General features: G+C 40.6%; 3 protein-coding genes across 6 annotated transcripts; 2 read left to right on the top strand and 1 right to left on the bottom strand.

Annotated features, from left to right (window-relative positions):
• Positions 1–8,838: 8,838 nt before the first annotated feature.
• Positions 8,839–18,036, bottom strand: LOC116760645 (oxidized low-density lipoprotein receptor 1-like). The gene is made up of 6 exons (XM_032645832.1): positions 17,923–18,036; positions 16,065–16,166; positions 14,273–14,515; positions 10,777–10,916; positions 10,366–10,481; positions 8,839–10,100 (listed from the first exon to the last, which is right to left on the bottom strand). The coding sequence occupies exons 1-6, from the start codon at positions 17,996–17,998 to the stop codon at positions 9,956–9,958; spliced, it is 822 nt and encodes a 273-aa protein (XP_032501723.1). The 5' UTR covers positions 17,999–18,036; the 3' UTR covers positions 8,839–9,955.
• A 7,233-nt stretch (positions 18,037–25,269) lies between these two features.
• Positions 25,270–33,159, top strand: TMEM52B (transmembrane protein 52B). Of its 4 annotated transcripts, XM_032647185.1 has the most exons (6): positions 25,270–25,516; positions 25,742–25,889; positions 27,989–28,032; positions 29,909–29,947; positions 30,485–30,651; positions 31,659–33,159. In XM_032647185.1, the coding sequence occupies exons 2-6, from the start codon at positions 25,836–25,838 to the stop codon at positions 31,901–31,903; spliced, it is 549 nt and encodes a 182-aa protein (XP_032503076.1). In that variant the 5' UTR covers positions 25,270–25,516; positions 25,742–25,835; the 3' UTR covers positions 31,904–33,159. The 4 variants fall into 4 exon arrangements, with proteins under 4 accessions (XP_032503076.1, XP_032503075.1, XP_032503078.1 ...); XM_032647184.1 differs by having other exon boundaries at positions 25,270–25,889; XM_032647187.1 differs by having other exon boundaries at positions 25,270–25,889; positions 27,905–28,032.
• A 13,947-nt stretch (positions 33,160–47,106) lies between these two features.
• Positions 47,107–56,174, top strand: GABARAPL1 (GABA type A receptor associated protein like 1). The gene is made up of 4 exons (XM_032645565.1): positions 47,107–47,909; positions 52,472–52,550; positions 53,744–53,862; positions 54,787–56,174. Exons 1-4 carry the CDS (start codon positions 47,820–47,822, stop codon positions 54,850–54,852), a joined length of 354 nt encoding a protein of 117 aa, XP_032501456.1. The 5' UTR covers positions 47,107–47,819; the 3' UTR covers positions 54,853–56,174.
• The last annotated feature ends 4,774 nt before the right edge of the window (positions 56,175–60,948 follow it).

Genomic DNA, 60,948 nt, shown 5'->3' with positions numbered 1-60,948 from the left:
TTTGGTAACCATAAGTTTTTCTACTCACAGACATTTTCTATGTCTGTGAGTCTATTTCTGTTTTGTAAATAAGTTAATTTGTACTCTTTTTTAGATTCCACATATAAGTTATATCATATAATATTCTTTTTGATCACACAAACACATCAAGTTGTTCCTGTCTCCGGAATTTTGCGCTTATACTTTGGCTAATATGCTTTGCCTTGAGAACTTTGCATGGTGGGCTTTTTCTTGATAATTAGTTCTTAGTTCAAATATCACTCTTCCTGGTAGGGCTTCCCTGATCCTTCAGCCTGACGCAGAATATGACCACAGCACCTCTCCATCACACTATACACGTACAAAATATATATAAGTGCCTACCTATATTATAGCCTAAAATTACCTAATGCTATTGTGTGGTTCAGCTTATAAACTCCAAAAGGACAAGCATTCTGTCTCTATAGGTATTCTATGCCCAATGTCTAGACCAGTGTCTTAACGGTCCTGTCTATTGGGGGAAATAGGCAAGAAAACTAACAATTATACTTCTTATGAACTAGGAGCTAAGCTGTTGGTAATTCCAATTTCTAGTCCCAAATCACACCCAAGTTGTCTTTAAATTGACTGTGGAGAGCAGGGGAAAACAAAGAATGGCGGGTGTTATTTTCAAGTAGGAGGTGTTTCTCATATGTATGTTTGTTTGTTTTAGGTTACCTGTGGCATTGTCCCTGTATTGGCCAGTCATGTTTTGGTCAAATACGTTGACTATATTTTCTTTTTTTCCTGTACCTTTAAACTCTGTATCATCTTTAATAGGAAGAAAAATATAGCAAACTGTGATGCAGTACAAGCCAAACAGGAAAGTGTCTAGACTGTCCCAGTATCAATACAACCAGAGCATCCCTGATTTTACTTGTTTTATATCTGGGAATTTAGTACATAATTTTATTGAACCCATAAAATATTTGGAAGCTATTCACCTGGTATATTCTACTCATTTATTTTTAAAAGTGGAAACAACCTGAGATAAGGCAATTGAATTGCAGAGGGGGAAAAAATCTCCAAGTTATTGGCAGCATTTCTAAATTCAAAGTCCAAATTCGAGCTAATGAATGAACCATGTCCCTCCTGATTCTGTCACTGGATTAACTGAGTGACTTTAGATGTATTGTTTCATTTTCTCTGCTTGTTTCCTCACCAGCAAAACGATGATGGGTCTTTAAGCCCAGCTAGTATCCTTGGATGGTGAATAAGAAAGGTATAGGGTAACTAAAAAAAGAAAACAGAGTTCCTGTGGGGTGTGATCTGAGCTGAGTCGATACGGATTCATTAAAAAGATTTAGCAAAATCAGGCAGAAGTGAATGAGATGATGGCGCCATCTGCTGCTTTATATTATGAATTTCAAGGCAAATTAGAGGAAGTTATTCTGTTTTATTCACTTGTGAGTAAAACGGAAGCACTTCTGCAGGGTGGACCTGACTCATAATAAAAACGTGACTTTCACTCTGCTTAAAGGCATCTGTATTACTTTATTCCTAAGAAATTGTAGTTGTTGGGAGTTATTCTATTGTGAGCAGCCGTCGGATTCCTTCAATAATAACCACATATGTTTACTATACTTTTAATTTTCAGTGTGTCATAAGTTCCTGGAGAGCAGGAAACTTGTCTTGCTCACTACAAATTCCCATCATCTAGAGTAGCGCTTCACATATTAAATGAATGAATACAATTTTACATATGTAGCTATTTTTAATTTGCTTGTTTTCTTCGTACACACGAGACTGTACGGACCCTAAGGATAGGCTCTCTGTATGTTAATTACTGCCTACTCTGTTAGGACTAAAGAAAGAGAGCATCTGAGTGAGAGATGTTAAATAAGTGAATGTGTAGCCCCAAAAAAGTGAGAAAAATTTCTAATCCACATCTCTGTCACAGCAAATTGGAATAACTTGGAGAAAGTAAAATAGCCTGATACTGTTATTTTGATATTTAGGTTACTGAGGTATATAAGCAGGTGTTTTAAAATTAATTATATTAGTCATCCTACTTCATTTCCAATATACAACACACATGCTTAATAAGATGGGCATAATATTGAGAAAAAGTTGTCTATTTATATTTTTTTTTAATGTTTGGGGTCTGTTGTAAATAAGTAAAAGACTTAGTGCTGTAGAAGCATATCCCAGAAAAGAGCTTAGCAAACACATATACGTTTATGAATATATTCAGGTTCCTGCTATCTGTCTTATAGGATGCTTTACTAAGCTTAAATTATGTATATTCTCTAAGAGTAGAATTATAAATCATGTGTCAGCTGTGCTCTTAATGGGGTAAAGAACTAGGGAAGAGCTAAGGCATGTGGCTCTTCACTGGAGTATAATGTGGACCACTAAGTTTAATGGGTTCTACAAACAGCCGATTTAATAATTTTCAAATCCACTGAGATTTCCGTATGGCTCAGGTACAAGTCAAATACCTAATACTCCTACTTAAAATTCAATGTTTTCGCAACTGTGCAAATGCTCAGGACCATGTACTTCTCTCTCATTTTTAAAATTTGCTCCCAGGAAACGAGTAGTTCATGAACTTTCTGGTTCATGGCATCCTTCATGGGTTAATACCTTGCACATCACTGGGATGAGGATGACTGATCATGGAGGGGATTTTGGAAGTAAATATAGGTGCAAAGAAGGTACATTTGGAGACATTAAGGTATAAAGATCAGATATTTTAAACTTACTCATTTTACTTGCTAAGATTTAAAAACTTGAACAATAGATGCAGGAAAGCATACCTATTCTGCTCATCTTTCCAAACCAGAACAGCCTAACTCTGTGAAATACTCTAAGATAATTCGGTATTTTAAATAATATTCACTTATATACCCTCTATTCTATAATAGAATACCATCTATGCTCATTGACCCAAATGCCCTGCAAGCCCTAATAAACTCAGAAAATCTCCACAAGGAAGAAACTGAAGAAATGCTGAGCAATACTTTTTATGGTTCACGAAACAAGAGGCAAGTCAGGAGGTATTCCACAGGACATTATTTCAACAACAACAGCAAAAAAGAATCCTAAACAATGTTTATAAACACCATTAAACCTAAGTTAAGGAGTTATTTGTTCAATTTGCTGTATGAGATTAAGAACCTACTACCAAAAAGAGAAACACTCGTAGGACACTATAAATACAAGGAAAAAATGAACTAATAGAATAGTTAACATTTCTTGAACTCTAACCGAATCCTAGGCACTGCATGAATTATTATATAAACATTATCCCATTAAATCCTCATATATCTATGACCTACTAGAAATAAAATGAAGATCTATGAGCTACTAGTGTTATTCCTATCTTTCAGTTAAGGTAATCAAGCTAATAAAGATGTTGAGTAACTTTCCTTAGATAACAGAGATGTAAAAAACTGGGATTTGAACTCAGATAGTCCAAATTCAGAGTTCATTCCCTTAATGAGAAATAAACATGGCCTAAACAGTAAGTTATTTACATCAGGGGTCAGCAAACTCTTTCAGCAAGGGATGAGAGAATAAATATTTCAGACTCTGTGGGTCACTTACAGTCTCTTCTGCATATTTGTTTTAATAACGCTTTAAAAATGTAGAAACCAGTCTTAGCTTTCAGGGCATACATAAATAGACTGCAGGCCAAGGCTGTAGTTGTAACCCAAGGCTGTAGTTGTAGCCCTCGTTTAAATAGTAACAAGCAAGGATAAGAATATTTATGTCTTTGGGATCAAGCAGCAGTCTATAAACTGAGAGATATATCACCAAGATAGATCAGATTAAGGTAGTTTCCTCCAAACCTAAGGCTTAGGAAGACACGTTGCCAACGTCCGGAAGAATTGGAGACAGAAATAGTAAAAGTGACTGAACAATGACTCATTGGCACTGTCAGCTTGGCTAAAGAAGATAGCTCTGGGGCTTCCCTGGTGGCGCGGTGGTTGAGAGTCCGCCTGCCGATGCAGGGGACACGGGTTCGTGCCCCGGTCCGGGAAGATTCCACATGCCGCAGAGCGGCTGGGTCCATGAGCCATGGCCGCTGAGCCTGCGCGTCCGGAGCCTGTAGTCTGCAACGGGAGAGGTCACAGCAGTGAGAGGCCCGCGTACCGCAAAAAAAAAAAAAAAAAAAAAAAAAAAAAGAAGATAGCTCTGTTATCAACTTTGAAATTTCTATACCAGACACAGAGGCAAGAAATTCATCTTCCAATCTGGACTAGATTTTTTTTTTCAGCCTAACATGTTTTTGTTCAGAGATATCAGTAGTTCCAACAGAAAGAGAAACTAAAGTCCCTAATTACAAAATCCTTCTCTTGGACGTTTGCTCAAAGCCAAATGGAGTAACAAGGACCGTGCCACCTACAAATTGGCCCTTGCCGTCTACCTCTACAAGGTTTAAATCATGAGCCACAGCAGCTGCTGACCTTCAACACCCCTGAGAGGAGCTCAGGGTGGAGATCAGGAATGAGGCCCTCTGTGCTCTGGGGAAAATGGGCAGAACAGGTGTTTAGATAGTTAGATATTTCCGGGAGAACATTTTATGAGCCCAGTTCTTGCATCTCCTCGTACCTAGAAAAGCACTAAAATTATCAATGGTGCCGTCTGCTCCTGGTGACAAGCAGCCACCCTCTGCCAAAATGTGTGCTTGCCTGCACGTCCCCCCTTCACTAAAATTGTATATAACACTGACCTTCCCCCCTACTTTTTAGGGGCACTTTCTCAGAGCTATCTGAAATGTCGTCCCCTAGGACGACATATTCATGTTGCCCCGAATAAAACTTAACTCACAACACTCAGGTTGTGCAATGTTTTTTCCGTCAACAGCTGGATTGACCTTCCGACCTGACAGATACAAACGAGCAAAAACAGACAAAATGCATGAATCAGCAGTTTTCAAAACGCTGGATATCAAGCAACAAAGCAAGACAATGGTCTATGAGAGATGGAAACAAACAAGGTGAGTGCCGGGATTGCCCCAGTTTACCACACTTGTGGAGTTCGCAGGCCACACACAGGGAAGGGGAACTGAGGAGATTACTGGGAAATCCCAGAATTGAGACAGACAAAGGCAGCAAGTGTTCAGGCGAGAGTACGAGAGAGGAGAGCTGCACAGAGAGAGAACCCCAGAGACCTGCAGAGAATCTCCTACAGCTCAGAGCATGAGTGTGAGGGAGTAACCAGAGGGTTTGGAGAAAGAACCATCAAAAATAAACAAAGGGGTTCTGTTTCCAGTAAAGTTGCTATTTTTACTTATTAATTCTAATAATTTGTAGATCTGGGGGGATTTTCCAAGCACTTAATGATATCATCTGCAAGTGATCTTAATATCTTTTAATTCTTTGTCTTATCTTATTTCATGGCCTATAGCAACTTTACTGGATACAAAACCCCATATTCGAATATATGTTGTATTCATATATACCAGCAAAAATAGACGATTTTTTGTCATGTACAATAGCAAGAAAACTATCAATATCCTAATAATAAATACAATCATAAATGTAATAAAAATGTGCAAGAGTGTTATATTAAAAGCTCCAAATTACTGTGCAGAGAATTTTTAATAATATCTAAATAAATGGAAAGATGTATCTTTAAAAAAATAAAATAAAATAAATGAAGGAAATAATGCCCAAGTTCACGTGGGGCAGGAAACAGTGCCTTTTCCCAATGGCAAGATTGGACAAGATCATAGCCCATTGAGTATTGGGTGGGATACTCAGAAAATATTTCCTTCATAATGGAGAATCATTAACCCCAGACTGAGAACTTCTTTGGTACTGCCTGATAATCATTAAAGCAATACTCAGGAGCATCTCACTGTTTCTATGTAACTTAAGTTGTTCTCACAATAAAACTCAGGAGTATTTAGAGGAACGAAAAATATCTAGCGTTGACCTAATATAATATTGTAAGTCAATTATACAGTAGATCATTGAACGAGATGGGTTTGAAATGCATGCATCCACAAATATGTGGATTTTTATCACTAAATCCATACTACAGTACTACACAATCCACATTTGGAAAGGAGGTACAGAGGGCTGACTACAAAGTTATACATAGATTTTCCGCCTCATGAAGGGGCTGGTGTCCCTAGCCCCCACATTATTCAAGGGTTAACTGTTCTCCAATTAAGAAATAAAATTACAAAAAAACAACTTAGAGGTTAGAATTAGAAGGCACAGACTTTAAAATAGTTAATATGTTCTTCATATGTTCATAGATTTAAAAAGCTACATAGAGACATGGAGGATTTGTTTTTAAAGCATACTTCTAGAGATGAGAACTACAAAGTGTGGGATGAAAAATACGCTGTGTGATATTAATGATAGACACTCAGTAGAAAAGATTCATGGACTTGATTATATATATCAATAGAAACTAACAAAAATGAAACACTGAGAGATAATAATTTTAAAGGGAAAGGAAAGAACAAGGACAGGGAGGGAGGGAGGGAAGACAGCAAGAAAGAAAGAAGCATCAGGGCACTGTGGCAGCCCAATATTTTTTTTTTTAACATCTTTATTGGGGTATAATTGCTTTACAATGGTGTGTTAGTTTCTGCTTTATAACAAAGTGAATCAGTTATACATATACATATGTTCCCATATGTCTTCCCTCTTGCATCTCCCTCCCTCCCACTCTCCCTATCCCACCCCTCCAGGCTGTCACAAATCACCGAGCTAATATCCCTGTGCCATGCGGCGTGGCAGCCCAATATTCACATAACTGGAGTCCCTCAACAGTGTGTGTGTGCATAGGGACGGGCGGGAGGGGAGAGAGGTGGAGTGAGGGGGTACCGGGAGGCGGGGCAGAAAAAACATTTGAAGAGGTAATAGCCTAGCAGCTTAAATTTTTTCAAACTTGATGGAAAAGAAGAAAGATTTCCTCACAAGTAGACCTTCACTATAGGGAATGATAAAGAAAGTCCTTTAAGAAAACTTAAAATATCACCTGATGTAATGTGGATCTAAAAAAGAGATGAAGAGCACCCAAAATGGTCACTACTTGGGCAAATATGTAGGATTTTTCTGCTTACGGTTTAAATGTCTTTAAAAGATGATTTACTATTTAAGCAAAAATGATAACTATGCATTGTGGTGTTTACAACAGATATAAAAATAAAATGTATGGCAACATTAGTGTGAAGGCTGGGAGGAAAGAAATGGAAGTATGCTCATCTAAGGTTCTATTCGTAGACATGAAGTTGTATAGTATCACTTCAAGGTAGACTGCAGTGAGTCGTGATGTGTATATAAATCCTGAAACAACTACTAAAATAACAAAGAGTAATAGCTAATAAGCCAACAGGAAGATAAAACGGGAGAGTCAGCAATATTTCATTAATACAAAAGAAGGCAAGAAAAGAGGAAAAGGCAACAAGGACAAGTTGAAAGAAGGTGAAAGGAAATATCGAGATGGTAGACTTAAATCTAATTACATCAATATCACATTAAATGTAACGGTTTAAACACACACACAAAAAGACAGAAATTGTCAAATTATATAAAACAGCAGCACTCAACTATTTGTCACCTAAAAGAAACACACTCTAACTAAAAAGACAAAAGTAGGTTAAAAGTAAAAGAATGGGAAAAGATATATCATATTTACATTAATCAGAGAAAGAAAGGAGTGCCTGTATTAATTTCATTCAAATAGAGTTCAGAGCAAACATTATAGAGCCAAACTGATTTTTTTTAAAAAGGGGGAGGCATAGGGCTTCCCTGGTGGCGCAGTGGTTGGGAGTCCGCCTGCCAGTGCAGGGGACATGGGTTCGTGCCCCGGTCCGGGAGGATCCCACGTGCCGCGGAGCGGCTGGGCCTGTGGGCCATGGCCGCTGGGCCTGCGCGTCCGGAGCCTGTGCTCCGCAACGGGAGAGGCCACAACAGTGAGAGGCCCGCGTACCGCAAAAAAAAAAAAAAAAAAAAGGGCAGGCATAAATTAACAATGCCAGGAATAAGAGAAGTAACATCGCTACAGACTCTAGAGATATTGAAGTAATAAGAAAATGTAAAGAAAAATGTTAGGCCAAAAAAATCAAACAACTTAGATGAAATGGACAAATTCCTTGAAAGACACCAACCACCAAAGCTCATTCAAGAATAAATCATTTGAATAGCACTGCATCTATTAAAGAAACTGAACCTTTAACAGTAAATAATTAAAAATCTTGTGAAACGAAGAAAACTCCATGCCCAGATGACTTCAATGGCAAATTGCTTCAAATATCGAATGAACAAATCATACCAATTCTACACAAAATCTTCCAGAAAATTGGCATAAAGGAGTACTACTCTGAAACCTAAACCAGACAAAGCTGTTACATGAAAAGAAAATTACATATAAATGTCGTTCATAAACATAGTTGCAAAAATCCTAAGCCAAATTTTAGCAGATCTAATCCAGTGATATATTAAAATAATACATCTTGAGAATCGAAAGTTGGCTTAAACTTCTATAACTATTTAAGTTAATTCATCATGTTAAAAAACTAAAAAGAGAAAAGAAAAACTATATGATCATCTCAGCAGATATAGGAAAAGTATTAGACAAATCAATACCCATTTCTGATAAAACCTCTCAGTATTCTATGAACAAAAGGAAAATTTCTCAAACTGATAATATTCATCTACGAAAAATATACACTTAACACCTTAGTTAATGGTATAACATTGACTTATTCCCAAGATCAAGAACAAAATAAGAATTTGCACTCTCACCGTTTTTATTCAATATTGTACTGGAGGTTCTAGTCTATGAAATCAGGCAAGGAAAAGAAATAAAAATCATCCAGAAAGGAAAAAATAAAAATATTTTTATTTGCAGATGACATGATTATGTATGAGGAAAATCCAATGAAATACATACACACACCACACACGCCAACACACACACAAACTTACTAAAAGAAATAAGTGAGCGTATCAAGGTTTCAGGATATAAGGTTAATATAAAAAACTATTATAATTCTATACAATAGCAAAGGACATTGGAAATAAAAACTACAATGATAACAGTACTGTCTACAGTAGCATAAAAAATGTGAAATACATGATGATAATCTAATAAAATATGTGAAACATCTATAGAGAGAAAATTACAAAACATCGCGTAAAGAAAATCCATGAGTTGAACAAATCAGTATTTTAAAGAATTCAATTTCCCCCAATTATCTATAGATTCAGTGAAATCACATTCAAAATTTCAAAACGTTTTTTTTAGAAATTGACAAGCCAATTCAAAAATTAAGACGGAAATGCAAAGACATAGATTAACCAAAACAACATTGAAGAACTACCTCCATGTGATTTCAAGATATATTATAAAACTACCGAATCCCAAATATCGCAATGGTATTATGCACAAAGAATACACAAATAGATCGATGGAACAGAATAGAGTCCAGAAATAGACCCAGACGTGTATGCATAACTATTGACAAAAGTGCAAAGGCAACGTAGTGAAGAAAGAAGAGTCTTTTCAGCAAATGTTGCAAAAGCAATTGAATATCCACATGCAAAAAGGAAAAGAAAAAGAACTTCCATACATCCGTACGTGACTTACAAATTATCCCCCCAAAAGTTAAAGATTTCCACGTAAAATCTGAAACTATAAAATGTCTAGAAGAAAACATAGCAGAAAAATGGTTGTGACCTTGAGTTAGGCAACAAGCTCTTAGAAACAGGAAAATGGACTTCACTGAAGACTGGCAGGGGGGCTTGGAACAAGCTAGGTGAAAAAAAATATACATAGAGAATTAAAACTTTTGCTATCAAGGTGTCAAGCAGCTGGGCCCCAGTCTCTGCTAAGGAGTTCTGCACTTTAGCTAGTAACAGGAAGTCCTCAGGGCTCTTATGGTTTGCACCTAAGTGACGAAGTAGAGCTTAATTTTCAGAAGAAAATTCAAAGGTCTTCTCCTCCTTTTCTTCCAGAGCCTTCACATTCACTGCACTCTCAATAGGTTCGCCTTCTTCTGACATATACTGAATGCAGTTAAAATGCAGTTTTCAGCAAAAACAGCTCCCCTTTGTATATATGCACAGGTGCCTGAAGAATACATCTGGAAAGCAGCTCCCTGGAGTCTAAACCTGCAGGCAGCGAGAAAAACAAACTTAGATTTACTGCCACCTTGTGTCAGGCGCTTAGCCTTGTCTTAAAGCTTCAAGTCAGCAATAAACGTGAGAAGGAAAATGTAAGAGAAGATCTGAATGGGTAAACGGGCAAGTCCCTGTGTGAGAGAGCTGGGGAGAGAGATTCAGAAATTCCCCAAGCTTCTTTCCAGCAAGAAGAGGACATCGCGTGGAATGTGGCAGTAACTTCACTAGTAGGTTCAGCAAAGAATAGGAAACTTACAGGTGGGGCATCAAAGGAGAACCATCCTCCCAGAGCCATGAGTAGTTGGGTTTCTTCAGAGACAACCCCATCCAGAATGGGAAACTGGAATGGGCGATTGCTTGCTGGATGAATTCCTGTGGGAAGTCACGTTTCTGAGTTGATGAAAGAGTCGATGTGGACTTTTTAAATTAGATTCCCAAACCGAAAGAACCCAAAGAGCTCTTAGACATCCTCCTGATGGCTTTACAGAAATGTCTACTGGAGCCTAGAGATACTTCATAACCTGTCCATCCAAGGTCATGCATGTAACCAGTGGCCAGCCTAGGCTAGAAAACAGGTACATATTCTGATTATCAAGGAGGGCCTTAACCTGATCTATTTCCCTGTAAACCAATATTCCAGCCCAACACGCAACCATTAAAAACTCACCAGATCATCTGAGCTATTAATCTTCAGCATGTGGGCATCCAAAGACAAACAATTCTCCCGGCTTTTTTCCCAATTAAATGGGCCAGAGGAAAATTGGTAACAGTTTTCTTCATGCCAGAGCCAGTCTTGGGGACAAGGACCTAGGAAATGTAATATACTTAATTAGTGAGTTATGCCTGAGTAAAAATATTTCTACAATTCTTAAATCAATTCACCTCTCAGGACTCTCACATGCTACCGCCTCTTCTTAATTAGAATTATACCCAGATTCTGCAAATACCTAAATAGCCTAGAGTCTTTATTGCTCCATTTTTTGGAGAAAAAAGAAATGAAGCATTCTGATTTTAGAAAACTCAATTAAAAAGCAAGACTGTTAAAAAGCAAGGCTTGAGCTGGGATGTAATTTTAGAATCTGATCTATTTTTTAAAAATTATGTTTGGAATCATGGAAGTGAGAGTTGGGGGGATGAATATGTGATAGCTATTCTGCTACTAAAAAAGATATGCTTATATATTTTAAAACTTCAGGTCTTTGAATGATGGATTTGGGTTTAGATACCGTGCCTCCTGATTCTGGACATGTAGCCCTATGTGGCTCTTGAGTACTTGAGTTACGGCTGGTCCGCATTGAGATGATGTTCTGTAAGTGTAAAATATACCCCTGATTTTGAAAACGTACTATGAAAAAAAGAATATAAAATATCCCATTAATAATATTTATACTGATTAGTGTCAAAATAATATTTCAAGTATATTGGGTTAAATATGTCACTAAAATTAATTTCATCTGTTTATTTTTCACGTTTACTGTGATTACTAGGAAATTTAATGTTGCATATGTGGCACACACTGTATTTCTTTTGGACAGAACTGTTCTAGGGAGAACAGTATATTGGTGCAAAGAGAGCATCTCAATTTAAATAAGATTTCAGAAAGTAGGGGAAAGTTTTCAGCAGAAAGTTCCCAGAGAGTCCAAAAAACTCAACTCAGGGCTTAGGCAATAGGCAAGATATGTGTTTTACAGATATTTTAAACGATCCCCAAATCCTCTTTCTCCTCCCCCTTCTTCTCCCCTTCATCATCATCATCCCTTCCGTGTGTTACTAACACTTGGAATCTCTTTACTGGGGAGCAAAGCCCTTCGTTCTACGCTGTGACCAAAACAAACCTCAAATCCTTGAGCAAGGCAACATTTTAATTTCAATTTTCATTGTGGCATAAGACCATCAGATAATTTTGTAAGAATAGGCTTTATCAGAGAGGACAAAGTAGAAGGGACTGAACTATGAAAGAAGAAAGTGAATGAGGAAGGCTATACGTAAGCCCGGATTGAAAGCAAAGAATGCAAGCTTCCTAACTTATTAATTTGCCTAGTCCTGTCTTACTAGGTCAAAGGAAAGAGTATATTGGTTTTCCTGAACTAAAAGAAAGGTCTAGGTAGGTTTTCCAAGCCATGAAAAAGTAAAAAAGATGAATGTTAAAATGTGGCATTCAAACCACCTGTATGTCCTTTAATTATTATTATTTTTTTATTTAACAAACACAATAACCACTGTGTTAACCAATGTGCCAAAAATGGTTGGCAGTCATTTTTATGTATTGGCTCATTTAATCCTCATAACCACAGTATGTAAGAGTTAGGTTAATTTTCTTCATTTGAAAGATAGAGAAAATGGGACTTTGAATGTGAGCAGTCTAAGGCTAGCATCTGTGTGTTTCATCACTACATTACACTACCTCTCAAACTCCTGAGTTTGAATTAACTGAGGAAATATTTCTTGATGCCCCCTCAAGATATTTTGATACAGGGTTTTGGGGTAAATCTGGAACTTGCCACTTTTAACAAGCTACTTAGGTGATAATTTTGTACACGAAGGGTTGAGAACCACCACTAATTCAGGTGCTAAAATGTAGTCTGTTACTTTGAAGACTCTGTATCTTTCTAGCTGGCTGACCTCAAGCAAGTCACATATGCCAATTTCTCAGCGTCTTGCCCTCTTCATACATATACCGAGGACCACAGACTGGTTAGTAAGAAAGATAAAACTTGTCTCAAACTTGAGAAAACTGGCATAATTTTTTTTGCATAGTATTTTATTATTAATGTTTTTGAGAATCTTCTCAAAGCTGCTTGATGGACAGCAGTGCTTTATTTGACATCTCTACTAATTGGCTTTTATCTGACACTGCCAAGGAATGAAAACACGTTACTTGGTGTATCTGCTACAAGAGACATATCACCTTTTATTTTTGATTAGTTGTCCACACTTGGCATCTCTGGGATACGAGTCTGAACAATCCTGACATAACTTTACTCCCATACCACTGATAAAAACAAGACTAATTTTACAGCCCCACCTGTGAAATAAACCATTTTTGGTATGTAGCTATGTCAGCTTATATAAACATTCCTGTCCTTGATATATTAGCCTCCTTCCTTTAAGCCTTCTTTGAGATGGTTTTATGTCCTAAACAGCTCTTTCCTTAAAGAGATTCAATATATGTTTGACACTTGCTAAAAAATCAGCTTGTCTATAAACGTCTGCTAATTTTGGAAATTTAAATAACCCTGTACATACTGAAGGGATTTATAAACTGCAAAACTTTATACAAAACTACTTATCGTTATTATCATTTAACTTACCTGGGTTTCCTCTATAAAGTAAATGGACGGGTACCTATAAACTGTTACTTTATAATCTTTATTCAACAAAACTACGTGGTTGAGATTAAGGTGAGCTGTACAAGCAAGAAGTTGCAGGAATCTCTTTTTATCAGTGGCGGCTAGTTACTAACGCCAAGAAAGCAATGTACCACTGAAAGTGACTCTATTTCACACTTTCAAATTCTCCCCATGATTAAAAGCACATACCTGATTTAATTATACGTTGTAGAAAAACTGCCGCCTAGATTCTGAGTTCACCTAGTCAGTTGAGATCAACTCAGTTCTTCTCATACACATTGACTTCCTGGGTCTCTCATAACTTTGTCTAATTTGAAGTATCTACTTAACACTTACAAGCCAGCTCACCTCTATTGATTCAATTTACATTGATGTAGTACGCTTTATGAGAAACAGTCCCATAGAATAATGCTAATGAAGACGAAGGGGTTCCCAGGACAAATGAGACCCCTCAGGAAAAGAAATCAATGATTAAGATACATTGGAATAGAAAGAGAGAAGAATCTGTGCAAAGGATAAAGGTGAGGCATTTCTTCCAGAAAAATCTCAAAACCAGAAAGTTATAAAGAAAGAGAAGCTCTTGTGAGGCAGGAAAACTTAAATCCACCAAAAAGTATGGCTGATTGAATCAAATTAACTCAAGAATTTGGCATGGGATAGGGTGAGGATGACAAAAAGAGAGGACTTCTGGTGTAGAACACGATGAACAAAAAAGGATACATATATCAATATGCCAATTTTGTGCCTAGAGATATTTCCAAAAAATGTTAAGATTTACAGAGAAGTCTCTCTTCACTCCTCCCTCCCTCATACCTGAATAGTTTGCTGCTTTTTTCAGAGCTTCTTGGAGATTCAGGTTCTGGTGATGAAGTTCCATTAGTTTCTTGGATTTTTCATCCAGCTTGTGGGCAAGGGTTTCTATCATTTCTTTGAGTTCCCTTTGTGACTCCTGGGAAGATCTTTCTGTCTGGTGCTGGGCTGAAATCTGTCCCTCCAGGATATCTTCCTGGTGAGTACGGTTTGCTTGCTGTTGCTTTAGATCGGACACCTGGGATACTAAATCAGAACTGAACTGAGACTCCATTTCCAACCCCAGTAAAAATTCCTCCACAGGATCTTGAGGAAATCAAGGAACTAAATCAAACCATTTGTTGTGACAACAGCCTGATGGCACAATGACCCAAATTTCTTCAGGAATTACAGATTTGGAAATTACTTGATACTCATGCAATATTTTTTAAATGTGAGGAACTGTCACAGATACTTGTGATTTAAAAAAATAAGACAGGATTTTACTCGTTGTTGAGAGTTACACACAAGTTAAAAGGAATCACAGGATAAGTCTTATACGAGTGGCATAAATAAAATATAGACGATCTAAGGTAGACACAAACTGGACTCAGTGACTATTAGTAGCACTTGTCATTAATGACACAGCTAGACACAACTCTAGTTGTGTCTTAATTCCTCTGCCCTTTCTCTACCCTTCCACATTTCCTGATTTTAGTTAAAAACTGTGACACTCACCCCGTTTTTGAGAAACCCTGTCACGGAATTTTTTTAAGCTGCTAACACAAGAGTCTGAAAACATATTTTTCAGTTTTAGTTTGTTGTTTTTTTTGGTTTGGTTTCTGGTTTTTCTGTTTTGCTTTTTTAGGAAGGGTGGAGATGAAAGGAAAGTTGTGAAATCAAGCAGGCAGCAAATGTTAAGGGTCCAATGTCTCAGTTCTAGAAGGTTGACGGTTCAGTACAAAGTAGACCTCTTGGGTTGAAAGCCAGATTTGACCCTGTTGCAGAGTGGTCCAAGCCTCAGAGGAAGACTCTTCCAATGACTATCTCTGAGTCAAGGGCTCTTCTCCCAGATCAGTAGGAAAAGTTTTATAGATTGAAAGTGTTCATAGATTGAAAACATAAGTTGTTTGAGACCTTAAACAACCGAGAAACAAATTAGCACTTCAAAGGCCTTAGTAACCTGGATTCTAGGACTCTAGAGAGCCTAGGATTCTAGAGATAAATAACTCAGATCGATGACCTAAATACACAGGTGTATTAGATGGATGATCAACACCATTTTCCTTCTTTCTTAGCCATTTGCATGTTTCCTTTCATTTCTTTTCCTCTCAACATCCCCTCTTTCCTAAATGGCCATATTATAAATTTGAAGAATGTTTTGTTTTAAATGTTTTATTTATGAAGACTGTATTTCTGGGTTCTTAACTTTCAACTGGTATTTAATCATCTCTATTAAAACTCAGCATGAACTAAATGAAGTTTCTTTTACTTTTGGGTCCCTCGGGTGACCTTGTGGATTAGTAACTTCAAATTATTTTCTTCCTCATTATTCTGGGGTTTAAATAGGCTTTATCCATGAAGCTGTGAAAACAAAACCAAACAAAAACCTACCATTCATAATTTCATCCCATGCCTCAATCTATTTGAGGGAAGAGCACAATGTACCCATTCATCTTCCCACTCACTCTTAAAACAGTTTGCCTCAAATGTGTCTAAATCAAGGCTGTTTATAGCTGTTATGAAACCAACAAATAAACCATGTTTATAAGTTCTCGTTTTTTGTTCTCCATCTTTTCCCGGCTTCAGCACTTACATTGGATTATCAGCAATATAACTGTCACCAGTAATCCCAGACAAAGGATCCCTAGAGCCATAGCAGCAGGGTACCACCTCCGAGAGGAGAGAAAACGAAGACCTAAAGTGACAGAGGATAGATTCAGAAAGACAAAAATGATGGAGGCAAGGGATCAAACAATTCTTTGGATACCGTCTGTACCTGGTGCTTTGCATTGCTTACCTCTAGTATTCCCAATGGTTTTGCAAATAATTCATTATTCACATTTACAGATGCGAACTATGTACAGTTAAAGCATTTAAGTAATTTACCTATGGTCACGCAGCTAGCAACTCTAGGAGCCAGGATTCGATACCAGATATTTGACCCCAAATCTAGAATCTAAAGCTTACGCGTTGTCTGCTGTCCCCACGGTGAGCCTTCAAGAAACTCTCAGCCCAGCTTGGTTAGATTAACTTCCTCCACAGGGTAGAGAGCCTGATGTTTTTAATATGGACCATGTGTATGTACGCGCACGTGTGCACGCACACATGCACGCTCGCATGCACGCGCACACACACGTGCAAACACACGCACACACACATGTGCCCACGCAGTTATAAGTAACATACCATAAACGCATGTCAGATATCAAGCGAATAAGCCTTTAGTCAGTTAACCAACTGAGAAAACCTCAAAGAACTAATACATAATTCCGTGCCATTCAATTTTTATTTGGAACTGCGGTTATCGACCAAAGAAAAATAGGAGTGAAATCTCAATATTCACTTGATTCATATTAACATCATGTCCTATACTCACACCAGCTGTGGCCTTCTTGTTACAAGAGAAAAATTCACCATCATTATAAAAATAAATAAATCATGTAGCTCACAGGTGTACGAATATCTTATTATGAGGTCCACCACTTAAAAAGCACAGATATTACTGGTTCAGCAGGAAAACATTTCACGTAATGGATTTGGACTCCTCACCTTGTTAGATAAACAAATAAGACACTGATAATGTTATCCTCTATATGCGAACAAGGAAACTGACCATTCAGTGACTTGCCTAAGATCACACAAATGTTAAGATCCAAACATAGGTCTTTAATCCAATTGTCAGTAGCTATGTGACTTAGAACGTCACATCACAAAACTTCCAGCCTGAATGTATGATGATTCCAATCAATCAGTGGTCAAATATATTCACAGAGTTCTCACGTGTCAGAAGCACTCCTAATGGACTCTACAGATGACCCAAACAAAATAGAAATTTTGACAGGAAGCAATATGGTTTGTTCTCTGATTCAAAAGTTATTAAGCTCCCAGAAATGTGTATAGCAAGTTGGCAGAAAAGAAGTTGAAGACAGTTATGTGTCTTGCAAATAATTGCCCAATCCTAGCCTTGGAGGCAAATATCTCAGTAAATCTTTCAATCAACGTTTCTCTCTGGTCAATATTCATTCCGTCTTATAGATCAATCCTAGCTCTACCACTTACTAGCCACATAAAACTGGGTAATTTAGTTAATCCTCCCAATCCCTAGTTAGTCCTCTGTAAAAGGGAGATAAGATTAGTCCTAATCTCAAGGTGCGAAGATTTAGAGAAATAATGCATGTAAAGTGAATATCATAGAAAATAGCCTATAGCAAATGTTCAATAAAAGTTAGTTACCACCCTCTACTACAGCATCATTCACACCAAGTCAGTTTATTCGTCAACATCATCTTCGTTATCACCATTACATCTGACTTGTTTTTCCTTTAAGTAAGTGCTATTAACTCTTTAATATTTTCCCACATTCAGGTGTTGTAGTCTTCTAATCCTATATTCAGTTAGTTTACATTTCTAACCTAATTCTGTCCCTGTACATATTTATCCACCCCTAGTACCTTTGTCTCTCTCTCCATTTGGCTTCTGATCCAGTTGACCCTTCATACTCTGGCTCTTGAGGTCAGCAAAAGTCATTTCCAAATTTATTCCAAGAATGAGAAAGTGAAGCAACCAAGGACTTCTACAAAGTAAAAATGTGTGAGCTCCTGCTGGAGTGTTTAAATAGCTACTGATATCTAGTAGAATGACTCAGTCATCGGTAGGAGGAAGGAGAGGCTTTGCTTCATACTGGGAAGTTGGCTGACGCAAATTCTTGGGTTATGTCTATTGCAGGAGGGGAAAGTGGTGATTCTGATAGTGTTTCACGATATTTCACTAAGTAATTTATGAAAGGGAAAACTGTATTTTCCATGAGCATTAGAGGAGAGGAATTTGTACCCACACTTCAGATGTGGAAACTGAAATTTAACAGGGTAATTCACAGTAAAGAGTGTGCATTAGACCAGATTACTTGATGCCAGTATCCATATTTGTTTATTTCACTGTAGCAGACTATCTCTATACTGAGTCTTTCATACGTCTCACATTTTCCTTTTTAATTCTGACTTTTTTTCATCAGCTATAGACTTAGGAATTTGGGGATTAATCACTTATGACTCTTCTCTCTCTAGCCATGATAACCTAGGTAATTTTAGAACTTAGTTAGGAGTGCTATTTCGTACAGTGGCAGTATAACATAGCAGCAGAGAGAAATTTTGGAGCCAGATGGAGATTGTTTCATATCTTTCCTTTGCTATTCCCTTGGTCTCTAATCTTGGGGAATGTCTTTGGCTATACATTAGGACATTATAATGTCCACTTGATAATGTTGATAATGCTGCTATAGGTGTTCAAATGAGATATTGAGTGAAAATGCTAAGCTTTGTACTTCAAACATAATAAGAAATCAATAAATGGTAGTTATTAATATTAGCAGTAGTAATACTCAACACAGTGGGATTGCTCATCAAAGAATACATTTTATATGTTTGCCTTGAGTCACAAAGACTTCTATGGGATCCCAGTAAAGATACTCTATGTATTCACTGATAGAATTCTCACCTATTTTTCCCTCACAACCTCATAACCAGAAAAAACAATCTTGTTGCAGTTATACATGCTTTTAAAAAGAAAATCCTTACCTATTAGAGATATCTTCTGAAGTATTTATGGGCAAAAATGATCTGATAGCTAGTATTTGCTTTAAACTATACCAGGAGAAAAATAAAGAGAAGGGAATACATAAAAGATTGGAGAAAAATATGTAAATAAACAAAGTCTAGGAAACTATTAGGAAAATGAGTAGTTTTCACCAGTAATAATTTTTCACCAAAATGAAAGACTAATTAGGATTCCGTTTCTCTCCTCCTCCCTAAATTTTTTTTATTCCCCTTTTCTGTGCAGGGAATCTGAGGCCAAACTGAAAATAGTTGATCACTTAAAGTGCTACTCTATGAGACAGATCACAGAGGAGGCTCAGCAGCTCACAAATATATCCTAGTCCAATCAGCTTGTAACAAATCAATGTTACTTACCTTTATCCCTCAAGCCCCACACCACCTCCCTTGATTGTGAGTGCCAGGAAGCAAGATTAGATGCATAACTGCATTTGCCATGGGGACTTTCACATAAATAGGATCTCAGGAAATTATTATTATTATTATTATTTTTGTGGCACACGGGCCTCCCACTGCTGTGGCCTCTCCCATTGAGGAGCACAGGCTCCGGGCATGCAGGCTCAGCGGCCATGGCTCACGGGCCCAGCCGCTCCGTGGCATGTGGGATCTTCCCAAACCGGGGCACGATCCCGCGTCCCCTGCATCGGCAGGCGGACTCTCAACCACTGCGCCACCAGGGAAGTCCTCAGGAAATTATTTTAATGATGATTAATAAATACTGAAATGATACCACAGTGAAGTGGACACTTAATCATTTCCCACAACGACGCTATTTCAGATGCCATCAATATTCTAGTGGATTAAGATGAGACATATAGGTACCCTTGTTGAGGAAATGGACATGACACATATTTCTTGTGAGCCCATCACATCCTCATAGCTTTTTATAGGAAGAAGTATCTCAGAAGGATGCATGTGAGTATGTAGTTAAAATACCCAAGGAAAGACACAAGACCAGAAAGAAATACATTCCTTACAGAAGGCCTAAGATGGAGCTAGATCGCCCAGATCTCTGATATTCACCCCCACACTTCACCCAGGAGACCCAGGAGAGCATAATCATCCATTGTCCTTTGGGTCAACACTCACAGGAATCTTCCTAAGCAGTCCAGGACTTGGTGGTGAGCTCTACAAGTCCTATACTTCCTTCGAAAACAATTATTTTTTCCTTTAAAAAAATTTTTTTTTAAATTTAAAAAAATTTTTCAGGATATTTAAAACATCCTCTCACCCTAACACCTACAGGTCGGATTGTCATGATCAGTTTCTTTTTCTCCCCTCATTTTATATACTCTAACATGCATTGTATTGATTTTCAACTTCATTAATATTATTCCATTTCTCCAACTAAATTATAAGCCCTTTAAAAGTAAGGATAGATCCCCTTCTATTAAGGACATCTCATTCTTTTCTACCACCCTAGCATACCATACTAATTGTGCCACTATTCTACAGACAGTTGACAGTTAACACGAGCTTCTTAATTGTGAAGACATCACCAGCATAAACTGGATTTTTAAACTACAAAGAAATCTGAGAAAATTCTATCTCAATTCTTTTATTTTGAGAAAGTGGAACTAAAGTCCCCCAAATTTAAGTGGTTTACTGAATATCTCTTTTCTACCTGATGCTAGACAAGAACTCAGTTCACTGTTCTTTCAATTATACCAGATCATAAAAGACATAGGTATCAAAAAAAAAAAGACATAGGTATCTTCTTCTAAGTGATATTATAAACGCAGTATGAATCTCTCTCAAAGGATTCAGTGAGAGACTTTTCAGATCACCAAGGCAGAGCATATCCACTTCATAGTAGACTTTAAATGTGGTATGCAGTAGAGGATACCCACATCAGGGGCACCCTCAAATCTTTTCTTGATGTCCCTCCAACCAGAAGCTCATGCAGAAGTGTCACAACACGGACAGTGTGAAAACTAGACCAGTCACCATCTTCTGGGTGATCTAGCCCCTCAACATGGCCATATTTTGCCTTTTGCTATTCTAGCCTATAGGTGTTAAGCTATTCCTCTCTTTTTTTATTGTGGTAAAACTTACATAACATAAAATTTTTACCATTATCCATCTCCAGAACGTTTTTCATCTTCTCCAACTAAAACTCTGTATCCATTAAACAATAGCTCCTATGACGGTTGATTTTTTTTTTTTTTTTTTTTTGCGGTACGCGGGCCTCTCACTGTTGTGGCCTCTCCCGTTGCGGAGCAACAGGCTCCGGACGCGCAGGCTCAGTGGCCATGGCTCACGGGCCCAGCCGCTCCGCGGCATGTGGGATCCTCCCACACCGGGGCACGAACCCGTGTCCCCTGCATCGGCAGGCGGACTCTCAACCACTGCGCCACCAGGGAAGCCCTGACGGTTGATTTTATGTGTCAACTTGACTGGGTCACAGCGTGCCTAGATATTTGGTCAAACATTCTTCTGAGTGTTTCTGCAGGGGCGTTTTTGGATGAGATTACCATTTTAATCAGTAGAGTAAAGCAGATTTCTCATGTGAGTGGGTTTCATCCAATCAGTTGAAAGCCTGAACAGAACAAAAAACTACCCTTTCTCCAAAAAAGAAAAAAATTCTCCAGGAGACAGCCTTTGGACTGGAACTGCACCATTGGCTCTCCTAGGTCTTGAGTCTGCCAGCCCACACTACAGATTTGGACTTGCCGGCCTCCATAATTAAATGAGTCAATTACTTACAATAAATCCCTTTCTCTATATATATACAAATTCTATTGTTTTCATTTCCCTGGAAAACCCTGACTAATACAACTCCCCATTCCTTTGTCCTCCCAGATCCTGGAAACTACCACCCTACTTTCTGCCTCTGTGAATTTGACTACAGCAGGGACCTTATACAAGTGAAAGCATATGGTATGTGTCCTTTTGTGTCTGACCTATTTCACTTGGCATAATATCTTTAAGGTTCATCCATGTTGTGGTATGTGTCAGAATTTCCTTCCTTTTTAAGGCTGAATAATATACCACTGCATAGGTATACCACATTTTCTTTATCCATTCATTCACTGAGGGACATTTGGGTTTCTTCTGTTTTTGAAACATCCATGGGAATAATTTCTACAATTTTTACGTGGCAGATAGCTGGACAGACTTGACAGACCTTAAGCGGTTCTCGTTATCCCTGCCTGTGTAATCTCCTCTGGACTGTGGGTGGGATCTGTGGCTTGGAGTGCAGCAGAGGTGATGTAATGTACGTGATCACATATATGTGGTTACATAAGGTGTAGTGCCTATCTCACTAAAGTATGGATCTCTCCCTGTGCGCTCCCTCTCCCTCTCTCTCTCTCCCTGGTTGTATTTAAAGAAACAGCTTACATGAATCTTACAGCCACAGAGAAATGAATTCTGCCTAGGGAAGCCCGGAAATGAATCCTTCCCCAGTTAAGCCTTTAGATGAGAATACAACCCAGCAGACACCTGGATGGTAGCCTTGTGAGACCTTAAGCAAGGGACCCAAATTAGGTGTGCCCACACTTCTGACCTGCAGATACTGTGAGATAAAAATGTGCGTCATTTTACATTGCTGCTTACGTAATTTGTGGTAATGTGTTACATGGTATATAAAGTTAATAATTCTGTGATAATCTTAATCCTCCTGTTTTGTAAAATTCCTTAAATCTAATCCTATCACTGACTTTCAGTGCCTCTGAGGTTCCCACTCAATACTTAGGCTGCTTAAACAAAATGAAAAAAAAAAAAATCTAGGACTTCCCTGGCAGTCCAACGGTTAAGATTCTGAGCTCCCACTGCAGGGGTACAGATTCTATCCATAGTCTGGGAACTAAATCCCACATGTCGTGTGGTATGGCCAAAAAAAACCGTAGGCTGCAATCATGGTTCATAAAGTAGAGACACTATTATTTTATGTCTTCCTAGTGGAGCTTCCAGTAGATGCAAGTTAAAACTGGTTTCTCCTGCCGTATTATCTATTTTTGAAGCCATGGCTGTGGTCCAACCCACTGTCAGCTCTTCATAGCTCACTCTTGGTGCCTCAGAGTAATAATAGTCCTAGCCTCTATTTCATTGAAGCACAGAGAAGAAGGGAACCTGCAGTGAGTCACCTGACCTAGGCAAGGTCAAAAGGAGAATAATCAAAGGAACCAGAAGTAAGAAATTCTTTCGCCCCACTTGTTATCACTGTTGTATAACAATTCCCTGAAGCATAGGTGAAAAGGCTTTGGTACAGTACTCTCCATTGGTTCCACTCCATGTTCTTAACAACCTGGGTACAAGCTAATGATTCACAAGCGTAATGGAACCACAAGATTGTGTAGGGTTGTAATGAGTTCATTCCCCTCTACCTCAGGCACCTGCCCTTCCAGTGTGGACCTCTTCAGTCTTCCCACCCTAATCCTCTCTCCTGTCTCATCGTTCCCTACATGGATGTTTTGATAGGGACTGAGCTCAGAGTTAAAACTGCCACAGGCATAATCACTTCCATTAGGATAAACAATAAGTTCTCTTTCTCCTGGGATTAATCCAGTGGAGGGAGGGGTGGGGGGAGGGCAAGGGGCAGTAGTAATTCTAAGAAAGAAAAGTAACAGGAAGGTCATTAACAGAATTCCATTTTGTTCTAACCTGTTAAGAAGCTGGAGGGCAAAGAGATGATGGCAATCACATGGCAAGAAAGTGCAATTGGGGGAAAAAAGTCATGTTAATGGGCAAACCTGTTCATGCAGGTGAAGGCTGGCATGACTGGGAGAAGAGAGGGCCGGGATAGCAAGGGGAAATACTCAAGAACGGGAATGCTAGGACAGCTAAAACAAGGTCATGGTAACAATACACATGAAACGCAGGAGGACATCAGTTACCAGCATATTGAAGGGAAAAGTTACTAGTAAACTTGAGTGGAAATCAAGGCAATCTTAGTTAACACTTACAAAATACTTGTTATATCAGGACTAGGATATGTATTTCATACACATTAACATAGTTAATCTCTATAAGTGTATGAAGTAACATTTTATCCATTTTATATAGGATGGAACTAAGCCAACAGAGAGATGTAATAACTTGCCTAAGATCCCACACCTAATAAGTGACCAAGTAAGTACTGTATTTAATCCCAGACAACCAAGCTGGATTCTTAGCCATGATGCCCTACTGCCTGTCTGACAAGAGAAAGAGAAGGGCAAGGTTAATGATGCTATATGAACAGGTACATGACACTCTGACTAGAAATATTCCAATCAAAATGCCTTCATGATGCAACATAAAGCACCATCTAGGGCAGGTCCAGTGGGCATTCCACTCCTATTTAATGAATGGGAACACTGAGAACTGAAGAAATTATATAATAATTTAGTGGAGGGTCTAGATTAGAATTCTGCTCTCTTACCCTGTAAAATACCTCCTACCTGGCCAAGTTTTCTGCTAAAATTTGGAAAGTACTCTTACATTTACAAATATAATGTAGTGTTCATTTATTTTTGGAAATGAATGATTTTGAATCACCAGTATCATACCAGATTTTTCTCTCACTATTTGATTTCCTTAGCTAAGAAATAAAATTAAGTTTATATTCTCCGTTCTCATATCACATTGTTATGCGGTGGGAGGGCTTTTAGAATCAACCCCGCCCAAGGGTCTCCCCTCAACAACTCAGTAAAATCAGATTTTCAGAGTTAGCATCTGAAAGTTGTTTTTTTCCCAATGTTTATAAGATAGATCCCTGTAAACAAATGTCCGATTTTCTTATGAAAGACTTTGTATTTTAAAAAATTTTAATACTTTGTATTAATTAAAAGATTACTGGCTTAAGCATACATCATTTATACAGAATTCATTTGTTCCTATAGAGGTACGTCTTTACAAATTTTCTATGTCCTTTCCATGTGTGCTTATTTTTGCTCTGACTTTACATTATATGAGAAAGACAGAGAGTGAGAGAGATATATAGATCTTGAATCTTGTTTTAAAAATGTCTCTAACTATTTCAATGGGAATTGAAGCCAGGGTGGAGGGTTATTTCATGGACAGCACCCAGAAATCCTAATCTCCCCACCTGCTTTCTCCAAAGACGCTATAGCTTTCCAGTTCATTTGGCAACTTCTCAGCCCTACTCCAGTGTCTAGGAATAAATGACCCAGAACCAGGAGAGTTGATTATCAACATAGTGAAGGCGAGGCCTGCATACTGAAGGGGAGAGCAAGAGAGGCGGGCTAATCACACGGAGAGGGGAGTGAATGGAGATTGGCAGGGTGACTTTCAACTGGCAACCGTCACCCTGGAGTGCTTGGGTGAAGGACCAAGAATATTACTCCTTTTCTGATGGAGAAGAGAACTTATGTGGTCACCCTCAACGTGCCTTTGATCCTCCTTCAAGTCCGGTTTCTCAGCACTGCCTAGAAAAATATCTAATTCACAGGACTGATGTGTCCTTCCTGAACGTCTTCTTTTTGGAGGCACTGTGAGAAGTTTAAAGACATCTAGAAAGGGCTAAGAGTAGAATGGAAGAAGAGAAGACACAGGGAAGCAAACGTGGAGACCTTAAAACCAGGAATAGAAATAGAGAAAGAAGCTAGGATGAAAGGGGAGAGAAAAACCACAGAAAATAACAGCCCGAGGGAGTAAGAGAAGAGAAAGAGAGAGGAGGAAAAACGAATTTATTGCTGAGAAGAGTTTCTCTCCTTAGGTCCTCTAGGTCAAGAAGTCAGATATGGCACAGAGCATGGAAAGGAGGCAACAGACGCCCAGTGCGTGACCTGGAGAAGTAGGAGCCCAGCCCGATGAGAGTGCAATCCCGAGCCCTGATGGCTTCTGCCCTGGTATATTTCATCCAGGTGAGTCGTGAAAACGTAGGCATAAGACCTCTGTTTCTCAGATAAATCAACTCTCAGAAGAACCTGGAGAGAAATGAATGAGGGGGGAAGACATATATAGAACCAAAGGGATGGTAGGGAAAAGAATAACTGGAATGTTCCCTTAGTATTATAGGGTTACATATAGTGCATGTGGGATTGATGACTTCAGTGAAAAGAAGGACATATATACTAGTAGGAGAGCAATGGCAGTTTAGAAGTGTCGCATGTATATTTCTCTCTTTTAACATCTCTTCTATCTTTAACAACTCACCTATCCCTCAAAAACCCAAGTAAGTTACTGGGAATTCCCTGGTGGTCCAGTCGTTAGGACTCCACACTTCCACTGCAGGGGGCACGGGTTCGATCCCTGGGCAGAGAACTAAGGTCCCACAAGCTGCGTGGCATGGCCAAAAAAAAAAAAAATCCAAGTAAATTATTAAAACCAAGTACATAATTCCCCTAAATAGTGTTTCCCATATCAGCCCTAATACTACTCTAGCAGTTTAGGTGCCTCTGGATCAGAGATAAGTTGAGAAAGAAAACTCTTTTAAAATACTTTGCACTTTTTATTTCTCGCCACTGAGAAGGAGAAGTTTCTGAGTAACTCATTAGCTGAGAAAGAGTCATTGGACTGAGGAATTCTGGATCACTTTCAAGGGGAAGTTTACACAGATATGAAATCCATTAAGAAGAAAAGCAAATGAAGAAATGGGCCGGTTTCAGATTCCTGAACAACTCCTAACAGGGAGGGTGCTACTTTACTTCCTATATACCAGTTAACGGAATGTCTGAAACCATAGCCTTTTCTTGCTTTTTCTTGTATTTTCTTTTTACTGCTTCTTCTCCTCCTTGTCGTTCCCTTCCTTTCTTTTCTCGTTTCTTCTCTTTTTGCAACAGGCCTGAAAAGAGGAGTTTTATCCGCTGAGCACTTTAGGCTTTTTTTAAACTTTAGTCAAGAAGACAAAGCGAAGTACCAGGGGTGGGTTGAGGAAACACATACTTTGTCATCCTTAGTGGCCAATTATTTTAAATTAAACCAAAACCAGGAGTTTCTCAAATGTCTTCTGCAGAGACAAGCTGTTTGTTCTTTTACAAATCCTTTTCACCCAATGTCATATGCAGGTGTGTCCCCTGCCTGCCTCCACCCTCCCCTCAAACTCCCAATAAGTACAAATTCTTGCCTCTTTTTAGAGTAACTTTGTGGCCTTTGTTGTTGATTTCCTGAAATATCAAGTCATCCAAGTTATTGGAAGAGAGAGACAGTTTCTAGAACAGAAGTTTACCTAGAGAGGTTTTTGAAGGAGAAAGTCAACTGAAATATAAGGTAAAAGAAGGAGTGGGACATTCCTTTTTTGGGAGTAGAAGGGACCTGACAGCAATGTCAACAGCTGTTAGAGCAGACTTGTCCCTGGTTCTAGTGATTCATTCCACACGTATACATGAGAGAGTCTGATCTGAATTCTGGCCAATTCAATAGCTGTATGCAGCTGGTCATGTTACTCAAACCTCTATGCCTTAGTCTCTTAACGTTTCAAAATAATGTACCCACCAGCATGGCTATTGTGACGAAATGTTAAAAATTCTTGGCAATCTGGTTGGCATAGAGTAGCTATTCAGTCAATAAGTTTTTCCCCTCCTTTTCCCCCCTTCTTCTCTTGTACGGTGCGGAGGGAATAAAGGAGAGCGGTGGGGTTGAATTCGATTTCTAACTGATAGAGAATTAGGAGAACAAGAACTGTTTCCTGAGAGACAGATCAGGAAATTTCTAGGACAAACAAATCGGTATAAATGCTGCCTCTCATTCACAGAGGCGGTGATGCTCACCCACCACCAAAAAACCAAAACCAAAACAGATGAGGTATTTGCTCTTCCAGGTTTTCCCACTGTGAATTTAATAAAGATCAGGTATAGGAGAGATGAAAACAGTCTGAAACCTGACTGACCCCATGACCTTGTCCTTGTATTTGCCCTGCTGTCACCAACTGACCTGACAGCGCAGTCACGAGGGATGACTCACAGGCCGCTGAGCGCAGCAGATGAGACCATTTCCCTGTCTGAGATTGTTTCCCTTCCTACAGCTTCCTCGGGCAAGATGTGAGGAGAATTGTGTCACTCCCGAACAGTAAGTATCTGAGAGTCCACACAGGGAGGAAAGCGAGACAGACACAAACATCAACACCCAAAACAGGGTCAAAATGTCATTAGATATCTCTGACTTCCCTTATTTCTACTTAAATGGCATCAACCCACTAATCTCAAAGACAGGTTATCCAAAAACAGGTGTTCGTGTCATCCTAAGTACTCAAGATAACACTGCTGATGGCGTTTTTCCAAAGCCAATCTTCCTGTCAAAACAGCAGACTTAATCTCAGTTTATACAGTCACAGTGATTTGCAAAAGATTTTCTTTCCCAAGCCTCTCAGTGAGTCACCGAGACAGACAGGATTCACTACTGACACGAAGATATACTTGGGTGATTGCCAACGTAGCACCACCATTTCAAATCTGCAAAGTGTTTCCTATTTTTCAGGGCATGTTAATATTTATTGCAGACTTCATTCAGCTATCAGTTTGAGGTAGTTATCCCTCAATCTAAACCTGTCACAATTAAGTCCTATGTAGACACAGAGGACACAAAGATAAAAAGGGAAGAGATTCATTCCTCTTGGAGGTAAATTATTTAAGAAAGCAGGGACAATTTGAATGAAAAGACTTACTTAGGCTGAAGGAAAACACATATTTAGCCACAGGAAGAGTTTCCCTACAGCCAAGTCTGTTAAACCCAAAGGAAATGGTGATGGCCTTGGTAACTTGCCACGAGCTCTCTGCGGTTTTAGACACCTACCACCATAGGAGGGTTATTTTTAATAGAATCAGAATTGTAACATTGTAGAACTGGAAGGGGCTTTGAACAAACAGGGAATGTGAGAACACCTAGAGACACTGTTCAGTGAAAAAGAAAACTGCATGATCTACAACTGTGCAAACAGAGAGGACATAGAAGTGGATTTCAACAGATCACTAGATCATAAAGTAGTAAATGTATTCATCTTCAGTGACAAACAAATATTTTCCTTCCCCTCCCCTTCACACTCCCCAGCTTATCCCACACTCCTTCTCCCTTGCAATCCATATTTTCTTCATTCTGTAGAGAAACTTGATAATTGCCCTAGCTCATTCAGAATATTTAATTAGCTTTTGTCATGAGGAAGTCGGTTTCTACATTTTCTCCCCCCTCCTTGTTTGGCCTCAATGGATATGCTTATCTGTCTTGATCCTGGATGTGAAAATTTAAAGCCCTTTTTACGGTGGGAGTTTTTATGGTTTTATGGTGGCCCTTTTTTATTTTTTCTGCTTTTTATTTTTTTCTTGAAGTATAGTTGATTTACAGTGTTGTGATGTGCTAGTTTCTGATGTATAGCAAAGTGATTCATATATATATATATTCTTTTTCATATTCTTTTTCATTATGGATAATTACAGGATATTGTGTATAGTTCCCTGAGCTATATAGTAGGACCTTGTTGTTTATATGGTGGCCCTTTTTGCAAAAACTTGCAAAACATAAATTACAAACTATCACGCTTATAACTGAAATTTTCTTTATGTTTAAATTTTATTGACCTCAAATATATACAAACCTTAACTTTCACATTTATTTCCACTCTTTGTAAACTTGCATTGAAAGTTCTTTCTTGGTAATTGTCATCAAAACTGTTTACAATGGTCATGGTTACAGGTTCTGTTAACATTATTTTCATGATCACTAGTTTAGTCTGTTTCATAATGACTTACACAATGCCATCTATAGTATAAATCACTACTGAAGGCATCCCATTTCATAATAGATTCAGCTGGTTACATCGAAGTTAATATAACCTGTGATGCTTTTATTATAACAAGGTATCATACATTGTAACTTGTATTTCTGATTCTGGAATTATAACAGGCATTGACTATATTTTTATTGCAAACAAACCTTTATTCTTTCTCCATAGTTGCCTGACCACAGATTGGGTACATCTCTGGTATATATGGTAAGTTTCAGCTATATTACCCAGAAAGATGTTTAAAAGGGAGTTTTTCTCAGGGGTATTACTTTTATTTATTTATTTTAGTTTTTAAATATATTGACAGCAGAAAAGAAACTGAGACATCCAGCCTATTTCCTAGCATCTCGGAGTAAAGCTTCTTTACCCCATCACTAACCTGTGTGACAATATACCAGGATTTCCTGTTTCAATACCATCTCCTGGGCCAACATAGACGGATTATTGTGTACTTTCTCAGGGTCAGCTCTAGAGAAAGCCACAGAGAGGAGATTACTTCAGTAAAAAGTAGCCCCTCCAAACCACATTTAAATCTGTCATGAATTGCTCTAGTGAACTGACTTAGTCTTGCTGGCAAAATAAGGAAGCGTGTACGTGAAGAGAAAACCTGGGAATTAAAATCTGATAGTCGTTCTATAAAATACTCAAACAAAAATCAAAATGGAGACACTGAAGACTGATTACGCCAAAGTTGGGAAAAACGCCAGACCACAGAGCTCTCACTGCTCGGTGGGGTCCTTACAGGTTGCTGGTGGTCATTGGGGCGCTGCTTCTCCTGTGTGGTCTCACTTCTATGTGCTTCCGCTGTTGTCTGGGTCACCAGCAAAATGGGGAAGACGAGGGCCGGCCACCCTATGAAGTGACGGTCATCGCTTTTGACCAGGACAACACTCTCCAGAGCACCATCACTTGTGAGTACACTGACGTAGGACGTGGGAGGTGAACCCAGGTTTAAACGATCGCTTAGGACAGTGCAACGGTGTCAAAACATTCACCAAATAGCGTTAAAGATTCTAAAACTTAGGGCAGCTTTAATTTCCCAAAGCCTGATGGTGCAGTGACCTGGTCTCCCATGGATGCTGTATTTTCAGTTTATGGTCAGATAATGGAGTGAAGAAAGAAATGGAATGTTGGAGACAATATTGGAAATGTCTTACAGGAAGAATTCCCAAGTTTATAAATAATTATTTTGATAAAACCATTTGAAGCTCTGAACGTATCCCTTTTTCGAAAATGTCTTAGATTTTTGTGAAAACGTACATTTTCTATTATCTATACTAATTTTTTTTTTATCTTTAGAGAAATGAGTTGTGTGTAATTTCTTTATTCACCAGGTCTTAAACCATTAGATATTAAACCCAACACTGGATGATCATAAAACACCTTCCTTTATTTCCCTCTGTTCTCTTCTTTGCATTATATTCTTTGCTAAAATTGGAGAGTGAATACAAGGCAGAACAGCAGGCCTTGTGATATTTATACCCTGTGATAAATTATACCCTGTGACATTTATTTTGAAAAGAGAGAACACTATAGCACGTTGTTCACCTATCTTGCTTTTCTTTTCTCACTGTCATTTTGGGGAAAAGATAAGTAGGCAGAAACAACTATTTCTAAGGAGTCTGCAACTTAAGTGTGTTGGTATAAAGGGGTCCAAATCCGTAAAGGGAAAAGGACAGGTTTGTGAGATATGGGAGCCCACTTTAGAATTGGAGGAATCCAGAGAAGATGGGATCTCCTAGCAAAGAGTGAAGCTGGTTTCTGAACAAGCTTCACAGGATTTTCCTAATATCTGTGGCCAAGAGTGATGATGAATTTGGACACTTGTTTAAAATGAAAGGGGATTGAGTGTGCCGTAAGTCTCTGATTTCTGTGGACGCTGCGTTTACTTGAGCTCTAGTCCTTCTTTCCTCTCCAGCCCTGCAGTCAGTGTTTGGCCCTGCGGCTCGAAGAATCCTGGCCGTGGCTCACTCCCCCAGCTCCCTGAGCCAGCTGCCGTCCTCCCTGGACACCCTCCCAGGGTATGAAGAAGCTCTTCACATGACTCGCTTCACTGTTTCCAGGTGTGGCCAGAAAGCACCTGATCTACCCCCAGTGCCAGAAGAAAAGCAGCTGCCCCCAATGGCAAAGGAGTCTCCTCCAGTAGAACACTGTTCTAATTGATGGGAACTCTGGTTTGATCAATGGGTTGGGGGTTTCCCCAGAGCTGGTAGAGATTCAGACAAATGGAACCTTTTTTCCCCTCTAACTTTCAGAAGGCTTAGGATGGCCATCTAAACAACATTCCGTGGCAAAGATGGATTCCAACCCAGACACATATATTTTCTGCTATGGCATGCTCTAGTCCAGAACTCTTCTTTATCCAGTGGCCACAATTTGCAATTAACCTGTAGCAATGCTGATTACTACTGAACAGGAAAGCACCAAAGGTTTCTTGGATTCCTTCAGCTATTGAGTTCCTTTCCCCATAGGACGCTGCAAGTTGCTGGTTTCTCTACCAGCGAACAGATTATGTACACTTGTGGAGAAAGACCAGCCCGCAGGCACAGCCAGAGACATTCATGCACTGAATTCACACATGCTTCCTCTGAAGAAAGCACTCACTTTTACGCTAAATGACAATGATAATTTTGTACGTCACGTAATGCCTCACTGGACATCCAGAATCCAGGGGTGGGATTGCAGGCCTGGGTTTAGAGGACACAGCCGAGTATTGAAGTGCCAAATATCAAGGTCTTTCTTTCACTCTGGTTCTACCCACCAGCAGTAGGGGAAACTGCATAGAATGCAGTAACAGTTCTATTCATTTTTTAGTTCCTCTGCCCTGCAAACATACGCACACACACGGAGGCACGCAAGCATATACACACGCACGCTTTTCTAACTCTGAAAGAATAGTGCCGCTCTGCTTCTTTCCTCTTTCCTGCTTTGACCAAATGTCTCTATAGTAGTGACAAACACTTGCTTCTAGTGGTGGTCTTCACTGCCACCTAGTGGAGCCATGTTTGAAATGCATTCTCCTGTGGGAGCCCGTCTGCGCACCTCTCTGGTTTTTGGAGCACTAACTGGGTGGGAAACTTCCCAGGGCACGATCATACTGTGTAGCGCTAAGCTGTCCACATAACATACTACCTCCAAAATGTACTGTTATTGGAAAATTTAGGAAGTGAAGTGTATTTGGGGAAATACTGCTTGCCAGTGACCTTAGAAAAGTCATTGAACTCTCAGGCACAGTTTTCTCATCCATAAATTAGGAGATATAACACTTCCAAGGATTGTTGTGAAGATCAAATAAGCTATATGTAGATGACAAGATTTGTAAATTATTATACACATGTATTAGTTACTCTTTTTTTCTTTTTTTTTTTTTTCGGTACGCGGGCCTCTCACTATTGTGGCCTCTCCCGTTGCGGAGCACAGGCTCCGGACGCGCAGGCTCAGCGGCCATGGCTCACGGGCCCAGCCGCTCCGTGGCATGTGGGATCTTCCCAGACCGGGGCACGAACCCATGGCCCCTGCATCGGCAGGCGGACTCTCAACCACTGCACCACCAGGAAAACCCTACTCTTACTCTTGACAACTAATTTTCATTGGCCTGCTATGACTCTACTGGAAATTATGTTCTGATTTGTCCTTTTGCCAGCCAGCCTGCTATGTTATTGCCAAGTCACACCTGATGTAGCTTTATTTCATCAATAAATATTTGTTGATTGAGGTAAACAGCTGAAGACATGTGATTCCTCTTGATATATCCTGTGTAGAGGTAAGAAATATTTGAGAAAAATTTATTAGGCAATTAGGTCCATTTCTCAGGGAGCAATACAGACCCGGAGATGGCTGATTAATGCACCACCTCATTAAATAACTTCTTGGGGTGCTCACTCAGCCAGGAGGGGAAATGTTCTAAGCGAGTATAACCTGCTGGTGATCTGAATTTACTCTGAGTCACTTAAGACATTGCCTCTGGAAATGGTTAATGCATGAATTTGTTAATAGCACACGAGGGGGCCTTGTTTTGCCACTGCCAAATGAATCTCTTCATTATTACATATTCCATGTAATATTCTAGGCCCTTTCATTTTTCAAAATACTACAGTCTTAAAGAAGTTAAAATGTCCTCGGGTATAATAAGATCTTGAAAGAAATCCTGCCTGTAAGGATCTTATTCTAAAGAGATCTCTCCGCCCCACTTTCCCCTCCCCCTTGCCCTCTCAGCCACACAGTCAGCTTAGCATTACATCACGAGCAATCAGCAGCCACTTGGTTTCACTTCTTTTTTTTTTTAACATCTTTATTGGAGTATAGTTGCTTTACAATGGTGCGTTAGTTTCTGCTTTATAACAAAGTGAATCAGGTATACATATACGTATGTTCCCATATCTCTTCCCTCTTGCGTCTCCCTCCCTCCCACCCTCCCTATCCCTCCCCTCTAGGTGGTCACAGAGCACCGAGCTGATCTTTATCTACTCAGACGAAGACGTCTGTTCCTCAGCTCAGTCCCTTTCACCATTGGTCTCAGTTTTAACTCCTTTTAACTTTCCTCATACCCATCCTTCAAACTTTAACCGTCGGTTCAGTGACGCTAACTGATTTCTCCCCAAAGCCCACATCCCTGAGTAGTGCTGCAGTCTGAAAGAGACATTGGGAACGGTGTCATCAGGACTTGCTGACGGATTGGGTAGGGAAACGTAGCAAGGGAAAATGATTCCTAGATCAATGACCCGAGGCCATGTGCGGAAGGTGTAGCTGTTTACGAGGATGGCGAAGACTAGCAGAGACCTGATTTAGGGGGAAATTAAATTCAGGGATTTCTAAAATGCGGGGAAAGGCATTTTGTGGCAAAATATAAACCAAGTTAATCTGAAATGATGTCTAATACACGAAAGCAGCAAGGAAGATTCAGGTGTGCCAATGAGAAAAATCATTTTCCTTGAGATGGAATGAGGAAAGCCTCAATCTGTAAAAACGGGAAAGAAATTCCATATCGGATCTTGATAATTTGCAGTGTCTGTAAAATAAGCCACTGGGAATGGCCCAGAGATGATTGGGATTTGCCAGTTTGGGACTCTGGGGTCTGGACAGGAGGATATGAGTTTGGAAGCCATCAAGTTAAAATGTATATTTATAGATATGGGTATAAATGAGATAACTCTCCTTCCTCCTTCCTCTTTTTTTTTTTTTTTTTTGCAGTACCCGGGCCTCTCATCGTTGTGGCCTCTCCGGTTGCGGAGCACAGGCTCCGGACGCACAGGCTCAGCGGCCATGGCTCACGGGCCCAGCCGCTCCGCGGCATGTGGGATCTTCCCGGACCGGGGCACGAACCTGTGTCCCCTGCATCGGCAGGCGGACTCTCAACCACTGCGCCACCAGGGAAGCCCTGCTTATTTTTTAATTGTTCACTTTCTATTAGTTTCTTCCCTTTAGTATACATTAGTTTAGTATGCATTATGTATTCTAAAAAGAAAGGAGAGCATAATCTGAAGGAGAAAGGTACCACATTGTTAAGCCTGGCACTAAGTAATTCAGACACTGCGCTTGAAGACAGCCGTGAAAGTTTTTTAGCAGGAGAGATCCATGTGGTCAATGTTTTAGAAAGACACTGATGAAAATGTCTGAGGTCTTAGCTGAAGTGTGAAGAAGGCAGGTCTTGCTTCCAGCCAGGAGCATGTATTAAAAATCCTAGTCAAAACTGATGAGAGCCTGAAAATGAATGGGAGGCTGGGCGGGAGGTGGTGGTGAAGAAATGAATGATAATCACTTCGTCTTTTCAGCAGAGCTCTGAGCTGTGCTCAAATTGCAAAAACGAATAACAAAATGGTTAGGAAGTATAACCTTTACACCATTGTTCTCTGGGTCTTTCCTCTATCTTAAGCAGTGGAGAATCTCTGCTACCTCTTTCTCAGTCTGAATGACACAAATGTGGATTGATATAAACCTCCTGCAGCCTGGCTGTGAAGCTGCACTATTCATTCTCTACAGCTTAATTTGGGTTTTCTGGGGGTGATTACACTAGTGGGAAAAAACCCCACGTTTAAAAAAATCTTTCTTTACTTGCCAAAACTGAAATTCTTACAATCAGGGCTATGTCCAGTATCTGAAAGGAAGTGTTAATATCTACATAGCAAGAGGAAAAGACTCTGAAAGCATGAAGTCCCTAATCTGTGAGAGACCTGGAAGATGGGCCTGGATTAGTTTACACAAGGATAATAAAGGCACTTCTTTCGGCAGGAAGATGGGTCTGAGAGAAGATTGATTGGGCTGTGATGACTGGTTTTGTCTGAGCTTTGGAGGCAAATAGAACAGTACAAGATACCTCTTAGTGGCTTGTTTCTGATCCAAGTCTAGGTCAAGAGCTAGAGCATAGAATCTGGTTGAGTTGGCCTTATGGGTCTGGCCGATGAGACCTTTATTAGACGGTCTGGTTAACACATTAGGAGTGTACTTGTATATGAGAGCATGGACATAAAGCAAAAATGGAATTTATGTAACAAATATAAGAAGCAGGGGAGAAAAACTGCAAAGTCTGGGAACAGTGAGTTTTGTTTTCTTTCCATTTGTTAAGCAGATTGGCTGGAAGGCAATAAAAAAGCCAGGATAGGAAGTCTGCCCTTGAACAGGCTGACTGGGGAAAAAAATTCTGTGATTTATGGATTGTCCAAGATACATTGAGCATTCAACTGTGTAAAATATTTTACAAGCTGTGTCTGAACAATGTTGGCCAGTGTCCTTCTGTTGGCACCTCCACCTCAGCTAAGCCAGAATTGCACTGTTTCCCACCTCAGAATTCCTCGTAACTGTAGAGTTTGGAAAGGGTGTCATGAAAGTGGTCGTGTTTGAGTTGAAACCTGAAGGATCATAGAACTTTAAATGTCAAACAGACATTATAAGTGCATTTTCTGTCTATGAGCAAAGATAAGAAAGATGAGAGCGTGAGTCATAGAGAACGTTAAAAATTCCAAGAGTGATAGAAAAGGAATGGATCTGAAAAGATAGGTTGACATCTGTTTATGGAAGGCATTAAATACTGTAACCAAATGCAGGTTTGGCCACTCGCTGCTCAACAGCCAATAACGAATTGAGGGGCAAGCTTCAGCAGAGAAGAAAGGTTACCTTATTCAGAAAAACCGGCAATCTGGGGAGATGGTGGACTTATGTCCAGAGACCAACTCTGAAGATTCTGCTCAGCCATGACGATTTTTAAAGGGAAAACAGTCTCAGTTAATCATTAAGGCAGAAGGTCACATTCTTCGTCATCTTTCCACTGTGTGCAAACCTGCTGACTTCTTCTGATCTATCTTGGGACACCGTCTTGCTCATGTGGTCCACCTGCAATTGGATGTTCTCTTGCCCACGTGCTCTGCCTCTCCCTGCGAGGTCCATCTGCAAATTTACTAGGGGAAAGCTAGGGGTAGAAGGTCAGTCATTCTTTAACTACTTAATTCTTCATTCTTATTCCTTCTAATCCGGGAAAGGAATCAACAGGTTAGGGAAGGTGTTGTGTATGTTTAGTAAAGCAGAACTCAGGAGCTAAGTTAAATGTTGCCTAATGACCTCATCTTTATGATTAAGGTCTAAAGTAAACAGGAATGGACAAAAGCAAAGAGGCAGAGGAGCTGCTTACCCTATGAGCTTAAGCAGTTCGGTCTTTATCCTGCCTTGTATGAAAGCTATTGAACGTTTCTGAAGAGGGAAAAGAGATCATGTAACTTGTAAGATGCTTCAGTTGTCACTAGAGGATGAATAAGAGAAGTGAGATGTAGAGGACAGGGACACCATTCTGGCTCTTCAGCTACCCCAAAGGCAACACTCCAATTTCTTCCATAAGAGTTTTGTTATAGGCAACGTTATAGAATAAGGCAGACTAAATGTAAAGCCTCTTCACTGTGTTTCAGCTTCCTGGTAGGACTCATCCAAGTGTTGATGTGGCCCTTTGGTAATTACTGTCCTTGTTTCACAAATGATATCAGTGTTCTTAGTGTCTGGACTTTCTTGGGTCCCATTTTGTATGTCAAACTTGCCTACATAGGATCTGTCTTGTACAATCCTCTTGCACTAGACTTAACACCTGCTCTTTCTTCCCATGTTAATTCTAATTACTACGGGTGGTAGGATTGAGTACCCTCTTCTCCCTCTCCCCAAAAAGAGTGTAAATCCAAACTTAGGAAATATCAAAGTAGATAAATGTACGTCCAATTCAAAGGGGACAAAAGTTCACCAGGAGTCAAACAATTGGTAAGTAATCATAACCATTTGAATGCCTTCAGTGCCTTATCTCATTCCCCAAACTATGTGCTCCCTTAGTCAGCTTTGGAGGCTGAGTTGCAGACAAGTGATGTAACTGGTGGAGAGCTGAGTGCCTGAGCTGGCTTTACACTCAACTTCCTCAGACTTCAAACACCAAACTGAAAAGCCTTTTGCTCTGATTTTTTTCATTTAATTTTTATTCCTTTTAATCAAATGCATACCTTCATACAGATTACAAAGTCAAATAGCTCTACAAGGCTAGTGAAGAAAAGGAGTGCCTTCCCACCACACGCATACATGCACATGTAATCCCTACTTTTTAGCTGACTCTTTAAAATCTACATTTCTTCAAATACTATGCATATGTTTCTATTCCTTTCCTCTTTTTTTTTGAAGTATAATCGATGTACAATGTTGTGTTAGTTTCAGGTGCACAGCAAAGTGATTCAGTTATATATATATATGTGTGTGTATATATATGTGTATATATATATCTTTTTTTCACATTCTATTCCATTATACGTTATTACAAGATCTTGAATACAGTTCTCTGTGCTATATAGTAGGTCCTTGTCATATGTGTCTATTCTCGATTTTTATTTTCAGTTTGGACCATTATCTATTGACTTGCCATTATGGAAGATGAAAATACGGCCCTTTTTCACCACCATCCCTACCGTTGCGACCACAACACATCTGAACATTTCTTGTGCCCCCCTATTTTCTAAATATAGTTATGTCATCATTTTGATTAGATGAGTATAATGGGAAGCAGGAAAAATGACTATTAAGGATTAAGTTCCTGAAACCAGTCTTTCTGGGTTAAAATTCTGGCGCTTTCCCTTCCTCTTGGTCCAATCTTTGTGTAGTGACTTAACTGTTTTCCGCTTCCATTTCTTCAGCTGTAAAATGATCTTCAAATGAGTACACATACATTACATTATTGTGTGAGGATGATGGAGGTTAATACATATATTCATACTCCATATAAAGCGTGTATACATTAATAACTATCAATTACTTTTACTATCTTGAAGATTATCTTCATCTCTCTTGTGTTAAATCCTGTCTTCTTTGTCCCATGTCTTTTCCTTTCTTGGTTTACTTCCTCATTTGGGGGCTGCTCCTGGAAAAATGTACATAAGAAGTGAATTTTTGAAGAGCTTCAATGTCTATGAAATGTCTCGTGCTCCCCTCATACTTAAGTTATAGCTTAGCTTTGCATAAAATTCTAGGAAGAAAATAAATCCCCTCAGGATTGTGTAGGCATAACTAGCTTTAAATAAAATCTGACCTCCCTCCCTCATTTTCTGAAATCTCCCTCTCGAGATTCCTAGTATTTGAACGTTGGACTTCTAATTCCCCTGGCCTCCTTTTCCATCTTTCTGTTTTATGGCTTTACTTTCTAGGAAATTTCATTAACTTTCTTCTAATACTTCTATTGAATGTTTTCCTTCTCTTACTTTTAATTTTTAAGATTTTTTAATATGAATACTCTTTGGTTATAGCTATTTTTGTTTCATGGATACAATATCTTCTTTTGTTTCTCTGAAGATATTAATGATAATTTTTTTGGTATTTTTATCTCCCTGAATAGTCTTTCTTATTTTCTCCAAGTTATTTTTCACTAATTGTTTACTTCATATTAGATCTTTTTTTGAAAGCCTTGAGTCCTTGCTGTCTGATCATATTTAAGAACAAGGCACTATAAAGCTCATTTGAAATTTCTGTATGTGTGCAAAAACCCAGCTGGGCTGCTAGAATTCTGGGAACAGAAGGAGGAAGAAGGTTGAGGATTCAAGGGTCAGTATGTAAGTTCTCACCTAACCTTCCTGTTTTCAGTTGCCATCTTCTACTAAGCCCACTTTCCCCCCTAGCTTTCCCAGTCCATAGACCTTGTTAATCATGCAAAAATAAATCTCCAGTATCTACAGGGCTGGGGAGATAATCTGGGGGTAAAGGTGGCTGAGCCTTTTTAAGTTCTGTAAAGAATAATGGACTACTTTAGATTTTCCCTAGCACCAGGTTTGGACTGCCTTTTTCACATCTCCTCTGTCGTTTATTACTTGTCAGTCTTCTTTTTAGACACCAATATTGTTTTCTATTTTCTTCTTTTTGACTTTGTGAGTTTTTGATTCCCTTTTTCTCCTTTAGAGTCTGTGCTTCTTCTCTAGAGCTGAAGGATTCTTTTTCTTAATTTTTGTTGGACTATAGTTGGTTTACAGTGATGTGTTAGTTTCAGGTGTACAGCAAAGTGAATCAGTTATACATATACATATATCCACTCTTTATTTTTTTTTAAGATTCTTTTCCCATGTAGGCCATTACAGAGTATTGAGTAGAGTTCCCTGTGCTATACAGCAGGTTATTATTATTTATCTATTTAATATATAGTAGTGTGTATGTGTCAATCCCAATCTCCCAATTTATCCCTCCCCCCATCCTCTGGTAACCATAAGTTTGTTTTCTACATCCATGACTCTACTTCTGTTTTGTAAATAAGTTCATTTGTACCCTTTTTTTTTTTAGATTCCACATATAAGCGATATCATGATATTTGTCTTTGTGTCTGACTTACTTCACTCAGTATGACAATCTCTAGGTCCATCCATGTTGCTGCAAATGGCATTATTTTGTTCTTTTTTAATGGCTGAGTAATATTCCATTGTATATATATATGTACCACATTTTCTTTATCTGTTCCTCTATTGACAGACATTTAGGTTGCTTCCACGTCCTGGCTATCGTAAATAGTGCTGCAGTGAACATTGGGGTGCATGTGTCTTTTTGAATTATGGTTTTCTCCGGGTATATACCCAGGAGTGGGATTGCTGTGTCATACGGTAGTTCTACTTTTAGTTTTTTAAGGAACCTCCATACTGTTCTCCATAGAGGCTCTACTAACTTACATTCCCACCAACAGTGTAGGAAGGTTCCCCTTTCTCCACACCCTCTCCAGCATTTATTGTTTGTAGACTTTTTGATGATGGCCATTCTGACTGGTATAAGGTGATACTTCACTGTAGTTTTGATTTGCATTTCTCTAACAATTAGATGATGTTGAGCATCTTTTCATGTGCTTTTTGGCCATCTGCATGTGTAGAGCTGAAGGATTCTGATGCCAGTTCCCATGTGTGGGTTTTTTCCCCCACACCAAGCAATTCTCGTACACCAGCTGGATGTCCTACAATTCAACTGAATTCTGACACTGTCTCCCCAGATCCCACAGTTAAGGACTCAGTCTTACAGGACTACCTTCCCCCACCAACACACACACATCATTTCAGATGCCAATCACAAGTCCAGGTTGTCACGTGGGATTCTGACTGATAGACTATAGTTCAGAGGTTCCAACGACCTCCTCTTCTCGTTTGATTAATTTTCTCCAGCGACTCACAGGACTCTTCCATAAGTAGACAAAACAGTTTACTTATGGATGAGGTGCATAGGGCAGGGTATGTGGGAAGGGGCATGAGCTTCTGTGCCCTTCTCCAGTGAGCCACTCATCTGCCACCTCCATGAATTCATCCACTTGAAGGTCTCAGAACCCTGCCTTTTTGGATATTTATGGAGGCTCCATCACTTTGGCAAGCTGGATTATGTCATTGACTATTGGTGATTGAACTCAATTTCCAGCCCTTTTCTCCTCCCTGGAGGTGGGGGTGGGGTGGGACTGAATGTTCCAACTCTCCAATCACATGGTTGGTTCCTCTGGTGACCAGCCCTTATCCTTAGGTTACCTGGGGGCATTCCAGAGGTCACTCATTAATGTAACAAAAGACACGTTTATTGTTCTCAACACTTAGGAAATTCCAAGAGTTTTCAGAGCTCTGTGCCAGGGACGGGGTGAAGACCAAATATATATTTCTTTTTATAAATCACAATATCACAGGCTGCCACAAGGACTACAAATTGGATGGTTTAAACAACAGAAATTTATTCTCTCAGTTCTGGAGGCTAGAAGTCTGAAATCAAGGTATGAGCAGGGTTGGTTCCTTTTGAACGTGGTGAGGGAGACTGTTTCCTGGCTCTCTCCTAGCTTCTGGTAACCTTCAGCATTCTTTGACTGGCAGATTGCATTCTTCCAATGTCTTCGCATCCTCTTTTCTTTATGCATGTCTGTCTCTGTGTCCCAATTTCCTCCTTTATAGGAGGACACCAGTCCTATTGGATTAACATCTACCCTAATGGCCTCATCTTAACTTGATCATCTGCAAAGACCCTATTTCCAAAGTCACATTCACAGATACTGGGGTTAGGACTTTAACATTTTTGGGGGGATGTATCTCAACCCATGACACGGTTGCTTACAGCAGCGGTCCGCAACCTTTCTGGCTCCAGGGACTGGTTTTGTGGAAGACAATTTTTCCATGCATGGGGGGGTGAGGGGGGATGGTTCAGGTGGTAATGCTAGCAGTGGGGAGCGGCACATGAAGCTTCACCCCTCCCCCGCCGCTCACCTCCTGCTGTGTGGCCCTGGTTCCTAACAGGCCGTGGACCAGTACTGGTCCGTGGCCCGAGGTATGGGGACCCCTGTTTTAGTGGAATTTCAAGAGACAGCAAAGATAAATATATCCTTTTCAATCTACCATCTTAAATCAGAAGTCTACCCTGTACTCTTTTCACTATCACAGACTGCACATTTTTTGAGTCTTTACTTTGTATCCAAAGTACTGAGAATATAAATACACATAATATGCCATCAAGTGGTACAGAAACAACTGCGAGAGACTACCTGAAACTAAGGACTTAAATGCCATTAGAATTGCCTCTAACTCTTTATCTGTCTCTATCCCTACCTATATATCTTGCCTCTCCGAATATCATCTTCTCTATCTCTTGTTGGAACCCAGAACAGGCCATCCCAAAATATGCCTCGATGGCATATTGATTATTTTGAATTAAAGTTACTTCAGAAGCAGCTGATGCAAGAGGGACACTGACCCTCCTCTCTGTCTACCTGAAAGCAGGAAATAAATCTCCCATGTGAAAGGTGCCCTCCCTGCATCTAAGGTAGAAGGACACTTTTATTGCCACATATGGGAAATTCAGGGACAAGAAACTTGTGTAAGCAAAGCTTGTTACTTCTTTAATTTACCACTGCAAGCCTAAACTCTGTTTAGATTCTTCATTAATTGAGTACCCCAAACCTGTTTCTTTGCCCTGTCAGTTTCTCACAAATGTGCTGTTTCCTTGTCTAAAAAGTATAAAAGATGACTGCTTTGCCCATTTCTCGGATCTCATTTCTGAGATTTTTGTGTGCACTAATTAAAATTTGTTTCTTTTTCTCCTGTTCTTCAACCTTGTGTCAATTTTTTATTAGTCCAGCCGCAAGAACTCATGAAGGGTAGAGGGGGAAATTTACCCCTCCCAGATATTCTTTTATGTTGAACTGGTACATTTGGACTGCAGGAGACTAAAACAATGGCTCCTGTAAACCTGTGATCTTACATCATCAAAGTTCATCTCCAAAGCAGAGGCTCACTTCTCTTAGTTCATAAATGAGAAGTTCTAAGGATAGATTCTGATTAGTCTTGTGTAAAGTTACTTGGCCTTATAAATGGTCAAGGCAGTGAGGGTCTATGATTGGTGGATTCTACTAGAAGAATTATGTGGTATTAGTGGGACGAGAAATTCCCTCTAAAACCATGCATATCCCCCGCCCAACCCCCCCAAAAAAACCCCAATGAGAAGTAATAGGCATAATATTATCTAATGTATAATACATCATTACAAAATGCGTTGTGACAATGACAAGCACACAATGCTTTGGAAGCCGGTTGAAAGGATACGAAAGGATCCAGGCAAATGAAATCAAAAAGGTTTCCTGGAGAAAGCGATGCCTGTACTAAATCCTGAATGATTTATAGGAATCAGACAGAAAAAAAAAAAAGGAGAAAATGTTTTCACAGGAAGAGGCTTTGAGAATATCCAATGGCCAGAAACAAGGGCAATATTAGAGAAAGAGGTAATTTAAGAGACTTAGTATGCCTGGAACAGAGAGAGCAAAATAGGAAATGGCAATAGATGAGGGTCGAGAGAAAAACGTCAGCCGGATCCTAAGTACTCCACTTCTCTACTAAGGAATTTGAACTTTTTCCAAAGACTACGGTGAATCTCTGACCACTGAAAGATATTAAGAAGAGAAATGATACAATGAAATACGGTTTTATTATAGTTATCCTGGTATCAGTGAGCTTTTTCTTTCTCTATCTCCTAGAAACGATAAAGATAAAAATTAAAGACTAAGAATGGATTTGAGTAATAATGGTGATTTTAAAACATGTCCATAAATTCTTTAACATTCCTTCCATCTGGGTTGGAATTACCCTTCCAACCAACGGTAATTCCTATTGGGTTCAGGACATCTTTTTCTTTTCTTTTGTTTTTTTAAAAAATAATTTATATTGCAGGATAGTTGATTTATAACGTGTTAGTTTCAGGTATACAGCAAAGCGAATCAGTTATACATGTACATATATCCACTCTTTTTAAAATTCTTTTCCCATATAGGTCACTACAGAGTACTGAGTAAAGTTCCCTGTGCTATACAGTAAGTCCTTATTAGTTATCTATTTTACATAAAGTAGTGGGTATATGTCAATCCCAATCTCCCAATTTATCCCCCCACCCCCATACTCCCTGGTAACCATAAGTTTGTTTTCTACATCTGTGACTCTATTTCCATTTTGTAAAAAAGTTCATTCATACCATTTTTTTTAGATTCCAATAAGCGATATCATATGATATTTGTCTTTCTCTGTCTGACTTACTTCACTCAGTATGACAATCTCTAGGTCCATTCATTGCTGCAAATGACATTATTTCATTCTTTTTTTATGGCTATGTAATATTCCATTGTGTATATGTACCACATTTAGGTGGCTTCCATGTCTTAGCTCTTGTAAAAAGTGTTGCAGTGAACATTGGGGTACATGTATCTTTTCAAATTATGTTTTTTTCCAGATATATGCCCAAGAGTGGGATTGCTGGATCATACGGTAGTTCTAGATTTAGTTTTTCAAGGAGGTTCTGGACATCTTGATTGCTTCCAAGTTTTGGCAATTATGAATAAAGCTGCTATAAACACCTGTGTGCAGGTTTTTATGTAGACAGAAGTTTTCTACTTCTTTGGGTAAATGCTAATGTTGGGGAGGAAGAAATTTCCCTCTGCCCTTCTTGGTTCTTCTGGCTGGTCTAAGAATTAAATCGACATGAGACACATTAACGGGAGAAAACCAAATGAAAGTTTAATAACACATATACACAGGAGAGACCCAGGAGAACAGAGTAACTAACTCACCAAAATGTCCGAAGCCCTTACCTTAAATACCTTCCTCAACTAAGGACAAAAGAGGATGGATGTTTGAAGGTGGGGAGAGTCAGTTATGGGAAGTTACCAGGAAAAACACAGTAAACAAGGGTATTATTTTGCAGATTTAAGTCCTTGACTTCTCTGTTGATTAGAGTTTCTAGAGATTTGGCCACAGTCCTCTTCCAGGTGCAACAAGGGAGATACCCTTATAAAGGAGATTTTCCTTACAAACACAAATGTCACTTACAAAAGGGTAACTCCTTGGTTTTCGGTTTTCCCCATGTGTGCTGTTTCTTAGAAAACAACCAGCTTAAAATAATTAATATACCAGAGATATTTTTAGGGTGGCAAATTCTGCTCTCCCTACACTAAGAGGTTGATTGCTATATCTTATTGTAAGCGTATGTTTAGTTTTCTACGAAACGACCAACCATCTTCCAAAGTGGCTGTAACATTTTTCATTCTCATCAGCAATGAATGAAAGTTCCTGAAATGTGAAATTTTCAATATCGCCTTTGGTTAAAAGGGGGATTTGGAAATATTTTTATCTGAATGAATGTTTTAATTTATAAAATTACCTCCTATATAATATTTTAAGTGTTCTGCTACAAATAAAGGTAGAGAGCAAGCTGTGGGAGCTGAAGGATTGGGTAGTCTAAGATAAAGTATTAGCATTTAGAGAAGCCTTAAGGCAGAAAGAGTAACTGATATTTCATCTCCAAATAGTTTTCATATATAAATTGCCACTGTGGTTAGGTATTTTTAAAATAAAAGTTAAAATCAGCTTTAAACTAGCTATGATTGTTTCCAGTAGATTTGATGGGAAAACAACACTCTTAAAAAATATTAATCTCCATCGTAATTACTTTTCTCAATTGGTTTTAAAGTCCTCCTTTGAGAGATTTAGCTATATTTGGGTCAAAGCTCAAATGTGCTAAAATGTTCAGTTTGAGAATAAGGACTAAACATTATAAACATATAATGTGATAAAAGAATTCCTGGATTTTCATACATGAGAAGGATTGAAAAATGCCATAGAGAAAAATAATGAGCATCAAAGGCTATAAAATTCATTTTCCTTGTTTCAATAATGAAACTTAGTTTCTTTTCTTTTGTGGGTTTGTTTTTCAAATCAGAGATAAGGAGACCTTGCTGAACGTAGACAGGTGACTGGGGCCGCTGCTGTCTGATACATTTTTCAGAACTTCCGGGCCTTGTTTAGGGCAAAGCAGCCCCTCATTCTTCATCTTTTCTTCACTCTTTTTTATCTTACAATTTCTGCTGCTCCTCCCCTACAGGTCCCAGGAATCACTGTCGTTAGTAGTGGTTGGAAAGGCCTTTTGTCCTCGGATTCTTAGCAGGGAAAGGGGAGGGCCGGAGGGAGGCGACACTGGCACCAGGTCCCCCCTCCAGTCCGTCACCAGCCCTTCCGGTGGCACTTTGTATTCAGGTTAGGAGAGGAGTACTCTTCTCCGGTGAATTTTTGCCTTAGGGGAAAAAAAAAATGTTTGAGGACTACTGAGTTAATCACCTGAATCTCTTGATATTTTCTTTTCCGAAGACAGATCCGACTTCTGGGTTAAGAGAAGAGAAAGTAAATCATTTCTATATCTGAATGTGTGTGAAGCCCTTAGTAGTCGGGACTGACATCACTTCTCTGGACCTTGATTACACCTCTTGCCCTTCACCTTATACGTGTCTTCAAACCCCTTAGTCATGCTCTGTTTGTGCTGCTGCTCTAGGAGCAGCCTGCGGCCGGGACCTAAACAACATGACGCCAACGTGGTGAAGGAGGGGTCACGGTCGGAGGCAGCCAGCCTAGCACCGAAGGCGCCGGGCGAGTGCAATCCAACGAGCGAAGGGCGAAAGGCAAGCACGGGGCCCCTCTGCACGGGCCAAAGGAATGCCAGGACCCCCATCCCATCTGTTCCCAGACTCCAGATCCCAACAGGCTGAAAAAAGCTGGATTTTCGCCATCTGTATTTGTTTTGGGGCCCAACCAAGAAACTGCGAAGAAGAGGGAAGAAGACATTATTAGAACATTTTTTTTGTTTGAAAAACACCTTTAATGTCACAGTCACCATAAAATAAGAGGTGAAAATTGCTCGTGGTTCCAGTGAACTCTATGCAGGGAAAGTTTAGATGGAAGGAGAAAACACCGAAATGGACAGAGCTCCTGCCCACCCCCATCCCGCGGACCACAGGTCGCGGGGGGGCGGGCCGGGGGCGGGGCGTCGTGACGTCACAGGACCAACGCGCCGCCGTGTTGTTTTTGTGCTCCAGAGTCTCGGGAAAAGTCTCCGGGAATTCTTTGCCTGGCCCTCCCGTGCCTCTGGACCGGGGGCCCCCGAGACCCCATCTGAAAGCTCTGCGGAGCCGCAGTGCGACGGGGACTGGCCTTTCTGAAGCGGGTCTGAGACGCATTGCAATTTGTTCCGAGGGAATCAAGACGGGAGAGACGCCTTCGTCCGCGAGGGAGACAGGCCCCGTCCGGGGATCTTAGAAACCCTGCGGTCCATCATGAAGTTCCAGTATAAGGAGGACCATCCCTTTGAGTATCGGAAAAAGGAAGGAGAAAAGATCCGGAAGAAATATCCGGACCGGGTCCCTGTGAGTGTGGAGGGGTAGGGGGAGGAGGGAATGAGGTGGGGGGCGGCGGAGTCGTGATGGCTGCCAGAGGCACAGAAAGGTGGTCCCTAAAAGTACTTAACCTGGACGCCCTTCACTACGGAGAGAGCCAGTGGAAGGAACGTTCGCACTGTGGACCCTTTAAAACCCGTATCCCCAGGGCCCGTCCCCATCTTTGGAGCTGACCGCAGTTTTAGAGCGGAGCCTACGTTTGAGTGACTCAGCAGTATTCAGAGGATGTGTGAGCTGGGATGTACTCCAAATGTGGGCCTTTTTGCGCGAGAATGATTAGGTTGGGACTACCCATTTGCTGCCCTTAAGACTGCATGGGAATTGTTCTGGGAATAACAGATGCGGTGGATTTGCTCCCATCAGTTTTCTCCTTAGGTGGGTCTCCGCTAATCAAGTTGACTTTGGCCCTTATAGCCTTGGGTTTGGGAGGGAAATGTTCGGAAGCCAGTGGATCCTTTATTTTTGTCTCTGAGGGTTAGGGAGCGGGCGTGGGGGGATGGGGGGCGCCCCAAGACAGGCCTGGCCCAGAAAACAAGGTCACGTTCTCCGCGCAGCAGCCAGGTTGCCTCATCATTCTTGGCTCCGGGGCGTGTGGGGCTGTAGCCAGCCTTCCTCCGGTATTTATTCTGAACACATTGTACCTGGACACAATAAGGAAGGACTGAGACCTTTTTTCTCTCGGGTTTTTGGACTCTGGCGTATGTAATGTAAAACTAGTGCAGGCAGTGAGGAGGGAAGAAATAGTAAGGTATCTTGCTGCATCCGGGCGCTTTCCCCCTCTCCCCCTCCCCCGCCTCCTGCCTGGTTTTTCTCTACTGTGTGCTACGCAGCCGGATGGGAAGGCGGAAGGCTTTAAAGTGTGGTGGAGGGAACAGTCGCTGAGCTTTGGCGATGGGGGACTAGAGACCCTAAGGACCCGAAGACCCTTTATCTTCGGGCAGGGGCATTCGGATAAATATTACAGATAATTTGCAGGTGAAGGAATTGCCATTATCTGATGGTGAGAGGTACTCTTGAATTCCTTTCCAAACCTCATCTAACTTTGATGTTCTTATAGCTGCCAAAAGCGACCTGGGCCGTATAAACCCCTTGCAGTCCTTTTTCTATAAGGGTAGAGGAGATATTAGGGCTGTTCCATTCCCCAGAAATTACATACAAAAGGGTTTTCAGCTAAAAAGGAGAGCTAGCCCTATTACCCACTGACGGATTCGTGACAAATTGCTTGTTTGGTCTGTGGACCTTGCATGACTGCTTTAAAAGTTTCCCCCAAATCTTGGTGATACCCATTCCTACTCTCTTATAGTAATATTTGAAAGTGACAGCTAACTTTGATTGATAACTTACCATGTACCTGGGAGCATTCTCAGTTCCCTGTCTATTTTCATTCACTTAGTCCTCACACCGTTATAATCCCATTCTACAGAGGCAGGATCTGAGGCACAGAGAACTGAAGTAACTTCCTGAAAGGTTTCACCTGGCTGCTGTGTGGCAGAGCTGGGATTCCGACCCTGGCTGTTGGGCCCTCCATGTCATATTGTTTCTCAATCTCTAATGCAGTTCTGTTCAACAGAATTATTTAAGTGTGCAGGGTGTGCCTCGCACTGTTAGGTACTGGAAATAGAGAAGTCAACTGTTGCTGCCTTCGAGAGTTCACAGACGGTAGTAGGATGCCACCCGGCATCCCAGTCGGCAAGATGACTACCGTTTATTCAGAACGCTGAGTATGAGGCTCTGTTCCAGGAAGCTCCGTATAAGTCACAAACTCAGAATTGTACCTGTTCCTAAATCTAGTTAAAATTCTCATACATTTCCTCAAAACAGTCTTTTCCATTTCAATCATTTACATGCATTCACCCAGAATATTTCAGCTAATCCCCCCCTATTTTCGTTCTGCTCATTGTTTGGTGTTAAATGTTTTACTTCTGTGATGGTTTGTAAGCCATTGTGACTCTCACTTAGATCTCAGGATTCCTCCAGTTAGGTTTTAACCAGTGGTCAGCCTCCTAGCTGCTCCTTAGGTGCTCAGCCTGTGGCCTTCTTTCTAGTTGTGATGCAAAAGGATCTCTACCCTCTGAATCCTGAGATTTGGTGCAAGTTCTGGGCAGAACCCTGAATCTTGCTGTGCTCAAGTGTTGTGTTTACGGAGAAGAGGGTTAGACTAAATGATTTCTAAAGCCCTTTCCCCCTAGACCATTGGTGTCATTAAAGCAGTCACGTACCCTGACTGCTTACGTGACTTGAGTGTAGCCTGAGCACATATGTAGCTGCCACCCAAAAGAATAGGCATGCTTGGGGCCTTGAGACAGAGTTTCATGAGATTTTGAAGTTACCTTTCTGGCTACAGTGTATTGAAAACCTGCAACATAGCAGGAAACTGTTAGGAAGAGATTGCCTATTTTTTGAAATTCATGAGCAGCCCTATGGAGTATTAGTCACATTTCACAGAGGAGGAAAACTGAGACCCAAACAGGCAAAGCATCTAGGCCCAGGGCCCACTGTAACTGAAGGGTTCCTGGGAACTTGAATATTTTCTGGTAAGCGAAGGCCTTTAATGATTCCTTCTCCCCTCCTTTTCCTCCACATCCAACCCTCTCCTCCCGATGTCACAGTTGCACTTGGCTTTGTCGCTCTCTTTTTCTGCTCCCTTCACGTGGTTTCCATGTCTTATTAATCCAGGCTGGAGCTGCCACGTCGTCTCAGAGCTCCCGCGTGACACAAGGCAGCCTCCTTCCCTTTGATTTTATGTGCCTGCGGCCTCCTGTCCATCCTCATTGTTGCGCCATCACTGGTCTCTTCCTGTGCTCTTCCTGCTTTTTCTTTTAATTTCTGACTCACATATCAGTGCTGCAGTTTTGATTTTTATTTATTTTTTCTTCCGGTTTTATGGAGATATAATTGACATATAGCACTGTATAAGTTTAAAGTGTACAGCATAATGATTTGACTTACATACCTCATGGAATGATGATCACAGTAAGTTGAGTGAATATCCATAATCTCATACACAGATAAAAAATTAAAGAAGTAGAAAAAAATTTTGTTTTTTGTGATGAGAACTCTTAGGATTTACTCTCAAAGTGTAATTGACCTACAACACTGTGTTAATTCCTGTTACACAACGTAGTGATTTTTTTCTATACATTTCAAAATGATCACCGTGATAAGTCTAGTTAGTTATGGTGTGTCACCATATTACTTAGTTATTATTATATTCCTCACACTAGACATTTTGTACCTGTGACTCATTAATTTTTGCAACTGGATTTATTTTTATTGTTAAGTGTGATCACGTCCTTCTGGTCTTCCAGGTGCAGGATTCTTTTTCTGTGCAAAAATAAGTAGGTTTTTCACTTGTTATTCTCTCCCCTTAAATTTAAAAGCTTCAGATTTCTCCAAATCAATCCTTATGTTTAGATCTTTATAATTTACAAAGCCTTTTCACTTAAAATGTTATGGATTATTCAAGTTCATTGTATCAGTTCCATGCCTCTGTAAAAGATGTGTTTGAAAGTTATCGTCTTCCATTTATTTGTTGGAATGCTGAAGCTCAGAGAGGTTAAGTGACCTGTTGAAGGTCACAAGCTACTAGGGATACTTGTCCAGTGTATATTTCTATTTCTTTAAATTTTCTGTACTTCCCATATCTTCTGCCTACAGTGATTATATTTTCTAAACTAAAAATCTAAAGCTGATGGTTTTACAATAGATTTTAAATATTTTTAAATGAAATTATTATATAAAACATATAAATAGTAAATGTATTTATATAATATTTACATTTAAGTATATTTAAATTAATACTAAAAATTTATTTATAAGATATTTTCTATTTTATAAATCTTCATGTATAAAGAGTCTTTAGATTTTACATATCTTTTTTTCTTTTCGTTACAGCCATATATGATCTTTCTAAAACTTGAAATATTATAGAAATATTTAATGCAGACATTGAAAAATCTCTTAAAATCCTAACAGATAATCAGTATTGACTAATGGGTTAGTTATTGTACTGACATCATAAAGAATATAAGAACTGTTTTAATACTTACAGCTAATAGTGTCTTGAATATATTTTTTTCAGTTCTCAGAAATTTTGACAAAGTATAAAATTTGAACCACATTATCTGTACCTTTAATAAATAGCATTTATATGAAAGAATAAAACTAATAGGTACTCAGGACCATCTGAGAAAATTCAGACAATCTTCTTGGTGCTTTAACTAAATACCAGAAAGTATATATTCTATAGTATACCTTACAGGTAATTCGTAATTAAAATCAAGGTTTTAAAATCTTTACTTTTCATAACATGCCCTCCTCATCCTCTTGTTATTGCAGTAATAAAACCATAACCTTATTACGAAAGTCCATTTCCCCATACATTTTGTAAGGGGGAAGGGGGAATAAGAAATGGAAAAGCTGTATCGGCCCTAGACAAACTCACTTCAGATAGGGCAACTGTAGGATGTAGAGGGGAAAATACTAGGTTGGATTCTGCAGTTTTTATCCCCACTCTCTACTTCTCCTCCCAGGTGATCGTGGAGAAGGCTCCCAAGGCCAGGGTGCCTGATCTGGACAAGAGGAAGTACCTAGTGCCCTCTGACCTCACTGGTAATGCTCCTTCCCTCCCCTGACAACATCCTCCCATGGGAAAGCATTCCCAGTCCTTCCTGTGTGCGTGCGACTGTGGGATTGAGAGGAAGTAGAATTGAAGAGAGTGAGTGGGATTCTCCTGAGAGTTAGGTGATTCAAAAACGGTGATGTCATAGTTCTTTCCCATCACCAATTTCCTTAAGCATTTCCCATGATAGTGCTTTGATTTAGATGCAGCAAAGTACGAAAGCTTGAAAGAAAAGATCCGACGTCCATTATTTAAACCGCTTAAAATTCAGCTTTGTTATTGTGATACCAATTTACTCCAAAAGGAAAACCAGACTAGTTTATTGGGAGAATCACATTTTAGAGATTCTCAGCTGAATACCTTGTCTCAAGCTACAGTTTTTTGTTAATACCTCTTGTAGATACTGTTTGGATAGGATGCATTCATTCTTCACGTTGATTCTTAATGGAGTAACCAGTGCATCCAGGAGACACTTGGAAAGATTTTGTAGATGTGTTTGCTCCAGAGTTATTAGATTTGCATATCAGCCTTCTAGAAATCTTTCAGTGTGCGCAGTGAAGGGTAACGCATCGAGCCCCACTCATTGCCCCAACACTGGGATGACTAATTGTGAGATTACTGCAGTCTATCAGACCGCTTCCCATCACAAGTTTCTCTTAGGTGGGAGTGGGAAGTGTGTTTCTTTCTTTTTTTCTTCTTCTTTTTGGCTGCACCACGTGGCTTGCAGGATCTTATTTCCCCGACGAGGGATCAAACCCGGGCCCTGGCAGTGAAAGGGCCAGAGTCCTAACCACTGGACTGCCGGGGAATTCCCTGGAAGTGTGTTTCAAGTCAGATTTAGACAATGATGGGAGTGTTTCAGTCTGGAGACACATTGTATTCCCTCACAGGTGTCCTCAGGCCTTGAGTGGACATGCTAACATTAGGTCTGAAGTAGAGTAAAGTGGGGAAGGATTGAGGAATTAAACTCCTCGATGGTATGTCAAGAAATATGCAGGCTTCTTTGAGAGTCACTTTTTATTCCTAACGCTGTAGCACGGTATTGGGCTCTGCTCAGGTGATACGTAAGTCTGGTACTTTTGGAAACAGGTGCAGTAGGATTTTTTTTCTGGATCTTACCGTTCTGCTAACCTCTCATTTTCTTCCTCCTTTCCTTCCTTTTCTAAAACCTTCCTTCATCTAGTTGGCCAGTTCTACTTCTTAATCCGGAAGAGGATCCACCTGAGACCCGAAGACGCCTTATTCTTCTTTGTCAACAACACCATCCCTCCCACTAGCGCGACCATGGGCCAGCTGTATGAGGTAATGGTCCTGGTGACAATACTGTGCAGTCTGGCCTTCTCTAGCTTTTGTCCCAGGTGTGTTATCAACATCCCAGGTGTGTTATCAACATCCCAGGTGTGTTACCAACATACCTGGGAAGTGGGGCAGGAGGCGTTGTTCATCAGGTTCCTTTCACGAGGCCGTGTCAGGCTCTGGGAGATCAGATGCCAGTTGTCCCTTACGGAGTGAGCAGCCCACTAGATTCAATCCCTCTGAATTCTCTTTTTAGTTTTGCCCTGCTATAGTGTTTTAACATTGGATCGTCTTTATTGAAACAGGAGGAAGTGGTTTCTGACTGCAAAAATTCCAGATAAAATGAAATTTAAAATTAAGGCAGTCTTTAAGTGGATTCATTTGTCTTCACAGATAAACTCAGTTGGAGGGAATAACTTGAGTGTTTTTATTTGGTTTAATTGGTAAACTGTCAGAATCTGATGAGAAAACTATAATAAAGGACTTTATCGTGCTATATCACCTAAGATTGTTACTGCATTATTATTCCTTAAAGGGTTTCGCACAATACCGCCTTCTTTTTGTGTCCCATTAGTGACTTGCACAAACTTTTCTAATAACCTCTCAGTTTTATTCCACAGCATATACATTCTCTATTAGTTTTTATTCCAGTATATATAGTTACATTGGATCTATGTTCCCCTTGCCAGAGTGAGCCTTTTCGGGGTCATGTTTGTATCCCTGGTGTGTATGGTGTTCTCCACGAAGGTTTTTGTGAACTCAGAGTTCAAAGTTGAATCCCAGCCACTTCTGCTGCTTCTTCGATCCTCTCTTCAATGGGGACTAATGATACCTCCTCTGCCTACCTTACAGAGTTATGTGAGGCTCTGAATCCTAGGGATAATGAATGTGATTATGTTTTCTAAACCGTCGTCTTACCTCTTCCCCTAGGACAACCACGAGGAAGACTATTTTCTGTACGTGGCCTACAGTGACGAGAGTGTCTACGGGAAGTGAGTGGCGGAAGCCGGCCGATGGGAGCACCCGGACTCGGGGCAGGGGGAGGGGCGTGTGTGGGGCTTGGGGAGAGAGGGGGGGGAGGGCTCCCCCCGTGGAGGAGACAGAAGGTGAAGACATCTGGAAACACTACACTGCACACACCATCACCATATTTTCACATGCTCAATTGATATTTTTTGCTGCTTTCTCGGCCCAGGGAGAAAGCATGTCAGGACAGAGCTGTTTTTTTGGCTTCATAGAAAAATGAGGATGCTCTAGTCTCACAACACTGCTGCGAATTAACTCTCGTGGGATTTCCATAGAAGAATCGGGGGGTGGGCAAGTTGGGGCCAGAGATCGTGGACCACCAGTAACTTTCCGCTCTCCTTCTCTTTGGGCAGAGATTCTCTATTTGACATTTGCACAAGACATGTAGGGAAAGGGGATGGGGATGTTCTAGGATCACTGGTAGTGGACCATTCCTGGGGACCAAAAGAGACCCACTGTAATTGAAGCATTGTGACCCCTGACCTCTCCTATCTCCACATCTCCTCCCGCATCCCATTGTCATCTCACAAGCATCACAGTACCCACCCCAGTGGTGGCAGTAGACGTCAGACCCAGACACTTAGATGGAGCTCTCCTTCTGCTGGAAAATAGAGGCCAGGCGTGAGGGATGTCAGGATTGCCAAGAGAGTCTTGATAGCATTAAACTGGAACTGACAAAGTATTGAGCATCTCTGTTTAACCTGCCTCGCTTTCGGGTGCCCCTTTTCCCCACACCTACCTTGGACTTGAATGAGCCTCAGCCATTTCCAGTGATAGGCTAAAACCACTCGCCTGGCCTTTCCCAAACTTCACTCCATGAATGGGGACAAAGATGAGTTACGTATGGAAGGGGCGGGTATGAGGTAAGATGGATTGTCCACAGCCCCCGCTCATGCAGAATTCTTGCTCCCGGGCTGCTGCCCTTCACTCTCACACGCACGGAAATGCCCAGTGAGGGCCAGCTGCTTCCCTCCTTGGGTTTTCACTTACCGCAGCTGCTAGATAGAAACATTTGAGAGGGTGACTTTTAGTAGTTCCTGGGGATTCTATCTGATTCTGATCGTTTTCACTTTAGGGGTTATGATGTGGGTGGGAGTGGGAAGCGGGAATTGCACTCAGATGGGACATTTCAGTTCATCTCAGACATGACACTTCAGTTCATCTCCGCTAATGAAAAGGGTCCTTCCCGTGGTGGAAATCCGTGTGTCAGTTCTGTCAGCTGCAGGCTCTTGTATCATGAAGTTTCTGCTGTCAGGCCGAGGAAATAAAAGAATTGCATACCTTAAAAACCTGCCGTGAGTTCAGAAATGTTGCTTCTGTTTAGTAGGTCTTAGAATAGACGGCGTGTGGACTCCAAGCAGAAAACTTTGAGTTGGGGTGGCTGTCGGCTGGGTGCCCACGCGCGGCCAGACGTGTACCCTGCCCGTCACTGCCCAGGAGTCACCGTCCAAAGGTGAATGGAGGCGGGGCAGCGTGCCCAGGGTGTCGGTGCAACGTGGGTGATTTTCTCCTCCGCAGATGAATGCCTTGTCACCGCTTTACGTGTTCCTCAGAGCTGAAGGTGGAAGACTGCCTGCGTTAGAAGATTGGGGGTGGATGGGGGCGGTGCTTGTTAAGATGCAGATGTCTAGGCCTTGCGCAGATTTGGCTGACTCAGCCCCTCAGCGTAGGCAGCTGCATTTTTAACCGGCTCCTCGTGACTGCTGCACGCTGAGGTTGGAGAGGCGTTGCTCTGGTACCTGGTTTTGCTGTAAGTCCTAACCCAACCTGTTCTTTTCACATCTTGGTCAATAAGAGGCCACCATCTCCCAAGGCAACAAATGGCACCTCCTTAAGGCTCCTGGGGTCAGAACAAGCTTGATGCCTTCCGAGCTTAGGAGAGTCTTCATTCAGGAAGCGATATGTAGGTAGGCGGTGGGGTGCCAGTTTAGAGACAATGAAAAACAGATTAGTACAAATTCCTTTCTAAAAGAACTTCTACGCATTTCTAATCTTTAATCTCTTGCAGGGCTATATCCCCAAGTGCTGTCTACCTCTGTAGAGTTTTATGGAAATGCAAGAGTCAGCAGAAAAGACGTAGATGGTCATAAGGGGTCCATGACAGGATTCTACCCACCACCAAGCCCAAATCATGCCCAGTGTACTGACTGAGAGTTAAGTTAGGACTGAGAGGAAGGGTAGAAGAAGCCCAAGCCCAGCAAAGACCACATGCAGGAAATACAGAAAATTCTAAGGAATTTTCATGTTGACGTCAAGGCATGGAATGGAATGGACACCTGTCACTACTGGCAGGTATTGGGGTGTTTCTGATAAAGCCAAATGGAAGCTATTACTGGAATTAAGATAATGAACTTGAAACTAAAGACTTGCCCACACTACTAGGAATGAGATTGGATGAACGTTTAAAAGAAAAACACATGGCAGATCCCCCGTCCTCCATACGCATTGAAGCAGTGGCGCGGGAGACTGTAGGCCATTGCTAAACCAGAGAAGGGCCTTGAATTTAGAGGCCGTGCCTCCCCCAGCAGGCCTTTGCTTAGTTTGGTCCTACTTATCTCTAGATTTTCCTGGTAGAAAAAGTTTATCCTTGGATGGGACATTACAAACCATATTAGACCAGCCCTCTGACCTAGGTACCTGCATAAAGTTTCAACAGCTAAGCTCGGAGACAAAGGCAGGCTGGATATTTCATTGTTCTCAGTTGGATATGATGCTCTTTCCTGCACATCAGTATCTCAGCATCATTTCCCTGTTCCCTGCTGGTCAAGCTTTAAAGCTTCTTAGCACCCTCAGTCCATTGTGAGTCATCTTGAACTAAAAGCAGGTTAGGAAATGTCCTTTCGTTAACTGGGTCGCACGTAAGATTGACTGACACCCTGATGCATATTCCCGGGACCAGTCTTGAATGATGGGTCGGTCGCATAAGCCCATTCTTCCCTTGGAGGCCAGGATGACGTCAGCGGAAGAGTTGAGTGAGTCCTTAACTTCTACTATATATTTTGGTAGAAAGATTGCAGATATAGCTGTAGGACAAGTATACATCTGGGTTTGCCAAGGACAGTCTAGATGGGTGCTTACTGTCCTGATTGGTTTATTAATGGTTCCTTATTGCACTGTCACAAGTCCCCCAGTGGACAAAATGTTGTATGGTCGCGCTCTTTATACTTAGTGTAAAAAGGGAAGCTTAGTCCCACCATCCATCCCAGTGCAGCCTGCCCCAGCGCAGTGTGGGTAGAGACCAGAAGAAGAAGGCCATTCCCGAATGGCAGGTGGTTCTTCATTCTGTTTTCTTCCCCAGTGCAGAGTTGCTTTCTTCCTTTAAAGCATTGTGTACTTTAAAAAAAAAAAAGTTCACAGACCATATTGTGAAATCAGAAGTTAAGATTGCAGAAGAACAAAACAAATGGTTAAATCGTGAATAGTGGTGATTAGGCAGACAGGGGCACTGCCTTGCACAACTCCAGGCGGTGCCCTGCCGTGGTGGTGTGAACAGCCCTCTCCAGAGCTGGCTGGTGCCCAGGCTCTGCCTTGGTGCATTCACCCTTTGGACACAATATTGTCAGTTATTGCAAGTTGCTGTGACCCTGTTGCGTGTATTAAGCACGCAGTTCTATCAATACATCGCATCTGTCGGTAACCACCCAGTATGATAGGTGTGGTATGATTTTGAGATTCTGTATGTGGGCTGGGACGGCACGTGTACACTTGCCCGTGGATACAGCCCCAAGTCAACTGCGATAACAAGTCATTTCTGAAAAATAAACTAGTTGATAAACTGATTCCATCCACTTTTCTTTTACTCGATACAAAACTTGGAATCAACTGTTTCTAGCTGTGTTTTCTTTGGGATATATATTTTACTCTGACAAATTTGACCAAGTTCCAAGCATTCATCCTCGTTTTGTTTTTGCTGCATGAAACCACCAGTTATTTTCAGAGACAGGTCCACTTTGTCCTTGAATGGCTCTGAGTCCAGTTGGTCACTTTACTGCAGCCCGAGTAACTAGTTCCTTCCTATCCCCCTACTCTTCACCTGCCCCTTTGTTTACCTGGATGTTAGAGTGCGGGGCCTGCAGTTTGGTCAGCTCCAGCCCGTGGCGTACTCTCCTGTGGATGCTTCAGGGCTACAGAGCTTGTTTTTCTCATGCTTCAAACGGCCCAAACAGAAAACATTGAGTCCTCATCCCAAAAGCTGTAAGATGTGAAGATGTCAGCCTGTTTCCCCTGTTGTGTTATAGGACTATATATATATATATATATATATATATATATATTTTTTTTTTTTTTTTTTACTTTCATTCTTACTGTTAAGGGCACTTTAGTACTTTGTAAATACAGACGACCAGGTTATTTTCAAAGTTTGAAGGAACAGGAAGGGATCACCCCTAGAAGGAGTCAGATGACATCCCCACATGCCACTGTGCAGGTGAAAACATATTTCAGTGAGTAACGGACGACCCTAGTCACTCTCTTGGTGCATATTCCACAGTGTGGACCAATCAGTTTTGACAGTTCTACTTTCAGCATAGCAGTGGATTTATTTAAGAGCCTCGTGGCTTCTGTTCAGAGGTATTTAGCACCTAAAACTTGCATGAAGTGATCCTGAGCTCTTGGGTTTGGGGAGTAAAACATCTGTTTTTACACATCTCAGAGGGCTCAACGTTGCCTCATGTTACTCAATCAAAGCTTGGTGATTGCTTTGCTTGATATTCAAAGAAAAGGAAAAATAAGCCATGCTTTAGGTGCTAACATTGGCTAACTAGCTCCCTACCGCCTTCAAGTCTTGGCTTAGCTGCCATCTCAGGCTACCCAGAGCACCTCTTTTTTTTTTTTTTTTTTTTAATTTTTTTTATTTATTTTTTTTAATTTTGCGGTACGTGGGCCTCTCACTGTTGTGGCCTCTCCCGTTGCGGAGCACAGGCTCCAGATGCGCAGGCTCCAGATGCGCAGGCTCAGCGGCCACGGCTCCCGGGCCCAGCCGCTCCGCGACATGTGGGATCCTCCCGGACCGGGGCACGAACCCGTGTCCCCTGCATCGGCAGGCGGACTCCCAACCACTGCGCCACCAGGGAAGCCCCAGAGCACCTCTTTTAATATTTCAACAAACTCCACCCACTCACAGCTCCCACTCATTCCCTCCTTGATCTACTTTTGGCTGAGCACTGATACCTTCTGACGTTTTCTTGAGTTCATGGCCTGCTCTCACTAGATTGTAAGCTCCACAAAGGCAGAAGCTTTAGTTTGTTCAGTGGTTTACACAAACTGGTCAGACAAGTGCCTGGCCTAGAGTTGATGCTCAAAAAATAGTGAAAGCATAGTAGCTTCTGGTAGGATTGAAGGTTTCAGCTCAGGGACTAAGGTAATTAAGAACTAAATTATCCATAAAAGCACAAGTTACAAAAGGGCCATTCAAGGAACTTTGGGAACACCTTGGAGCTTTTTAGAAAGAAGATTTGGAGGCAGGGCATAGGGCTCGAACCCCAGCTCTGCCACTTATCCAGCTCGGTGACATGGGCCAATTTATTTTTTGTATTAAAGCCAAAGCAATCCAAAGCAATCTTGAGAACGAAAAAAGGAGCTGGAGGAATTAGGCTCCCTGACATCAGACTATACTACAAAGCTACAGTAATCAAGACAGTACGGTACTGGCACAAAAACAGAAAGATCAATGGAACAGGATAGAAAGCCCAGAGATAAACCCATGCACATATGTTCACCTTATCTTTGATAAAGGTGGCAGGAATGTACAGTGGAGAAAGGACAGCCTCTTCAATAAGTGGTGCTGGGAAAACTGGACAGATACATGTAAAAGTATGAGATTAGATCACTCCCTAACACCATACACAAAAATAAGCTCAAAATGGATTAAAGACCTAAATGTAAGGCCAAAAACTATCAAACTCTTAGAGGAAAACATAGGCAGAACACTCCATGACATAAATCACAGCAAGATCCTTTCTGACCCACCTCCTAGAGTAATGGAAATAAAAACAAAAATAAACAAATGGGACCTAATGAAACTTCAAAGCTTTTGCACAGCAAAGGAAACCATAAACAAGACCAAAA

The sequence above is a fragment of the Phocoena sinus genome, chromosome 10 (genome assembly GCF_008692025.1).
Source record: "Phocoena sinus isolate mPhoSin1 chromosome 10, mPhoSin1.pri, whole genome shotgun sequence".
NCBI lineage: Eukaryota > Metazoa > Chordata > Mammalia > Artiodactyla > Phocoenidae > Phocoena > Phocoena sinus.
The sequence above is the reverse complement of the archived record's forward strand: the minus strand, read 5'-3'. Positions and strand labels throughout refer to the sequence as shown.

What these genes read in the sequence shown, in the direction of transcription:
- LOC116760645 (XM_032645832.1), bottom strand. Translation starts at nt 17,998, where the DNA reads ATGACTTTTGCTGACCTCAAGAGCCAGAGTATGAAGGGTCAACTGGAT. An exon ending in TATATTGCTGATAATCCAAT is followed by an intron (nt 14,516 to 16,064) that starts GTAAGTGCTGAA and finishes GTTCTGATTTAG; the next exon opens with TATCCCAGGTGTCCGATCTA. An exon ending in TTAATAGCTCAGATGATCTG is followed by an intron (nt 10,482 to 10,776) that starts GTGAGTTTTTAA and finishes GACTTCCCACAG; the next exon opens with GAATTCATCCAGCAAGCAAT.
- TMEM52B (XM_032647185.1), top strand. Translation starts at nt 25,836, where the DNA reads ATGAGAGTGCAATCCCGAGCCCTGATGGCTTCTGCCCTGGTATATTTC. An exon ending in CCCTGGTATATTTCATCCAG is followed by an intron (nt 25,890 to 27,988) that starts GTGAGTCGTGAA and finishes CCCTTCCTACAG; the next exon opens with CTTCCTCGGGCAAGATGTGA. An exon ending in TCTCCAGAGCACCATCACTT is followed by an intron (nt 30,652 to 31,658) that starts GTGAGTACACTG and finishes TTTCCTCTCCAG; the next exon opens with CCCTGCAGTCAGTGTTTGGC.
- GABARAPL1 (XM_032645565.1), top strand. Translation starts at nt 47,820, where the DNA reads ATGAAGTTCCAGTATAAGGAGGACCATCCCTTTGAGTATCGGAAAAAG. An exon ending in AGTGCCCTCTGACCTCACTG is followed by an intron (nt 52,551 to 53,743) that starts GTAATGCTCCTT and finishes TCCTTCATCTAG; the next exon opens with TTGGCCAGTTCTACTTCTTA. An exon ending in CCATGGGCCAGCTGTATGAG is followed by an intron (nt 53,863 to 54,786) that starts GTAATGGTCCTG and finishes CTCTTCCCCTAG; the next exon opens with GACAACCACGAGGAAGACTA.